We start from the raw sequence: 72089 nt of genomic DNA, 5'->3' as shown, positions 1-72089 counted from the left end.
AGTTAAGACCCAAGCCCTCAAATGTCAGAAAAAAGAAAAAAAAAAAAAAAAAGACCATCACCATGTGGACATTAACCTAATATGTAGATAGATATGTGACCAAAGCCATGACTGGTACAACCCAGCACACCCTGATTGCTTAAGAAAGTTCCACAAAAGTGCTCGTGAAAACCCTTACACTTAGAGAAACTCATGGGGCAACCCACTTGGGTCCTCTTCCATCTCCAGAAGCTTTATACTTATACTCTTACTCAATAAACTTTGATTTGCTACCCTCTTCATTCTTCAAAGCGGTGTGACCAAGAACTGCTGGCACTAAGGGGTAACAATTAGGTTTCATCACAGGTCTGTGAGGCGGGTGTTTTCACTGAGTGTCAGACAAGTTTAAATGCTTCCACTGAGCTCCCCCATCTCCTAGGGGGCTGAGCTGGTATTTCAGCATAGTTGTTGACTTTCCTACTCTGTGTGTGTGTGTGTGTGTGTGTGTGTTTAATCTAAGATTCACTGCTGAGTACTGTTATCTGTTGAGGTGCCTGAGTAGAAATGAAAAGGACTCAGAGCCTGGGAATCAGTTATGGTAGTCAGGAACCCACAGCCCCAACCAACAATGGGGAGCGGGAGAAGGGAAGGAGAGGATAGGTTGATAAGGAACCATATAGACCATTGGAAAGGAGCAAAGTGTTTCTCCCCATATCACCGATTGCTGTTATTATCATTCTATGGTTCTTAGGTAAATTACCATACAACTTAATGCTGTGTATATGGACATAACTATTGAGTTCTGCTATTCATCAAAGTCAAAATAAAAAAGATATTGGAGTCAAACTTTGCCACCTTACTTGGGGTGTATGAGAATCTCACCAGGGTTCAAGTCGTTTGTGAATTCTTATTTGATTTTTCTAAATTTATTTATTTTTAAAAGATTTTATTTGTTATTTGACACACACACAAAAAGAGAACAAAGCAAAAAGAAGGGCAGGCAGAGGGAAGAGAAGCAGGCTCCCTGCTGAGCAAGGAGCATGATGTCACTTGATCCCAGCCTGGGATGGTGACCCGAGCCAAAGGCAGACACTTAATCCACTGAGCCACCCAGGTGCCCTGATTATGAATTTTTTTTTTTTTTTTTTTTTATTTTTTCCCAATTTATTTATTTTCAGAAAAACAGTATTCATTATTTTTTCACCACACCCAGTGCTCCATGCAAGCTGTGCCCTCTATAATACCCACCACCTGGTACCCCAACCTCCCACCCCCCCGCCACTTCAAACCCCTCAGACTGTTTTTCAGAGTCCATAGTCTCTCATGGTTCACCTCCCCTTCCAATTTACCCAAATTCCCTACTACTCTCTAACGCCCCTTGTCCTCCATGCTATTGGTTATGCTCCACAAATGAGTGAAACCATATGATAATTGACTCTCTCTGCTTGACTGATTTCACTCAGCATAATCTCTTCCAGTCCCGTCCATGTTGCTACAAAAGTTGGATATTCGTCCTTTCTGATGGAGGCATAATACTCCATAGTGTATATGGACCACATCTTCCTTATCCATTCATCCGTTGAAGGGCATCTTGGTTCTTTCCATAGTTTGGCGACTGTGGCCATTGCTGCTATAAACATTGGGGTACAGATGGCCCTTCTTTTCACGACATCTGTATCTTTGGGGTAAATACCCAGGAGTGCAATTGCAGGGTCATAGGGAAGCTCTATTTTTAATTTCTTGAGGAATCTCCACACTGTTCTCCAAAGAGGCTGCACCAACTTGCATTCCCACCAACAGTGTAAGAGGGTTCCCCTTTCTCCACATCCTCTCCAACACATGTTGTTTCCTGTTTTGTTAATTTTGGCCATTCTAACTGGTGTAAGGTGATATCTCAATATGGTTTTAATTTGAATCTCCCTGAGGGCTAATGATGATGAGCATTTTTTCATGTGTCTGATAGCCATTTGTATTTCTTGATTGGAGAAGTGTCTGTTCATATCTTCTGCCCATTTTTTGATGTGTTTGTCTGTTTCGTGTGGGTTGAGTTTGAGGAGTTCATTATAGATCCTGGATATCAACCTTTTGTCTGTACTGTCATTTGCAAATATCTTCTCCCATTCCGTGGGTTGCCTCTTTGTTTTTTTGACTGTTTCCTTTGCTGTGCAGAAGCTTTTGATTTTGATGAAGTCCCAGAAGTCTATTTTCGCTTTTGTTTCCTTTGCCTTTGGAGACGTATCTTGAAAGAAGTTGCTGTGGCTGATATCGAAGAGATTACTGCCTATGTTCTCCTCTAAGATTCTGATAGATTCCTGTCTCACGTTGAGGTCTTTTATCCATTTTGAGTTGATCTTTGTGTACGGTGTAAGAGAATGGTCGAGTTTCATTCTTCTACATATAGCTGTCCAGTTTTCCCAGCACCATTTATTGAAGAGACTGTCTTTTTTCCACTGTATATTTTTTCCTGCTTTGTCGAAGATTAATTGACCATAGAGTTGAGGGTCCATATCAGGGCTCTCTACTCTGTTCCACTGGTCTATGTGTCTGTTTTTATGCCAGTACCATGCTGTCTTGGTGATCACAGCTTTGTAATAAAGCTTGAAATCAGGTAAGGTGATGCCGCCAGCTTTATTTTTGTTTTTCAACGTTTCCTTAGCGATTCGGGGTCTCTTCTGATTCCATACAAATTTTTGGATTATTTGCTCCAGCTCTTTGAAGAATGCCGGTGGAATTTTGATCGGAATGGCATTAAAAGTATAGATTGCTCTAGGCAGTATAGACATTTTAACGATGTTTATTCTTCCGATCCAAGAGCATGGAATGGTCTTCCATCTTTTTGTGTCTTCTTCAATTTCTTTCATGAGTGTTCTATAGTTCCTCAAGTATAGATCCTTTACCTCTTTAGTTAGGTTTATTCCCAGGTATCTTATGGTTCTTGGTGCTATAGTAAATGGAATCGATTCTCTAATTTCCCTTTCTGTATTTTCCTTGTTAGTGTATAAGAAAGCCACTGATTTCTGCACATTGACTTTGTATCCTGCCACGCTGCTGAATTGCTGTATGAGTTCTAGTAGTTTGGGGGTGGAGTCTTTTGGGTTTTCCATATAAAGAATCATGTCATCTGCGAAGAGAGAGAGTTTGACTTCTTCATTACCAATTTGGATACCTTTTATTTCTCTCTGTTGTCTTATTGCTGTTGCTAGGACTTCTAATACTATGTTGAACAAGAGTGGTGAAAGTGGGCATCCTTGTCTTGTTCCTGATCTCAACGGGAAGGCTGCAAGCTTTTTCCCATTGAGGATGATATTTGCTGTGGGTCTTTCATAGATAGATTTGATGAGGTTCAGGAATGTTCCCTCTATCCCTATACTTTGAAGCGTTTTAATCAGGAACGGATGTTGGATTTTGTCAAATGCTTTTTCTGCATCAATTGAGAGGACCATGTGGTTCTTCTCTCTTCTCCTATTAATTTGTTGTATCACATTGATTGATTTACGAATGTTGAACCATCCTTGTAGCCCAGGGATGAATCCCACCTGATCATGGTGGATAATCTTTTTAATGTGTTGTTGGATCCTGTTGGCTAGGATCTTGTTGAGAATCTTAGCATCCATATTCATCAGTGATATTGGTCTGAAATTCTCCTTTTTGGTATGGTCCTTGCCTGGTTTGGGGATCAGGGTAATGCTGGCTTCATAGAAAGAGTCTGGAAGTTTTCCTTCTGCTTCAATTTTTTGAAACAGCTTCAGGAGAATAGGTGTTATTTCTTCTTGGAAGGTTTGGTAGAATTCCCCAGGGAATCCGTCAGGTCCTGGGCTCTTGTTTTTTGGGAGATTTTTGATCACTGCTTCAATCTCGTTATTAGATATCGGTCTATTCAGGTTGTCGATTTCTTCCTGGTTCAATTTTGGTAGTTTATATTTTTCCAGGAATGCATCCATTTCATCAAGGTTGCTAAGCTTATTGGCATATAACTGTTCGTAGTAACTTCTGATGATTGTTTCTACTTCCTTGGTGTTAGTTGTGATCTCTCCCCTTTCATTCATAATTTTATGAATTTGGGATTTCTCTCTTTTCTTTTGGATTAGTGTAGCCAGTGGCTTATCGATCTTATTGATTCTTTCAAAAAACCAGCTTCTAGTTTCATTGATACGTTCTACTGTATCTCTGGTTTCTCCCTCATTGATCTCAGCTCTAATCTTGATGATTTCCCTTCTTATGTGTGGAGTTGGTTTGATTTGTTGTTGATCCTCCAGTTCTTTAAGGTGTAGAGACAGCTGGTGTGTTCTGGATTTTTCAATTTTTTTGAGCAAGGCTTGGATGGCTATATATTTTCCCCTTAGGACCGCCTTTGCTGTATCCCATAGGTTTTGGACCGAAGTGTCTTCATTCTCATTGGTTTCCATGAATTGTTTCAGTTCTTCTTTGATCTCCTGGTTGATCCAAGCATTCTTAAGCAAGGTGGTCTTTAGCTTCCAGGTGTTTGAGTTCCTTCGGAACTTTTCCTTGTGATTGAGCTCCAGTTTCAAAGCATTGTGATCTGAGAATATGCAGGGAATAATCTCAGTCTTTTGGTATCGGCTGAGTCGTGATTTGTGACCCAGTATGTGGTCTATTCTGGAGAAGGTTCCGTGTGCACTTGAGAAGAATGAGTATTCTGCTGTTTTAGGGTGGAATGTTCTGTATATATCTATGAGGTCCATCTGGTCCAATGTGTCGTTCAATGCTCTTGTTTCTTTATTGATTTTCTGCTTCGATGATCTGTCTAATTCTGAAAGAGGCGTGTTAAGATCACCTACGATTAGTGTATTCATATCAATATGACTCTTTATCTTGATTAACAGTTTTCTTAAGTAATTGGCTGCTCCCATATTGGGAGCATAGATATTTACAATTGTTAGATCATCTTGGTGGATAGTCCCTTTAAGGATTATGTAGTGTCCTTCTGTATCTCTGACTACAGTCTTTAGTTTGAAGTCTAATTTATCTGATATGAGAATCGCTACCCCAGCCTTCTTTTGAGTCCCATTGGCATGAAAGATGCTTCTCCACCCCTTCACTTTCAGTCTGCGTGTATCTTTAGGTTCAAAATGGGTCTCTTGTAGACAGCATATGGATGGGTCCTGTCGTTTTATCCAATCTGCAACCCTGTGCCGTTTTATGGGTGCATTGAGGCCATTCACATTGAGAGTGATTATTGATAGATACGTTTTTATTGACATCGAGTTACCTTTGAAGTCTTTCTTTCTGTAGACTGTCTCTATATTTCTGTTCAATGCTATTCTTGGGATTTTTCCTCTTTTATAGAACCCCCCTTAATATTTCCTGCAGTATCGGCTTGGTGGTTGCATAGTCTTTTAAGTCTTGCCGGTCTTGGAAACTCTTTATCTCTCCATCCATTTTGAATGTCAGTCTTGCTGGATAAAGTATTCTTGGCTGCATGTTCTTCTCATTTAGTGCCCTGAATATATCTTGCCAGCCTCTTCTGGCTTGCCAGGTCTCTGTGGACAGGTCTGACGTTATTCTGATGGGCTTCCCTCTGTAAGTAAGGAGCCTCTTTGCCCTGGCAGCTTTCAAGAGATTATACCTACAATTATAATTTCTCAATTTGACTATCAGGTGTCGTGATGTTTTTTTGGAGTGTATAATCTTGGGTGGAGACCGTTCAGCCTCTAGTACATGAACGCTGGTTTCATTTGCGAGATTCGGAAAGTTTTCATGAAGGACTTGTTCCACGACATCTTCTAGACTTCTTTCTTTCTCCTCCCCTTCAGGAATTCCAATAATTCTGACGTTGGAACGCTTCATGGCATCACTTATTTCCCTAATTCTGCTTTCGTGGGATCTAAGCTGTTTGTTCCAGGCTTCCTCCTGATCCTTTCTCTCTATCTGTTTGTCTTCCAGATCACTAATTCTATCTTCTGTCTCAGTTACCCTAGCTTTGAGAGAGTTTAGATTGGATTGGAACTCATTGAGAGCATTGTGGACCTCCTCCCTGGTAGCTTTAAGCTCCGCCCTAACATTGTGAACATCCTGTCTGGTCGCTTTCAGTTCGGCTCTAATCAATTCTGTTTGGTCATCCATGGCTTTCTCCAACCTAGCTATTGCCTGGATAATTGTTAGCCTGAATTCTCTTTCCGACATATTGTCTATGTTGATAGCCGTTAGCTCTGTTGCGGAAGGTCCATCCTCTGTATTTTTCTTCTGTTGGGCATTCCTCCTCCTAGTCATTTTGGTGGGAGAAGACTGAACAGATGTAGCTGGATGTATCAACTCTGGTGCAGTCAAGGTGCACCCTGGAACACTTCCTGATCTCCGTCTCAGAAGCCTCAGTCTGGGTGCAGAAGCTGAATAAATTCCCCCTTGGATGCTGGCAGTGCAGGTTCCAAGTTAAAGACCCTGAGGGCGCAGGATCTTTTGCTCGTCCCCAAAGCCAAGGCAGTGGCGGCTGTCTGGGAGCTCCCGACCGCCAGAGAGGTTCCAAGCAGCGATCGCACACTGAGATTTTGCCGCCGGCCCGGGCTGGGAGTGCCCGGCTTGCGCGCACCTCTTTTCAGAGGCGGCTGTGGGTCGGGCGCGCGTCTGGGGCACTGAGAACGGGGCGCTGGTCCGTAAGCCGCAGGCTGGGCTTTTGCGCGCCTCTGTCCGGGGAAGAGTTTCGCGGGCGGGAGGCTTAGACTTTGAAACAATGGCCCGGGTCAAGAAGCGCCCCAGGGCCTTAGAAACCCAGGAGAGCTGGAGCGACGTGCACGCGCATCTCAAGCTTTGTGGTAGGGCTAGCGCGCGTTCTGCAGACTGGCGCAGCTCCCATCCCCTCACAGGAGCCGGAACCCCGCGCTCTGGGGCGCGCTGGCGGCTTAGGGACCAGGAGCCGGTTTCCCCGCCGCACTCTCTCTGCCTCTGCGCCGGGGAGGCCGTCTGGGACCGGGGACTCAAGCCCCTGTCCCTAGCCGCCCCGATTCCCACAGTTTGCCCCCGCGATCCTTTGCTCTTTTGGAGTGCTTTCAACCAGTCTCCGAGTTAATGCTGGTCCCCAGACGCAGGGCACTCTCGCTCGTATCGGGGTATTACTTTCGCACCGGTCGCCTCTGGTGGCTCCCTCCCCCTTTTGTTTATCTTCCGATATCAGTCCGCTGTTCCCATTCCGCTTTACCTGCTCACTGGCGTCTTCTGCCCCTGTAGAGATCCAGACGTGTATAATTCTGATCTCAGGCTGATTTCATGGGTGATCAGAGTTCTTTGGTAGGTAATCAGCTCACTTTGGGGTACCAGCTGAAAAGACGCCTCTTCCTAGTACCCCGCCATCTTTGATTATGAATTTTTAAAATACGGCTTTCTGCTCAACAATCTCAGAACATAGTGATAAAGAAGATTTTGACCCACTAAGGGAGATTTAGTTCCATGTTTTCTTTTGAGAATTTTTTTGCAGATATAAATCATATACCATAATATTTACTCTTTGAAAGTATGTAACTAGTGACCTTTAGTTTCATTAAAGAGCTGTGTAACTATCACCACTATCTAATGTAAAAACATTTCATCACCCCCCAAAAATCCTGACACCCATTAGCTGAATCTCCACATCTCTCCCCCACCCCTAAGACCTTAGAAATCATTAATCTATTTTCTGTGGCCATAGATTTGCCTATTTTAGATATTTAATAGAGATAAAATCAAGAAATATATTGCTTTGGGCGCCTGGGTGGCTCAGTGGTTCAATCCTCTGCCTTCGGCTCAGGTCATGATCTCAGGGTCCTGGGATCGAGCCCCACATTGGGCTCTCTGCTCAGCGGGGAACCTGTTTCCTCCTCTCTCTCTGCCTGCCTCTCTGCCTACTTGTGATCTCTGCCTGTCAAATAAATAAATAAAATATTAAAAAAAAAAAGAAATATATTGCTTTTCGTGTCTGACCTTTTTCACTTCGGATTATATTTTTCAAAGTTCATCCACAACTGAATGCTGTTTCTTCATGTAAATATATACATTGTGCTTATTTATCCATCAGGTGAATTCACAATTGAACTGTCTCCAGTTGTTGGCTATTAGGAATAAGGCTACTATGAACATTTGTGTATAAGTTTTTACGTGAGTATGCTTTTTGTGTGTAAGTGTTAGGTTTTCTGGTCTTCTGAGTTAATACTTGGAGTGAATTTTCTGGGTCTTGTGGTATCTTGATGTTTATCTTTCTGAGTGTCTAGCAAATTATTTTTCAAAGAGGTTACGTACCTACATAATCATCACAATATATGAGGGTTCTAAATTCTCCACATCCTTATCAACACTTATAATTCTGTCCTTTTATTGCAACTGTAGAAATGGGTGTGAAGTGATACCTCATCCTGGTTTTGGTTGGGTTTTCCTTAATGACTAGTTATTTGCCAATTGTATATTTTCCTTGGAGAAATATCTGTCAGATCCTTTGCCCATTAAAAAACAAAGCAAAACATGGGGCACCTGGGTGGCTCAGTGGGTTAAAGCCTCTGCCTTCAGCTTAGGTCATGATCACAGGATCCTGGGATCAAGCCCCACATCAGGCTCTCTGCTCAGCAGGAAGCCTGCTTCTCCTTCTCTCTTTCTCTCTGCCTGCCTCTCTGCCTACTTGTAATCTCTCTCTCTCTGTCAAATAAATAAATAAAATCTTAAAACAACAACAACAACAACAAAACCCAAAACCCTCTGGAGGTAAAATTCACATGACACAACATTAGCATTTTAGGGTGAACAATTCAGTGGCATTTAATACATTATTCACAAGGTTATATGATTGTCACTTCTATCCAGTTCCAAAAGCTTCAAAGTGTTTTCAACAGCCTGAAAGGAATACTCATATCCATGAGCTGGTTATCCTATCCCCTCTCCACACAACCCCTTGGAGCCTCAATCTATACTCCATCTCTGTGGATTTACCTAGGAAGGACATTAAAATAATTATACAATATGTGACATTTTTTGTGTGGGTTCTTACACTTAACCTCATGTTCTTTCCCACCATTCACCTGTGTTGTAACATATCAATGTTAGGTTTCTTTCTCTTGATAAAATGTGTTTCATTGTATATATATATGATAATTTGCTCATCTATTCATTGATTGGTGGATATTGTATTGCTTCTACCTTTCGGGTATTGTGAATAGTGTTTTATGAACATGTGTGTACATACAATTATTTGAGGATTTATTTTCAATCCTTTAGGGTATATATCTGGGAATGCAATGCCCAGGTCATAGGATAATTTTATGTTTAAATTTCTAAGCAACTACAAGACAGTTCTTCACAGAGGATTAAACTGCTTACATTTCCACCAGTGATAGATGAGGGTCCAAATTCTTCCATATGCTTGATGACATTCGTCATTTCAGAAATCATTATTTTTTTGATAGCCATCCAAGTGGGTATAAAGTGGTATCTTGTTGAGGTTTTGATATACATTTCCCTAATGACTAGTGATGTTTAGCATCTTTGTATGTGTTTGTTGGCCATTTGCATATTTTCTTTGTGTGTCTAAGTCATTTGCCCCCTTTTATTAATTGGATTCCTTGTATCTTTATGTTTGGGTTGTAAGAGGTTTTTTTTTTTTTTTAAATATAATCTGAATATTAGCGCCTTACCAGGTATATAATTTGCAAACATTTTCTCCCATTCAGTAAGTTGTCTTTCGGTTAATTGATAATGTGTTTTGATTCTCAAACTAGTCTCTAATTTTGGTGAAATCCAGTTATCTTTGTTGTTATTGTTGCTTTTGATGTCATATCTAAGAACCCATTGTCAATTCCAAGATCCTAAAGATTTATTTCTATATTTTCATGTAAGAGTTTTATGGTTTTAACTCTTTTATGTAGGTTGTTGATCCATTTTGTGGTAATTTTTTTTTTTTTAATTTATATTGTTGGATAGATGTCTTGTTTCTTCGTCTTTTTTTTTTTTTTATGTGCATGTCCAGTTTTTCCACTACTATTTGTTGGAAAACCTGTTCTTTTTTGTTTGATTGTTTTTGCTTTTGTTTTTTTCCCTAATGAGTTACCTTGACACTTTTGTCAAAAAGTCAATTGGCCATAGATATATGGGTTTATTTCTGAATTCTCAATTCTATCCTATCTACCTTATGCCACACAGTTTTGACTACTATATCTTTATAATAGAGTTTAAAAAAAGATTTTATTTATCCATTTGAGAGAGAGAGTGTGAGAAGGGAGAAGGACAGAGGGAGAAGCAGACTCTCCATGGAGCTGGGAGCCCAGTGCGGGACTTGATCCATAGGATCATGACCTGAGCTGAGGGCCGATGCTTAACCAACTGAGCCACCCAGCTGCCTCTGTAATAAATTTTGAAATCAGTGTGAAAGGCCTTCTAACTCTGTTTTTCTTTTTAAATTTTGTTTTGACTATTGTTCACTAATTCCATATGAATTTGAGGGTTGGCATTTTCACTTCTGCAAAAAGATTATTGATAGAAATTCCATTTAATCTGTAGAATGCTTGGGGTAATATGGTAATCTTCACAATATTACATTTTCATTTCTCAACACAGAATTTCATTTCTGAAATGACAATAGTCATTTCATTTCTTTGGTCTTCTTTAATTTATTTCAGTAATGCTTAATCATTTTCAGAATATATATTGCTTACCTCCTTTGTAAATTCATCCACAGATATTTAATTCTTTGGGATGTTATTGCAAATAAAATTGATATTTTAAAAAAAATACCTCTTTGGATTGTTTGTCGCTGGTGCACAGAAACAAAATTGATTTTTATATGTTGGGTTTGTACCTGAAACTGTACTAAATTTGTTTAATAATTCAAGTAGATTTTCTGTTGATTATTTACAATTTTTCATATATATGATCATTCATATGTGAATAGAGAATTTTTACTTCTTCCTTTCCAATTTGGATGCCTTTCCTCTCCGCTTTCCCTTCTTTTTTCCTTCCTTATTTCCTTCTTTTTCTTTTTCTTTCCTTCCTTCCTTCCTTTTTTTCTTCCTTCCTTCCTTCCATAAATTGTTCTGTCTAGACTAGGATTTCTGGTACAGTATTAAATAACAGTCCCCGAAGCATCCTCTGTATTATTTCCATCTTTGGAAGAAAAGCTTCTAATATTTCACCAATAAGAATAATGTTAGCACTAGATGTGTCCTTGTTATTTTAAGGAAGTTCCTTTCTATTCTTAGCTTTCTGTATGTATTTATCTAGGAAGGGTTTTGGGTTTTGTGTGTCTTTCTGTGTCTTTTGAAAGTATCATGTGTTTTCCCCCTTCATTCTATTTATGTGTATTACATTGATTTGTTTTCTTATGCTAAACCACCCTTACATTCCTGGGATAAATTCCATGTGATCATGGTCTATGATCCTTTTAACACAGTTAGATTTGGTTTGCTAATATTTTGCTAAGGATTTTTTCATCTATATTCATGTGCAATATTTGTCTGTGGTTTTCCTATATTATCTTTGTCAGGTGTTGTTAGGGTAATTTTTATTTTATAGAATGAGTTAGAAGTATTACCTCCTTTTTTATTCTGTGAAAGAGTTTGGGAATCATTGCTATTAATTCTTTTTCAAATGTTTGGTAAAATCCACTACAAATCCGTCACTTTAGTTGTAAAAAGTCTTGCAGATTTTCTATTTCTTCTTGAGTCAGTTTTGGTAACTTCTGGGTTTTTTTTGTTGTTGTTGTTTTGTTTTGTTTTTAGAAAGTTCTCTATTATATCTGGGTTATCTACTTTGTAGGTGTGTATTGTTAATAGCATTCTCTTATAAAATGAATGAATCTTAGATATGCTTGGTCGACTCAAAACATATCTCAATTAATTCATACTATATCCTTGAATTAAGGAAGAAATTTATAGAAAGGCTGCTTTAATTATCTAATATCTCTCAGTATTGGTGGATAGCTTAGGGCAAAAACTTTTTCTTTCTTTCTTTCTTTTTTTTGATAAGAAGCTGCACCTATTTTTACCTCTGTATTAAGCTAAGCTTTCAGGGTCTTGACAAGATCTTTAAAGAAGTATCAGGGTCTCATTATTGGAGAAAAATAGAAAACTGTCTGGGTCACCAACACACAACTGCTTTTACTCGATTACACTTTCTTGGTAATTCTTTCTGTCTCTAGAAATACTTTCTCTAAGACCCAGTCACTTAACACTGCATTCTGATGTTTTGTAAAAATACAGTCAACATATTGTCCACTCTGTTTCTCAGTACCCTTTTTTCAAGGACTCACAGAATCTCTTACAACTTGGATTCAGTTCCAGTAAAAAATAAATACATAAATACATAAATAAGTTAATAATAATAATAATAATAATAATAGTATCCAAAGACAAAGGAAACTTCTTTGTATTTTTTACAAATTCAATGTATTATTCTTTCTGCTTAATATTCCAAGAAATTCAGGATTAAATTCACCAAACAAATAGTATCTATTTTACCCAGCTACTCAGATAAAACTGTCCCATGACTTCCTAAATGTGTTCTTTTGTCTTGTCTTGAAATAATCTTCTAGAAATAGATACATCTAATCATTTCCAGTAATTGAAGGAACAGCCCAACCTAGGTTAATCATTTTAAAGACTGGGAAACATGTACAGAAAAAATTGATTTTATCCGTGTTTAAGTTTGAGCCTTTTACTGCATTTTATTCCTTTTATTACATTTATACTTTACATGGCTTTATAAAATAGAAACAGGTTACTGAGAATGCATATAGATACATGAAAAGGAAAAATATATCTATCATTTATTGAGTAATACGTTCCAATGCTTCTTATAAAAGTCGCATTTTATCCCTTATAACAAAATTGGGTAAAGTAAGACACTACAGTCTAGAGGGAATATTTTCTGAAAACACTGAAGTGTCTGTATAATCTGAATCATCATTTGAAATTAGACTCATCTTTATTAAAACTTTTTTTTTCTGATTTGTACAGTGGCCTATATTAAAAACCCAGTGCAGTGATAATGGACTATTAACTTGAAATAAAACTTCAAATCAAGTATGACAACTAGAGATTTGTTGTTTTAAAATCTTTTTCTTTTTGAAAGTTCTCTGTTAAAATTTATAAACACCAAAGTGATGCTCCAAGCTTCTTTACACTGAGGCATTGATAACTTGGCACCAGTTTTGTCAGTGAGATCAGCAGCTATCTACCTCTTTACCTCCCCCCTTTTCATGATTTGAATACAGACTTATGTAGATATGGTGGCTGGAGCTATAGCGACCACATCAACCATGAGTGGAAGCGAAAGAATACATTGGCTCTAAAATTGTTGAATTACTGATCAAGTCAATGGTCACTGACCTTTGAATTTTATTTTATGTGAGAAAATCATTATCTATTTGTCTAAGTCACTGTAACCATTTTCTGGCACATATTTTAGCTGAAATATTCTTAACTGATACAGACGAACTAATCCTGTCACTCAAATATTATAATCAGATTACACATTTATAGCACACTTCAGTTAATTCAGTACCTCAAATTCTTAAATTTAACTGGATCAAGGAAAGCCTTAAGGCAGTCTAGTCTACTCTTCCTAGTCTACTCTTCTTGTATTTCCCATGATTACTAGACTACATTCTGTGGATGTGACACTACTGCAGGGGCGTTTCTGGGACACTCTCAGTTTTGTACTTTGTAGAGTAAAAATGCTGTAAGGATCCACTGCTAATTACCAAACTTCAGCTCACCATCATTCCTTGCTTGGGCGATTGCAGTAGTCAGCTAACCAGTCTCCATTTTTACCTCTTCCCATGTGTTGTCCATATAGCAGTCAGAGTAAATTTACAATGACATTAGATCCATGTCTCTTTTATGCTTTATAGCTATCAATTGCTTCATAGGACATCCCTCACAATGCCCTGCATCTTGTGCCACTGCCTCCCTGCTTCATTGATGGACTTTTGTCTACAGCTTTAGGTATGCCAAGCTCTGCCTCACCCTGGGTCATTGCACTTGCCTGGAATGTTTTTCCTTTGGTTCTGCTCATGGCTGGATTTTTGTGTCCTCTGTAGTTAACTTTTATCTCCCATTAAAGAAGACTTCCATGAACAACTTGTCTAAAGTGTTTTTGGGGCACATGGGTGGCTCATTTTGTTAAGTGTCTGCCTCTTGATTTTGGCTCACAGTTGTGAGACCGAGCCCTGGGTAAGTTCCACACTGGGTGTGAAAACTGCTTAAGAGTTTTCTCTCTCTTTCTTCCTTCTCCTTATGTCTCTCACCCCTCTCTTAAAAAAAAAATTTTTTTTTCAGGTTATTCTGTCTCCCAGGAGTTTGCTTATTTATTTTTAAATACTTGTCATCATTTCTAATTAATTTTCTTACTTACTTGTTTTTTTGGTAATGTCTGTCTTTGTAAGTAGAATATAAGTTCCACAGGAATATGCCTGAACTCATTTCATGTTACTATGCCTAAGACTAGAGTCTGCACATGAGACTAAGAGCTGATTGATAAATGGTGCCATTGCACTCCTGGGTATTTACCCCAAAGATACAGATGTCGTGAAAAGAAGGGCCAGCTGTACCCCAATGTTTATAGCAGCAATGGCCACAGTCGCCAAACTATGGAAAGAACCAAGATGCCCTTCAACGGACGAATGGATAAGGAAGATGTGGTCCATATACACTATGGAGTATTATGCCTCCATCAGAAAGAATGAATACCCAACTTTTGTAGCAACATGGACGGGACTGGAAGAGATTATGCTGAGTGAAATAAGTCAAGCAGAGAGAGTCAATTATCATATGGTTTCACTCATTTGTGGAGCATAACAAATATCATGGAGGACAAGGAGTGTTAGAGAGGAGAAGGGAGTTGGGGTAAATTGGAAGGGAAGGTGAATCATGAGAGACTATGGACTCTGAAAAACAATCTGAGGGGTTTGAAGTGGCGGGGGGGGGTGGGAGGTTGGGGTACCAGGTGGTGGGTATTATAGAGGGCACGGATTGCATGGAGCACTGGGTGTGGTGAAAAATAATGAATACTGTTTTTCTGAAAATAAATAAATGGGGAAAAATGGTCATATAATGAATAATTGAACAGTTGGCTAATATTAACAGGCCAGTGAAATAAGGATATCTAAAAATGAGGACCATTCAGTGCCAGAGTTAACAGGAGAAAAGAAGATATGCCACAGAGCCTACTTTTGTAATTACCAAACCAGACAGGATTTTGATTTCTGTTCTACTTTTTGTTTTTATGTTTCTAGCTTTATTGATGTATGATTGACAAATAAAATATATATATTTCAGGTGTACAGGGTATCATTTTTGATATGAGTATAACGTGTAATGATTACCACCATCAACCTAATTTATATTCATAACCTCAGGTAGTTACTATATGTGTGCATGTGTGTGTGTGTGTGTGTGTGTGTGTGTGTAGAGAGAGAGACAGGGAGAGATTTTAAGGAATTGACTTATGCAATTGGGAAGACTGGCAAGTCCAGAATCAGCAGGCTGGAAACCCAGGTAAGAATCGATGTGGCACTTTGAATCTGAAAGCAGTCTACAGTCAGAATCTCCTTTTCTTCTAGGATATCAATCTTTTTCCATTCTGCCCTCAACAGATTAGATGAGGCCCACCAACATTATGGAAAGTAGATATTTTTATTCAAAGTCTACTGGTTTAAATGTTAAAGCTCATTTAACAAAAAATTCTTCCTCTGAAACATTGAGAATGAAGTTTGAGCAAATATTTGAACTACAATCTAAGTTAGGACTTAAAATTAAACATCACACCAAGTAAAACATTAAAGATAAATTTAGGATTTTTCACTTAGGTCATTTTGTCCTTCTTTTCCATTTCTCCAGAATCTGATAAGAATTATGTACTTTAGGGAAAATGTTTTTCTAATTAATTAATTTTTTAAAATTCTTATTTTTTCGAGAATCTAAAATACTAGAGAATAATTAAAGGAAAAAGGTAAAAAGAGAACCTAGTGAATCAATAATTTCTTTCAGTATTTTTTCATGGTCAGCTCTAGGGATCATCTTAGGAAACTGGTTTAGATATTTTCTGTCCTAATTAATATAAATTGACTGTTGTTCACTATGGTACTAATAAGTCATTAGAATGTTTAAGTTCAGTGCTTTTTTTTTTTTTTTTTTGAAACAGAAGTTGGGGAGAGGCTGCTATAAATTTATGAACCAAGAGAAGACACTTCACATGTGAGTGTGGCAGAGTGTGGCAGAGAAAGTGAGTGTGCATTTATGGGAACCTTGAAGATTAAATCAAGTCCAAGTATATTGGCAGTTTGTAGAAGGCCCAAAGAAATTAGAGTGAGTAACCCCTGCCTAATTTAGCTTCTGAAAAATTTCACACTGACATATTCTGCATTGGGATTAAAGGTAAGACTTTCCTTACAGAATTAAAATTGCAAAAATACACTTTGTCTGTTCCACCAAACATGTAGAAAAACATTGTTAAAACAGTATTACTACCAATCTGTGAAAGTACATTGCCTTTTAGTTCAAAGTGGGTTTCAAATTTTATTGGTTTTCCATTTACATCTTTGGAATAGTGAGGCCCTGTGGAATATAATCTTGTTAATGCAATACCAAGTAAGCATTCCTGAAAATACACTTGCTTAGAACTTTTAAACAAAGATGAAAATCAAACCAATGCAAGCCACTAAAATTGATGGTTTGAATTCTAAAATATATGCATTGTCTCTAAGACATGTCTTACCTTGGCTTCCAGTAAAAGAAAGACAGAAAAATGACTGAAGATTTAAGACCATAAGTCTTAACAAAAAGATCTAGATGCAAATTTGAGATGAGCACTTTCAGCAAACCCAAGATAGAGATCCCTGGGTCCACAAGAATACTAACTACCATGTAACTGGAGATGATTTTGCTGATGGAGATGGTGTGGCCATGTCAAGTCCATCTGTAAATAAGGACCACCTAGAAATAAAAGATTACAGGTTAGTGGTTTTTTTAACGTATCCTCTCTCTGACGAGAGACTAGATTGTCTGGTGGAGGTTATGGACCCCTTCTCGTCTCAAAATAATATAAAACTGCATAAATACTTTAGGTAGCAAGGTGATTAAAGATATGTCTAAACAGAACTATCAAAATATTAACATAAAACCAATTCTCCATATAGATATTAAAATGTGAAGTTCTTTAATAAAGTATTAACTAAGGATATATAGTGGCAGGCATCATAAATAAAAGAATATCAGGGTAGTAATGAATATAAAAATATTGAGAAACCTGCAAAATTTGTGTAATGTAAACAGAATCTGTCTTTAAATTCTGTTGGTAGCAAAGCATTATGTATACTACTGTGGTTAGCTGTCTAAGTTCATAATAGAAGGGTAAGCTACATTTCCATTTCCAAGATCTATTTTTTTCCATTCAAATTTACAAATATTTTGGGAGTCTTTGAAACTCAGGTTGAGAACTCTTATACAGTAGCTCTCAACCTTAACATCAGAATCACTGGGGAGCTAAAAAACTAAAAACAAAAACAAAAACAAAAACAAAAAAACCCAAAAAACTAATGCTTGAGTTACTCTCCCAGGGATTCTAATTCCATCAGTCTAGGTTTCAGCCTGAACAGAGATAATGGGATTTTATAGAGGGGTGAATGTGTGTGTGTGTGCGCCTGCATGCATGCACCCCCAAACTCTTATACTTCTGAAAGGACACACCATTTAAGTGTCGGTAGCATTGTCTGTGATATAAACACCTAATTTTTGTCATTTTCTACATCCTTAATGCTCAACCCATTGCTTCAGAATTCCTTAACAAAATGGCATTTCATTACCTTCCATTTTCGTCATTTTAAAGCTATTGCTTCTGCCATTTTTAAGACAAAATGCTATAAGAACTTATATGTGCTTTAAATATCATTTGCATTAAGATATAATTAATTTCTAAAAATGATTCTCTAAGGGGATTTGCTGCTGAGATCTTAAGGGTTTAGTTTCAACTTAAAAATTCAGCTAAGAAATATTTTTTCCGTTTTCTAAAAGACTCGTTACTCTGTCATTAAAACCATCTTGCTCTTACAAACAGCCTCTGCACTCTCTTGTTGCAATTGTCCTTGTTTGTAAATTCAACTCATCAATATATGTGACAAGAACTGAGCAGGAGCATACAGGTGGAAGAGCACAGAGAAGGCCATCCATCAAGTGTCCAGGTAGGGAGAGCTGGGAGCTGAGAACGGAGGAAATGTGGGAGTTTGCATGCAGGTGGAAGACAGGACTTTGCTTTAGGAAAAGGACCTTCTAGGCAGAAGAGAAAAATAATGAAAAAACTAGAGGTGAGAAAGAACAAGGAGTCTGAGAGCCAAAATGACTTGGAATGTCTCAAGTTTAGGTTTCAGAATGGAAGCAGTGATAAAGGAAGCTGTAGAGAATATAGGTAACACCTCTGTGACCAACACCCTAAGAAAGCTTAGTGTTGGTTCCAAGAACCAGAGGAAAGCACCGAAGATTTAGGCAGGGAAGATAGATACTTGGGTATGACAAAGGTGCCCAATGTATTTTTCTAGTTCTGCCTTTCCTCCACCAATCCAAACTCATGTATCAGTCACTTTTGCCCTGTCCATTGGGATATTTCAAGGGCACCGTAAACCTAAGAAACTTACAACCAAGCTCTTCAAGCTTCCTTTGAAACTGTCCCACCTAGTAATTTTTTCTATCTGAATCATGGAAAATGCAAACTTTTGTTTTCTGTAGATAAAACCTGGAGGCTTTCCTGGCTCTTTTCTCACTCAGATGGCACATCTAGCATATCAGAAAATCCATATTCTTTACCTTCAAAATACATACAAATTTGATGTTTTCTCACCACCTCCATGGTACTGCCCATCTTTCCATGTATGGATTGTGGCAGGAGCTTCCCAACTGGCCTCCTTGACTCCATCCCTGCCCACCCTGCATTGATAAATGCAGCATGGCAACAACCATGATTATTTTAAAACATAAGTACAATTGTCACTCCACTGCTCAAACCCTGAAATGATCCCATCATTCACATGGTAAAAGTCAACATTCTCATGATGCCTAAAAGCTATAAATACCATTATTTCCACAGTTGTGACTTCTCAACTGCATCTCCTTCCACTCTTCCCAATTCCCTATCTGCTCCCAGCACATCTCCATAGGGCTTGGTGGAATAGGCACACTCTGCCTCAGGAACTTTAAAGGGCTCTTCTTCATCCACTACACAATTTCCCCAGTAAAACTCTACGGTCCCCTTCAAGTTTTTGTTCAAATGTCCTCTACTCATCAAGGCCTACTCTGACCACCCTGTTTTTCATTTTCTATAACACTTAACAAGTGCTATGGTACCACTCAATAATGTATTATACCTGCTGCTTACTGTCCCTTCTCCCCTCTAGAGGGTGAATCCACAAGGGAAGAGAGATCCTATGTTTTGTTTACTCAGATATCCCTAGCAACTTGAATAATATTTAGAACATAACAGTCTCTCAACAAATATTTTGGGACCAAAGATTGAAAAGATGGGGAAGGACATGGAGAACGGTATGACAAAGGGTTGAAGCAAAGTAATGTGGCATGGAATTGGAGAACAGAATCAGTGGTTTTTATAGTGTCCTATGTGAGCTAAGGAAGCAAGAGAACATACAGTTAACATCCAAAGTTCTTGGGGCGCCTGGGTGGCTCAGTGGGTTAAAGCCTCTGTTTTCGGCTCAGGTCATGATCCTAGGACCTGGGATCAAGCCCCACATCGGGTTCTCTGCTCAGCAGGGAGCCTGCTTCCCCCTCTCTCTCTGACTGCCTCTCTGCCTACTTGTGATCTCTCTCTAAAGAAATAAAATAAAGAAATAAAATCTTTGAAAAAAAATTCAGGGAAAAACCCACCGCAAATATCATTCTCAATGGAGAAAAACTGAAAGCTTTTCCACTAAGGTCAGGAACACGTCAGGGATGTCCATTATCACCACTGCTATTCAACATAGTACTAGAAGTCCTAGCCTCAGCAATCAGACAACAAAAGGAAATTAAAGGCATCCAAATCGGCAAAGAAGAAGTCAAATTATCACTCTTCGCAGATGATATGATACTCTGTGTGGAAAACCCAAAAGACTCCACTCCAAAACTGCTAGAACTTGTACAGGAATTCAGTAAAGTGTCAGGATATAAGATCAATGCACAGAAATCAGTTGCATTTCTCTACACCAACAACAAGACAGAAGAAAGAGAAATTAAGGAGTCAATCCCATTTACAATTGCACCCCAAACCATAAGATACCTAAGAATAAACCTAACCAAAGAGGCACAGAATCTATACTCAGAAAACTATAAAGTACTCATGAAAAAAATTGAGGAAGACATAAAGAAATGGAAAAATGTTCCATGCTCCTGGATTGGAAGAATAAATATTGTGAAAATGTCTATGCTACCTAAAGCAATCTACACATTTAATGCAATTCCTATCAAAGTACCATCCATCTTTTTCAAAGAAATGGAACAAATAATTTTAAAATTTATATGGAACCAGAAAAGACCTCGAATAGCCAAAGGGATATTGAAAAAGAAAGCCAAAGTTGGTGGCATCACAATTCCGGACTTCAAGCTCTATTACAAAGCTGTCATCATCAAGACAGCATGGTACTGGCACAAAAACAGACACATAGATCAATGGAACAGAATAGAGAGCCCAGAAATAGACCCTCAACTCTATGGTCAACTAATCTTTGACAAAGCAGGAAAGAATGTCCAATGGAAAAAAGACAGCCTCTTTAATAAATGGTGTTGGGAAAATTGGACAGCCACGTGCAGAAAAATGAAATTGGACCGTTTCCTTACACCACACACAAAAATAGACTCAAAATGGATGAAGGACCTCAATGTGAGAAAGGAATCCATCAAAATCCTTGAGGAGAACACAGGCAGCAACCTCTTCGACCTCAGCTGCAGCAACATCTTCCTAGGAACATCGCCAAAGGCAAGGGAAGCAAAGGCAAAAATGAACTATTGGGATTTCATCAAGATCAAAAGCTTTTGCACAACATAGGAAACAGTTAACAAAATCAAAAGACAACTGACAGAATGGGAGAAGATATTTGCAAACGACATATCAGATAAAGGACTAGTGTCCAAAATCTATAAAGAACTTAACAAACTCAACACCCAAAGAACAAATAATCCAATCAAGAAATGGGCAGAGGACATGAACAGACATTTCTGCAAAGAAGACATCCACATGGCCAATAGACACATGAAAAAGTGCTCCATATCACTCAGCATCAGGGAAATACAAAGCAAAACCACAATGAGATATCACCTCACACCAGTCAGAATGGCTAAAATCAACAAGTCAGGAAATGACAGATGCTGGCGAGGATGCGGAGAAAGGGGAACCCTCCTACACTGTTGGTGGGAATGCAAGCTGGTGCAACCACTCTGGAAAACAGCATGGAGGTTCCTCAAAATGTTGAAAATAGAACTGCCCTATGACCCAGCAATTGCACTACTGGGAATTTACCCTAAAGATACAAACGTAGTGATCCAAAGGGGCACATGCACCCGAATGTTTATAGCAACAATGTCCAAAATAGCCAAACTATGGAAAGAACCTAGATGTCCATCAACAGATGACTGGATAAAGAAGATGTGGTATATATACACAATGGAATACTATGCAGCCATCAAAAGAAACGAAATTTTGCCATTTGCGACAACATGGATGGAACTGGAGCGTATCATGCTTAGCGAAATAAGTCAAGCGGAGAAAGACAACTATCATATGATATTCCTGATATGAGGAAGTGGTGATGCAACATGGGGGCTTAAGTGGGTAGGAGAAGAATCCATGAAACAAGATGGGATAGGGAGGGAGACAAACCATAAGTGACTCTTAATCTCATGAAACAAACTGTGGGTTGTTGGTGGGAGGGGGGGTTGGGAGAAGGGGGGTAGGGTTATGGACATTGGGGAGGGTATGTGCTTTTGGGTAAATTGGAAGGGGAGATGAACCATGAGAGACTATGGACTCTGAAAAACAATCTGAGGGGTTTCAAGTGGCGGGGGGGTGGGAGGTTGGGGTACCAGGTGGTGGGTATTATAGAGGGCACGGCTTGCATGGAGCACTGGGTGTGGTGAAAAAATAATGAATACTGTTTTTCTGAAAATAAATAAATTGGAAAAAAAATTCAGGGTTCTTGTTCAGTGAACAGCTTAGAAGGCAGTTGTTCTTGAGAGGATGCCTTGGCACAAGCAGATAACATTGGAAAGATGGTGATTCCAGCAAAATTAGAAACACTCAGAAAGATATAGCCAGGAGGCACCTAGTTCAAATGTATACAAGTATGTTTTTATGTGAAACTTAATGCCAGGAGAGAGTTATGGAAAGAGTGTTCCAGGAGTAGATGGCAGGTTGTGCTCACAGAAGAATGGAAATTGAACCAGTGGAGGAAAAAGATCATCTGGTAGATGGAAGGGTGAACAGGAAAGAATAGTTGAAAGAATGAAGAGAACCAACTCTAGGATAGAACCATGAGTAACAACAAACATCTAAGGAGCAAAGTGAGCAAGTAAGAAATCATGATGAAGACAAATTAAGAGAAATCAGACTGTCGGTAGAACAACCTCAACATTCTAGATGCTGAACTAAGTGTGCTTGAAGACATTTATTGGCAAAATGGTGTGGATATATCAAGTAATTGTTAAGGTATGAGGATTTTCCAATGGTTTAGTAACAAGGGGGATATGGGAAATATGTAAAGGAGAGCCTTAATAAAGTACTCAAAATATATATTTAAACAAAGCTTAGCTCTGAAGGAGAGGAAAGGGTAAGGCAATAGTTGGAGAGAAATGAGAACCTGAAACATTTTATTTATATGAGACTTTTTTTTTTTAAAGATTTTATTTATTTATTTGACAGATAGAGATCACAAGTAGGCAGAGAGGCAGGCACAGAGAGAGAGGAGGAAGCAGGCTCCCTGCCGAGCAGAGAGCCCGATGCGGGACTCGATCCCAGGACCCTGAGATCATGACCTGAGCCGAAGGCAGCGGCTTAACCCACTGAGCCTTAGTATACTTAACTAGGAAGGAAAAAAGCAAGTAGACAGGAGCTATTGAAAGTAAGAGAAAATGGATCTGAAATGATGAAATGACCTCCTAGGAAGGCAAGTGCATGAGTGTGGAATGAGCAGTGCACACAAGATATTATTTACTTTTTTGTGAAAGAGAGTGAGATCAAGGTATTTATTTTGCAGGTGTGCTCATTGGAATTTGCAGACGTACTGTCTGGTATCTCTGTGTTTCTGAGAATATGAGAGGTGATGGTCCTCTTTTGGCAATTTTGGAAGACACTATGTTGGAGTTGAAAATCAAAGATGAAGAAAAGGAAGGTGGGGGTTTTCATGGAGGAACTAGGGTTCCAGTGGATTGGCTGATGTTACCAATCTAACCTCATGCAAAGCCACCCTAGTCCATCATCTCCAGCTATGCCAATCTTAAGTTTTCTCTTGTGGAAGTCCCATCTATGTCAAGCCTTAGGCCAGCACTTCTCCTCTGCCTGGGATAATGTGAAGATTATCCCATTTAAATTAGGAACCAGTCCTCTATTCCCGACATAGTGGTCTTTATTCCCTTCACATGTCTAACAACATGTAACTAGTCCTTTATCATTTTATTTGTATCTTTCATAAATTAAAACATCATGTTAAAAAGAGGTCATTTTATTATTTTATTTTATTTCATTTACTATATTTCACTCTATTATCATTTTAATTTCAACATCTAGCAGAGTGGTTAGCATGATGTAGGTGATCAAGTATTTGCTGATCAGTTGAATAAATTGGATTCATGCTGGTGTTAGCCAAAAAAAGCTGACTCTAAAAGATGTAATTATACAGTGAATAAAAATGGAGGAGTTTGGAACTTAATTTTAGACTTAGAAATTTAAAAACAAAGTAATTTAATCAAATGAAATAAAAATGTAATTTGCAAACTTATGTAAATCAAAAATAAATTCAAGATCAGGGTTTTAAAGATTTTTATTTATTTATTTGAGAGACAGAGAGACAGTACAAGCAAGGGGAGGGGCAAAAAGAGAGGGAGAAACAGGTTCCCCTCTGAGCAAGGAGTCTGATACCGGACTTGATCTCAGGACCCAAGGATCATGAGCTGAGATGAAGGTGGATATTTAACAAACTGAGCCACCACGTGCCCTCACGATCAGGGTTTTAGAAGAACTTCATGAATTAGAAGCCGTGTTGACTACTTGGGTCCATAAAAGAGAAACAAGAGATTTTCAGAAAATGAGAAATACGATAGCTCACTTTATTGATCAATAGATAGGCAGATAATCTATCAACTACCATCTATCTACCTACGTACCTACTACCTACCTATTTACCTATCTATCTGTAACAGCATAGAGTGTAAAAATTTGAAAAGTATTGGCAAATAAGATGTATAACCCTGTACTGTTAAATTTGAAAATCCTAATAAAAAAGATTCTTTCTTTTCCAGAAGATATAAACTACTCAAATTGTCACAATTAGAAAAACCAAATAGACAAGTAATTATGAAAGAAGTTGCAAAAGTTTTCCAAGTTTTTCTGCTGAAAAATGCTCTAGGGAAATCCCAAGCAAAGCAAAGAAGTGGATACAATTGATTTGGTCTTCATCATTTTCTCCCAATTGCTCATGGAAATTAATTATGGAATATAAAATTAGTTAGAAATCTGTATCAGTACAGGAAACTTGTAAAGAAGTCTCTCCATATTTTCTTTCTTTCTTTCTTTCTTTCTTTCTTTCTTTCTTTCTTTCTTTCTTAACAGAGAGATCACAAGTAGGCAGAGAGACAGGCAGAGCGGCGGGGGTGGGAACAGGGAGAAGCAGGTTCCCCGCCAAGCAGAGTTGGATGCGGGGCTGGATCCCAGGACCCTGAGATCATGACCCAAGCCAAAGGCAGAGGCTCAGCGCACTAAGCCACCCAGGCACCCCTCCATATTCTTAAAGCTCAAAATTCTTTAAAGAATAGCATAAAATAAACACGAATGAATAAAGCACCTTCCAGACAATATCCAGCTGTAAAAAGATCAGTATGCTAGCAACAAGGAGAGTCCTACTATCTGGAAATAACTGAGAAAGTGGCCAGGGACATAGCAAACACTGGGGTGCATATGTTGGGTGTCATTAACTATACTGAGAAGTCATTGTAGTACTGAAACCACATCGATAATGAGTTTGCACTGGGACCTCCTTACCAGTTCTAACTGATGTGGGCACCATTTCTTAGGTGGCCTTCAGCAAAGACATCTTATTTGCTGACTTCTTAATGAGGCCAGTCATAACAGGCAAATGGTAGAGACATACCAGTTCTTGGCTGCTCCACCAAGCAGGGACAAAGAAAATATGTAAACAAAGAGCTGAAGTTTTGTGTTCCAACTTGCTCTGCCTCCTCAATTTAACTTCATTTCCAGATTTTACAACCAGTTGAGTGAAATATTTGCAAAGATTTGATCCTAACTTTTCTTCCCGCATTATTCTATAAGACTTAGATAAAAGAATTTTATTTGTGAGAACTCTTTTGGTTAATAGGGTTGAAAACTCAGTTAAAAAACTACCTTACTGCAAATAAGAAATGGTGTTCTGGTATATACTTGAAAAGAACATGGACAGATCTGGTTTTGGTACCAAACCTAGGGTGTGATGTGGGGATGGAAGCTCAAATAACGACACCAAGTCCCCTCACTTGTATTTCATCTCTGTGCAACTTTGTTTTCTTTTTGGGTTGCTTTTTATCTTCTGCACATAGATTTCTCCATTTGACTGAGAAAATGACTTCAGGAAACCTCCAGTTTATGTATTTCTTAGACATTATGATGTTTCTTAGCATCTGCCTACAATGGGTTACAGATCCATGCCTGTACAAAATACTCTGGGTAAGAGGATGAGGCACGCTTATTATTAGTCAGTTGTGGTCAACTCCTCATGCTCATGGTAGGCAAGGGAATAGTGTTGACTGTAAGCTTCCCTCACAACACAGTATGAGATCTCCTCCAGAAAGAAGTTGTAGTATTAGATGTAAGAAGATAGAGTGAGGGTGGAGGAAATAAACACCTCCATCATTAACAGGTTATCATTATTGGCATAACCCAACCATTTTTTGAAAAAGACATAAATGAAACTGTACAAGGATAAGAGAGAAAAACCATCGAGATATATATATTTTTTTAAGAAACAACGGTGATATTCCTATAAAATAGATATTCTGAAAAAATAATAAGAAAAAAGTACTAAATGATTTACATCATTTACAGCAAGATGTAAATGCCTACTATTTTTGGAAGTAATCTACCATATAAATTATCTTGGTGTAAGCTACCACTACTACACAGAGAGGAGGACCCCAAGTTAAGCTAAACCAGACACCATCTTCTGGAGCACAACTGCAGGCAGTGGTAGGCATGTTGTACCTCAGAGGTCACCTGAGCAACAAACAGATCTTCCCCACAGAGATTAGGGGAAACTGGAGGTACTGTGTGGATAACATGTTCACTATTCTAAACATGTAAACTCATAATTCAGATCCCATCTTGGAGAAGAAAAAATGGTTAGAAACCAAAAGACTAGTCCTTTTACCTAAGCACCCAATAATTAATATAAGTCATACTATATTCTTTTGGATTAGATTAAGTTCAGTAATCTTATTTCCTTTGTTACAAGATGAAGGCTTATGAAAACATTCAGATATGCTTTGAAGACTATGAAGAAACTATATTTCCTATACTCATCTGTGTTATAACATGAGGAAACCTATGTATTTTTTTTAACTCATCTGTGAAACTAAAAGAAGTAGTTATAGAGAAGACATAGTGTGAAATTAGGAAATGTTACATAGAAAGGAAACCATTTTTGTCAAAGTGATTTTAAACTCACGAAAGATGGTAATTGCCATAGTGGAACAGATTGAACAGTTAAGAATAGTGAACGAGTAAAAGGGGAAAAATGAGAAATTTTTCTCAGAATTCTAGGAAAAGAATGGAAAAATAAAAATTAAGAAAATATAATAAAAAACAGGTTGCTTTGGTGGTTCAGTTGATTAAGCATCTGCCTTTGGCTCAGGTCATGCTCTCAGGGTCCTGGGATCGAGTCCTGCACTGGGTTCCCCACTCAGCAAGGAGTCTGCTTCTACCCCTTCCTTTCCCCCAGTCACATGCTCTCTTTATCTCAAATAAATAAATGAAATTAAAAAAAAAAATAAAAAGAAAAGATTAAAACATGAATTTGATCCAGGATATGGTTTATAGAGAATTTAATCAAGAACAATGAAAGAGTACTCAAACATTAGAAGAGGGAAAATAAATACAACCATAGACACAGAAGGTGTTTAAAGCATAAGCAGATTCAAATCTATGCTAATATATTTGAAAATCTAAAGAAAATGAATAATTTTCAACAAGATATTAATTATGTAAATTGACTCAAGAACGTAGAAAAATTGAATAGATCAATGAAAAGGAGACAATTTAAGACTGTCAAAAACTACCTCAAAATATGTCTGCTTAGGCCGTGTTTCACAGTCAAGTGCTTTCAAACATTTAAGTCACAAATTATTTACATGCTACACAAATTGTTGCCAATCATACAAACAAATGGGATGAGGGAAAGCTAGCAAACACATATTTGAGACTAGCTCAGTCTTGTAGCTGAACTTACAAAGATGGCATAAGAAGAGAAAACTTTGCTCTATTCCTACTTACGACTTTAAATGGGTAAACTTAAAATAAAAACGAACAGGGCGCGATGGGTAGTACGTTTTCAAAATAAAGCTCCGTGCCTCAGCTCAGTAGGATATTGCAGGAACAAAGAGATGCTTAACATTTGGGATTCACTACTTTAGGATATTATTTCACTTGGTCAAATAAGAAAACAAGAAGGCAAATAATTATTTAGAAAGATTCTGAAATGGTATTTTGTAATATGGCACATCCAGTCCATGATCCATTAATCATGATCCATCATAACACAAAATTTAAAAAGGTGGATGTTAAACAATGGCATGAGAGAAAGAGCTCTAGTGCGGTGGAGTTAGAAGGAAAAAAAAAATCTAGGACTTCAGAATTTTAAAACTTGAATTTATGCATGGGATTGGAAATCACAGACATATGGTGCAAAAGCTGGCTCTGGCATAGCCATCTTTATGTCTTTGGACTCTTCCTAACCCTCTTAGAGACCAAAGGCAGCCCTTAGCTCCTTCCTGGCACTGGGCGAGATTTGTTAATCGTGTCTATGTTTAAATAAACTAGGTATTTACATTTTCCTTGTCAAAAGGTCTTTATAGTATTTTGTTGAAGTATATTGATGAACTCAAGGACATAGAGTTGAGTCTCACATGGTTATATTACTATCATTATTATCGTTAATGTTTTTAATTATATTTTAAAAATTGTTATTATTGAGCCACAGGTTTCCTGACCATTATCTTGGGTCAAGAGCTAAGGGACAGCATTTAGGCTTAATGACTTAATGATAATTTAGCTGGAATGACAATAATGTTTCAAAATAAGTCACATCGCTAGGTGAGAAAACTTAGAGTGGTCTCATTATTTTTGGAACAAGGCAAGGCTTGGGGAGAAAATACTGTGTGGATAATTTCTTAGCTGTCTGATAGTGGTTTTAAGCCTCATACTGATGTTAGCATGGATTCTTTCTTCCGAGCTCACGGCAATTCAACGGGTACATGGATTAGGCATTTTTAGACCCACAGTTTAGCTGAGGAGATCAGGACAAGGAGAATTTAAGAGACTACTCTGAGGTAGACATCTAGTAGATGGCAGGACAGGAACTAAAATCCAGGTCTTTTGAGCCCTTGTCTGGATCTGAGAAAACTTGAGACAGGGCATCCATTGATGGCCATACCATTACATTCCTTTCCAGGAGTCAGAGAGTCAAAACTGCACATCAACAGGACAGAGTTTATCAACTGTAGTGGAGGAGAGTAGCCCCTTCACTTTGTCTTTCCTTGCAGTCACTAGGAATCCTTCCTAACACACAGTGAAAGTATAGTCTCTTTTCTTTCTCCAGTGGCATTAGATCTGGCCTAGACCCTTACCTGCCATATTGACTTTGTGTCCAAGTCTCCCTCCCTCAAAAACCTCCCCTTACTAGGGATTACCAGTGAACCCATGAAGTATGTTCAGGTCAAAATAAGAGCACATTGACTTTCATCTAGAAATTGAGACATTTCTGGTGTTGTGGGATGAATTGTATGCCCCCCAAATATGTAGAAATCTTAAACCCTGGTATCTGTGAATATGACCTTATTCAGAAGAAAGTGTGTCTACAGATGCAATGAGGTTAAGATGAGGTCATACTGGTGTAAGGTGAGCTTTTAATCCAATCCAGAGACGCAGGGATGGAGAGATACAAGGAGAATGCCATGTGATGTGATGATGAAGGTGAAGATTGGAGAGGAACTTCAAGGATTGCCAGGAAACCCTGAAGGTAAATGAAAGGATTGGACAGATTCTTTTTTGCAGCCTTGAGGAAGAACGTGGACCTGCCAACATCTAGGTGTTGGATTTCCAACCTCAAGAAATATGAGAGAATCAATTCCTGTTTGTGCAAATTTGTTATGGCAGTCCTAGGAAATTAACACACTGGTGTTGAATCATCCACACCTCCTGCTTTGTGATTGGGTTGCTTCTGGCTGTAGCAGAATGTCACTCTTAAATATTCACAAGTTCATTTCTCTTAGGGACTCAGGTCTTCACTCAGTGCCATATTCCATGGGGAACTGAGTACACACTCTCTATGCTTAGCTTGGCACACAGTGCCCCTTAATAGGGATGACAAATGCATTCTTCAACAATATCAGGTTCAAATGCAAACATTTTCCTTTAAGATGTGGGTAAGGCAAGAGGTGATCATACCACTCTTCACTTGAAATAGAATTCTCTACTACAAAATGCCAGGGCAGTGTTAGGAGGCTGCTGCCTTCTTCTTCTTTTTTTTTCTTCTCCTTCTCCTTCTTCTTCTTTTCTTTCTTCTTCTTCTTTTTTTTTCTTAATATTTTATTTATTTGACAGACAGAGATCACAAGTAGGCAGAAAGGCAGGCAGAGAGAGAGAGAGAGGAGGAAGCAGGCTTCCTGCAGAGCAGAGACCCAATGTGGGTCTTGATCCCAAGACTCTGGGATCATGACCTGAGCTGAAGGCAGAGGCTTTAACCCACTGAGCCACCCAGGTGCCCCGGCTGCCACCTTCTTAAGCAAGTTTTCCCTTTGTCCTTAAAAGCAATGAGTTCATAGCTATATCCTTTCTAGATGATAAAAATTCATAAGACAGAAATCTGAAGGAGGAGAAGGAAGAGATGCCTGATCCAATGGGGGCTTTGTGGGCGGGATACCTTTAATCTCATCCTGGTGATCCACCTTCTGAGACTAAAACAAAACAAAAGTTATATCAATAACCTTTCATCTTCCATTTATCCCAAATTCAATTTCATCTGATTCCCTTTCTATAAAAGTGTGAGTAGTCTTGGGGGGGCTATTCCACAATGATTACTTTTATTGAGGGAGGTAGGAAAATAGGCAAACAAGGAAACAAACAGGGAAGGATATTGAACAGAGGAATGACATCATTTGACCAAGAGACAATGAAAATCATGGGCTACATTGTCAATGCTCAATAAACTTGTATTACATGAACAAACACAGGCATAAAGAAGTAAATAAATGTTCATAGATGGCCTGATCTTTCCAGTCCCTTGCTTTTATTTTCTTCTCTCTGTGTGTCTGTGTGTGCTTTTTATTTTGTTTTGTTTTGTTTTCCTTTGTCTTTTTGTTTTAATGTCTTCCACCTATACTGTAAGTCCAAACCCTTATATGCCATTCAGGACTCTAATAACCTGCCTAACCTCTCAGCTTCATCTCCAGGCACATCTACTTTGCACTTCAAACTCCAGCAGCCTGAAACGGCATGATTTTATACATTCCTTTCACAGACTCTCATTCTATGGGGCATTTGCTTTTGCCTGCAAAGTATGTCATCTTACAGACTTCTATCGACCCCCAGAACTCAACTCAGGTGCTATCACCTCCTGAAAGCTTGCTTGCATCTCAGCTTCCAAATTGTGCCAAGTGTAGCAGAGAAGAGGAAAATGAGACACCAGTATTGATTTTATTATGTTCTCGTAGCATCTCTCAGAAGATCAGTTGTTACTAATAAAGAGATCGAACAGTTTCCTAATGCTTAGTAACATTTTACTACTTCTGTCCTTTTATTTTGCCCATTTTTTTTTTTTTGCTTTTGTCTTATGCACTAATTTTTATGAAATCGTATCTTAGGTAATCTTCCGTACATAATACATCTTTTCTAAGCTTGTGATTTTTTATTTAACATATTTATGAAAATTTTATTGTATGGAAAAATTTAATATGGTAGAATCTATGGTTGTTTTCTCTCGTGTGTGTGTATGTATGTATATATAGTATATATATATTAAGCTTTGAAATTCTTTTGTTTTCCTTTTTTGCATTGGTTCTTTACTCCATTTTAAATTCATTTCGTTGTACAATTTGGGGGGCATGATGATAATACATCAAAATTTTAAAATGCACTGAAGGTCTCATTTCACCAGCTGGGATAAAATGCCAGGGTTTGGTTGTGCTTTAAAAGCTGTTTCATCATCAAACTTTGTTTCTATTCTTTCAGGACCTGAAAAAAGCACAAGATGATGAAATGAGCAATCCCAGATGCCTCAGCAGATTGTACCATTTTCGTATATTTTTGGTTCTACTACCCTGTATAGATAACGTGATTCCTACTTGGGCAGACTTAATTCACCATTTTGATGTCATGAGGGTACAGCCATCGTTCCCATGAACAAATGCCATAAAGCATCTGTTCTTTAAATGTAGCCCGTGGATCTTGGACAACCAGCATCAGCCTCATTCAGGAAGCTTGCTGAACATACAGATTCATGAGCCGAACACAGAATTACTGAAACGGAATCTTTGCAATTTGGAAACAAGCCCTATATGAATTCAAATGCTAGTGTTCTCTAAACCTCACTCTGAGTTTAGTGAGAAAGATGTAGTTTTTGCTTTGATTCTATTTCCAAAAGTCTAACAATCAACCTGCCTCAACCTTAAGTAATGTGCCTTGGGGCTTGTCACCTATTTGCATGCTGATATTTGGTTTTAATCCCAGTAGTTAGAGTGGAGATAGCATTCACCTACAAGCCAGTGATGGAAATTATCAGAAATATTTCCAAAGCCACTACTGAAAACTCCACTCAGCACTATGAAATTGTGTTGTTGTTGTTGTTGCTGTTTATTTGTTTTTCCAGTCCTCTGAAGGCAATACCAGATAAAAAGTTCCACAGAGTTTTGGAAGTGGCAACATCTTTTGAAGGGACTAACTTGTTTCAATGTGTGTTATCAGACAATAATTTTGCATTTTTACTTGTGCTGTCAAACTTGATCATTATTTGAATTCCTTGGGGGGTGTTTTATTTTTATTTTTGCAAATGAGAAAGGTGAGCTTTGCAAAGATGAAGTCACTCTGGCAAATTCACAAACTAGCTTGTGTCAGGGCAGAGCTCAACTTGAGACTTGTAGACCCAAATCCAAGACATGTGCTTGTAGAGAAGCAAAACTGGCCACTTCAAAATGTGTCTTTTTGCATAAGGATTATTTTAGGCTGATTATTTTTGGGAAACAGAAGAATCAAGAAGTTGCTGTTGGTGGTGTTTGCCTCCCCCAGGAACTGCCGAAGAGAATTTAGGTAGAGGATCTGCTCCAGGAAGGATGCTGTCATCACAGATAACTACACTCTACACTATAATGTCAACTGAGAATGGTAGATGGAGAGGAATTTCACAAAGTCTGCTCTTTAAATTCCTCTCTGACCCATGTTTCTGAATGGTCCAACAAATGCTAGTTTACCCAACATTTACTCTTTTCCATCCTTCTGTGAATCACTTTCTTTCCCTTTGGTGTCCCAGACCTTGACCCCCTTCTCTTTAGTTCAGGATGACCTATATAATTCATAATGTTTATCTTGGGAATCTCCCATGTTTATGCGTTTATGGGGATGCTCAGTAGGTAGGTAGATAAATTTGATTTTCTCCTTTAACCTGTCTCATGTCAAATTAATTCTCATGACCATTCTAAAATAACTTTGATAGGTAGAGAAAAAATTTTTCTTCCCTAACACTCTGTTTAAAGTGCAGCTAATGGGATGTGACCTGTGGGTCATTTCCCAGATGTGGGAATATCTGCTGTGAGTCAGGTGTTAGGAAGTCATGCAGAAGTCAATGATTACATAGATACTTCTGTAAGCACTTAGGACTGAAAGGAACTGTTTTGCTCTGGATCCAGGTGGACTCAGGCATCTTGCATCTCCCTGATCTGTCTCCTTATGACCCCAGTGACACTTCTTTGCTCTCCTCAGGTGGTGATACTAAGGTACTTCAACCTTGTTCATTGTCACTAGCCACAGAAATTCCAAAGTATTTGTCATATGGTGACTTAAAAAATTTCACCCCCAAACTTAGACTTATGAATTTTTAAAAAAAGCATTTTTCTAATGTAATGAATTATATTTGTGTGTAATTTTACAGTTACACATAAATATATAATATTTACTTATTCTAGACAGGGTTATATTCCTTTTTTAATCCAACAGAATTCCTGATTGGCAGGGATCATATAGACCTTTAAGAAACAGAGAAATCAAAAGCATGACACTTAATATCTCACAGACTTCAAGATATTGGCAACAACCTGTTGCAGTCCTTATGACTCCTATCTATTTCCCTATCACAGATAAAGGAAATGAAATCGAACACTGTAGGGGTGACTCTTTCAAGGTCGCTGCAGCGACACTTAGATCAGAGATTGTGCCTCCCTATTTTCAAATCTTTCCACTGTGTAATTTCCCCTCCATTCTCTGCCACTTCTGCTATGCACAGAGTGCTACAACTTACAAGCCAGTTGTTCAATGATGGAAAGACTATTATTATCTTTTTTAAAAGGTGAAAGGCTCTGGTATTTATATGAAGGTCTGCATGAGAGAAAGGTGGCATAAAGAGGGTTATTGCAAGGGGTCGAAAGCAAAGGGCAGTGTAGACAGTCCTCTCTCAGACAGCTGCAGCCTTCAGCTGAGGCAGGACCATCATTGTGAAGTCAGAATTGTTCTGGAGAAATAACAGTAATCAAAACCAACACACACAATCATGGACAAACACAAACTGATGCTTGGTTTCAAATAGGAGGACAGTGTGCCTCCCTGCCAATCAGGGCTGCAGCTGAATGAAGGCTTCTGATGCAAGGATGAGTCTCAGACTTTTTTGATATTCCCTTTCATGTTTTAAAGGAACGGATAATTTCAGTTCCCAGATTTGTTTGTTTATATCTTTTTGTTTCAGTATCAACTGTGTTTTTATTTTAAATTAATACAGGAAAAGATAATCCCCAAATCACAGCTGAACAATTTTCAACCTGGGAGACAAGATCTCTATTGCAAACGAGTCTGGTAGTCATTTACTTTCCCACTAAACTGTATACATGAAACATAAAGTTAGTATTTTAAAGTCTGTGCGATGTTAAGTTTCCATGTTTGTGATTTCTCTTAGTATTATGTTTTTCAAATTTCTAGAACTCTGCAAATCAGGAATTATATTGGATTAGAAATAAAATAACAAAATCCCGTTCAAAGATTTTTGAAATAAAGATAAAGACACTCATACAAAAATAAATAAAAAAATAAATATGTTAATGTACATCAAGCTTTTAAAATATATATTACATGCCTATATTTGCAGTCATTATTTGTGTTGTTATGATTATGATGACTATAATCTATCATGCTTATTTTTTTAAAGTCCCTCTACCTCAAGTTGTTGCTACTATAGGCCACATGTTCTTTTTTTCAGTTGTTTTTTTTTTTTTTAATTGCATACATTTAGGTGTACAACATGATTTTTTTTCAAGTTTTTATTTAAATTCTAGTTAGTTAACATCCAGCGTAATATTACTTTCGGGCATAGAATCTAGGGATTCACCACTTATGTACAACACCCAGTGCTCATCATAGCAAGTGCCCTCCTTAATGCTCATCACCCATCCACACCATCCTCCACCCACCTCCCCTCCAGTAATCCCTCAGTGTGTTGTCCCCCCAAAAGTTAAAAATAACAATACCCTAGGGTCCAGCAATTGAACCCCTAGGTATGTACCCAACGCGATGTTTTGATATGCATGTATATGTGTGTGTGTGTGTGTGTGTGTGTGTATATATCAAGTGATTATTACAGTCAACCTCATTATCAGATCCATCTGCTCACATAGTTACCATCTTTGTGTGTGTGTGTATGTGTGTGTGTGTGCACACGTGGTGAGGGCACCAGAAATCTACCCTCAGAAAATTTTCTAGTATACGATATTGTATTATTAACTATAGCCATCAAGCTGTACATTATTAGATCTCTAGGTATGTTTATCCAGATATATTGTCATTTCTATTAAAAACTTATTTCCAACCCATAAATCATTTTAATGCAACTCATGCTTCAGTAAAAATATGTCTGGCAATAGGGGTTTCGCAACTTACTAGGGACATTTACCAGTATTCTCTTTATTGATCCCCTCCATGAATGCTTAAAGCCATTGCTGTATTATCTGTGAGGAAATCGACATGCACAGGTCAGGTGAATAGCACACAGTCTCCAGATCGTATATACCAGAGCTAGATGGGAACGTGAGTCTTTGTTAACTCTAGCGCTGTCTTCACTGTGTGAGACAGCCTTAAAACCTAAGCTCTAAAAGCACTTGAGTGATAGTGTTTCTGCTTTGCCAGTTAAAGATAATTCATCTGGACAGAGATGAACGAGTAGCTCTTTTTCTCTCTGAAATGTTCTAGTATTGAATCTTTGTCCTCATCGAGCATACCCCACTCATTTCTTTGCTTCCTATTAAAAAACAAAACAAAACACTGAAAAAATTATTTTGTGGCCTGTTTTGTTATTCGCCTACGTTATGTCACACATTTTATTCTTTATATTCTGAATTTTAATTCATGTTTCAGTCTGCTTCATAGCCCATACGAATTTCTATCTCAAAAGCCCAATAAAATCAATATAGTAGTCCAATGTTTTCAAAGGGAAATGAAGTTAATTCATTCACTCATTCAACAGCTATGTCCAGATTTTATGTGCAGCAGTGAGGAAGAGGTAGCTTGCTCTCAGTATCTCCTCTCAAGAATCTCTCCGTTGTCTATCCTGGGATGTGGGATACAAGTTCCAGGGACAGGGACACCATTCAAGTGCCATGAGAGTTCAGCAGGAGTAATTACTCTCAGCTGAGAGGACTGGGTGCCCTGGTTGCTCAAGCTAAAGGTGGGAGCCATATGGATCTGTGGACATAGCAGATCGATTCCACACAGAGGGGACAGAATGGAAAAGACAAGGAGAGAAATGAACATGAACAGGATGCAACAAAAACTCTTTAATGGGACTCACAGGGCTTGGGAGGCAGGAGTAGAACATGTTTGAAAGTAAGAATGGGCCTAAATTTCAGAGGAATTGAATGCCTTCCCAAGGCATGCATGTTTTGTCAGCAGTAGGAAACCAGAGGAGTTCTTTGAGAAGGATGGACTCATCATCAAGGATCTCAAGAATAAACACCCACCTTTACATAAGTGTTTATCATCAAAGAAGGTTTGGGGTGCATGCATGAGACTCCAAATCCAGGATTCGTTTTAGAGAGACAATAGGCATATTCTAATAAATAATTTCCTTTAAATGATATAATAAGAATATGTGGTAGTTTTCAATTCTCGATATCCACATAGACCTAAGCCAACAATACTTGCTTGAGAAAAAGAGGCTGCAACAAAAGCTCTTTTTATATCTAAAACATATTTTGTATGAGTGCTATTATAAGACCTATTTCTGTGTGCCATATGTATTAGCTTCCTGCCTTGCCACAGTTAGAGGAGGAAGCGCATCATATGAGTCTTTGTAGCCCCTGCACTAACCTGGTGTCGACATCTGGTATGTGTTCATTAAATACTGAACACCTGTCACTACACTTCTGCTCTTTTAAAGCTACTTGATGCCCCCAAATCAGAGTGATTTCTGAGCAACCATGTGTGCTTAAAGTAAATTAAGAGCCTCGATAATGTATATCATCTATCAGATTTTAAAAGTATATAACAAAATGGGTAAAAAAGACAGTATACCATTTGCACATACTATAGAGATGACATCAAATTTGTCTGGTATTTAAATGATTTTTTTTTTTCTATATTGCTTTTCAATACCATTTTATTTTACTTTTTTATCACTTTGGAGTTTTGAACAGTACTGCATATATGTTCTACCATGGGTTTTTTTTTTAGAGACTTTTTTTTTTTCTTTTTAAGGCAGTTTTAGGTTCACAGAAAAATTGAGGGAAAATCACAGATATTTCTCATATACCTCTATAGTGTAAGGCCTGAAAGTTGTGTGTGTGTGTGTGTGTGTGTGTGTGTGTGTTTTAATTTTGCTAATGCAAGTACCTGACTTAAGCATTCATTGCCTAGACATCCACTTCAAAGACCCTTATCTCCAATAAACCCATTGCCAGCCCTGGGACCAAATAAAGAGCCAGGCTGCCTCCCCAGCTGAGGCGCCTTTGTTTTAGAGATCTTGATTGATTTCAGTTACTGACTATTTGGGCCATTGTTTTTTGTCTTCCCTTGCTTTAAATTCCCACTCTTCTATTTTAAATTAGTCCATAAAAAGTGAACCCATGAAACCCTAGTCCCCCAACCCTCAACCCAGTAGATAGAAACAGAACATGCTTTCAGTCTCTCTCTCTCTCTCTCCCTTCAACCTTGCCTTGTAGTCCCAGGTGTGCTGTGTAATTTCCAACACTTTAAGTAATAAACTTTGATGTTTTCAAAGTTTCCTGATGGTTGCTGCTGAAGTGCATTTTGCAGTCATAGTAAGAACCACAAGGTCCAGCTGAACCACAACACCGGTTATTGATAGATTGAGACCCCCACAAAACAACCCCCTGCCCACACATACCTAACCTTCACCAGAGCGGTATATTTTTACCATCAATGAACTTACACTGAAAAATAATCACCTAAAGTCCATTGTTTACGGTAGAGTTCACTGTTGGTGTTGTTCCTTGCATCACTTTGGACTGCTGTATAATGCCCTATATGCATGAGTATATTATTATATATTTTCCCCCAGCTCTGAAGCTCCTCTGTGTTCTGCTTACTCATCCCTCCTTCAGAACCTTTGGAAATCACTGATCTTCTTACTGTCTCCATAGTTTTCCTTTGTTTATATGATTGGATATTCCATGAGTCATCTACTAATGATGGAGTTAAGGGCAGATTATATTTGTTCTGTTCTGCATTTTCTAATTTCTTTATACAAATGTCATTATAACACTTTCATATTAATAAAAGTAAATGCTACTGCAAAAAAAAAGTTGTGATTTTTTTTGAAAGCTTATGTAGATTTTAATGAATAACAAATATTTGAATAGGGAAAGAAAAACATTAAAACAATAGGGAGAAGGCAAGTTCCTTCTTTTTGACTGTGAATGAAGGTCAATTCAAGGGCCGATGGGAGTAGAGACAACTTTCTCTATTCAGTGGGGTAAGTAATGAGAAGGGGTGAATGTATCCTTTCTGTGTTTTTCAAAACTAAGAATCAGGAAAGACAGAAAACAGATTGTCACAAATATAAATTATTCATTGAAGAAATAGAGTGAAAGAAAGAGGGTTTTAGAGTCATTGTTTCAAGTCCCCCTTCTGTGGAGAAAAGGTAATTCTTGGTATTGAACAGATTCTCCCCTGAGGAGATAATTGAGTCATCAGGGTAAGATGGGAGAAGTAATGGGGATTCAGACTAAGGGAAGTTTATTAGAAGTGCTTTAAAAGGATGAAATGTTCAATTTAGGGATGGAGGTATCTAACTTGCCGCTCACTTAATTACAAAAATCATGCGATGGAAACTCAGAAGTGGTGGAGAAGGTAGATATAGGCAAGCAGACACTGCCAAGTGAGAATAAAGATATGGAATATGTAATTAAATTGTGGGAGGGTGACAGATGCTATCAGGCTCCCACTTGTGACAAGGTAAACAAAAGAATAATGCAATAATATATATAAAAAATAAAATGTTAAATTGCTTTTTCGTCCTCAGCAAATGGAGAATAATCTGAAGCAATATCTTCTTTTTATTCACTTTTTGATGTTTCTTGGTTATATAACTATTTCTTTATTTGGGTTTATAAAGGATTGAGCAGCAGGGCGGTTAAAATTGAACACATTGTAATGTAATTGTTGAAAAATAGAAACAGTTTACAAAGTAAAAGACAATTTAACTGGTAAGAGGGGAAAACATGTTTCTAAACTAATGTTACAAGAAATGAAATTCGATGACTTTCACTCTTCAGCAATGGGTTTTGCAGATCCAATGAGTGAGCCATGCTGAAACATTAAAGCTGAGGTCCCACTGATCTTAGGCTCACTTCAGTTAGCTCTTTAAGGGACTAGAAAAAAACAAAAACAAAAACAAATGAAATATGAAGCATGTTTTTGGGCTTTATGGACAGCATGGAAGATAAAGATTTTTTTTTTCCCTCCCTAGAAGAGGTTGAAATGAATACACACATTCGAGACACAGCTTTCCACTTAGGAGGCAGCATGATGTAGTGGACAAAGATCAAGATTTTCAGTTCAAATCCTGACCCTGGCACTTAGTAGGAATGTAACTAAAACAAGTTATTTAAACTGTTTCAACCAACTTCCTACTTTGCAAAAGGTGATTCAAGAGCCCACTCCAAGGATGTTAGGATTAAATAAGGAAGCCCATTTCTCTAGCATTGTAGAGTTTATTCAATCACCCAGAAGTCATTCAGTCCTTGCTTACACCAAGGGTTATTATTTCTACACCCTTTGCTTATGTTTGTTTTTTCTCCTTAACCATGGTTAGAGAAAGAAAAAGAAGAAGGAGGGAAGGAAGGAAAGAAGGAAGGAAGGAAGGAAAGAAAGAAAGAAAATTCTATTCTATATATTAAAAAAGAGAATTTTAGCCACTTTTTAAATTTAGCCAATTTTTTATTAATTTGATCATTGCTTTGCATTTAGTTCCCATTCAGCAACTATGCACAACACAAAGGGCAGAGTACCTTTCTGACAAAGAAGATAAGAAGGGGTCAAGGACCTTTGGACTTGCATGCTCTTTTTAAAAAAATCCCTGATTGTCACATGAACACACATCTTTCTTGGTCTTCCTGAGACATCTCTTTGTTTCAAACACTGCTTCAGCTTACAACTCAATCCCGGCTAATATTTTTGTATCTCTTAAAGTATATTCTTAAATAAAATAAAATGACGAGATGTAGGAGTATTGGGGAAATATAGAGAACACAAAGAAATGAAATTTGATAGGAACCCACATTCAGAAATCATCACTCTTTATATTATTGTATATTTCTGTTCATGTAGCTAATGTTTCATATGTACTTTTTTTCTTACAAAATGTAATCTCATGTGGAATCTTTTTTGATAAGTGACTTGTTAAATTTATCAATGTCAATAATATTTTCCTGAACTTGTATGCATTCCCTTACACAATAATTTTAATAGATACAAAGTTCTCCAAATACAAATGACTATCACCTGTACCTGTGAACCTGAACCTGCCCAAATAGCTATACACAGCTTTTGTACTCAGCCTCTTCCCTCTGTGAACTCACCCCCAATGACCTATTTTTGGTTACGTTGCTTTCTGTTAAGATCCTTTCTCTGTGTTCTTCCTTTGACTTGTCCTCACACTGACCCCACTGCTACCCCAGCTTGTTACCTCTACAGTTCCACTATTGATGTTCATTACCCCAGGAAAAGATGTCCTGATTTGCCACAAACCTCTTTTTCCCCCTATTTGCTAGTTTCTCTGTTAGAGGACTTGGCAGGTACCAAACACTCAAGATATTTTAATTCCACTGCAGATAGTCTCCCACAGAGGAAGAGATGCCATTTTTAAAGATACAGGGACTCGCTTTATTCTGTTCCTGCAAATAATACGTTTCATCTTGGAAAACCATATAAACCTTCCAGTCATGCCTGCCACCTGAAATATGGATAGCTATGCCAGTGGTTCTCAACGGGAGCTCATTTTGTTCCTTAAAAGACATACAGTGAGGTCTGGAAACATTTTTGTCTCCTATCTTAAGAGAAAAGGGTTTTGTGGTCAAGTAGGTCTGAAAAATGGTGGGTAATTAAAGGGAGATTTCTCAGAGCTGAGAATGTACTGCTGAGCTTTATGCATAATATGAGAAGTATGTGGTTGTAGAACTGTGAAATTATTTGATTACAGAAACCTTCTTTCAGTAGAAAACCTTTTACCATCTCACAGTGTATTTGGGTTCCCTGTAAGTTTTTAAAAATATTGTTATGGCCGATATTTCACAATCATTGTAATCAGGTGTAGATTTAAAGCACACATATTGCTGAGTGACTTGGGTAGATGACATTCCTGATATTTATTTCCCTTGTATCTGAAATGGGCACAGTGCACAGAATTATCCTGAGACTCCCATGAAAAAATTAAATATTGTATGTATTTAAATAAAATATTAAATAAAATTTTTGGTTTATAGGAAACAGGGAATATACATACATTGACACAGTTTTAAAAATTTTGTTGCTAAAGTTTTGGGGACTTTTAAATGGCATTGAAGCAAGAAATCAGTAATGATTGTATCCAAATTGAATGACTCCTAACTTCTTCTTTCTCATAAAAGTAATGTTAAGAAACAATTATAGATTTAAGCTCAGAGGATGAATATTTCCTTTCGTTATGTTTACTGGATACTTTAGAGCAGAGTTCTGGAAACAGATTGATTTGGGGCAAATGGCTTAGGTTGAGAGATTTTCTTTATCTCCCCATGTATTGTTGATTCTCATGCATATACCTCAGAGGAATCTTGAGGCTGTCCAATGCTGATACAGGGAAGAGAAAGAGAAGAGACAAAGTCAGGAAGGTTGATGGAGAGCTATAGAGAGATAAGAACCCTAACCTAATTCCCCCCTTCCCCATAGTGCTCCAACCCAAAGAAAAACTAGTGAAACAGAGAAGGTTGTAAAAGACTTCCATTTTGTCAGTGAATGAGTATATAATATTACACCAAATATCAGCAGGAGAATGACTCTAAAAGTTGGATAAATCCACCTAAAGGAGGGTGGGGTGGGGAAGGTGGTGCAAGTAAAAGCAGCCAAGCAGACAGGACTTAAGCGTCCACGATCCTGCAGAGAAATGTAATACAGTGAGGTGGGCTCTTCTTTCCACACATCTTTTCCTCTGGAGGTATTTACTATTCCTTGAGCCACAGGACAATATCTTCCTTCAAAAGTGGAGGCTCTGAGTTGTCAGCTTAGCAGCCACAAGGCTGGAGAGGCAGAATCTAGCCTTCTTATTGTCTAAGAGAACGAAGGCTTGAAGAGTCAAGATCCCAGAGCAAAGTGGAGAGGTGAACCCCCATGCTTCATTATTTATACCCTCAAGACTTTTGCTACTCCCTTAGTGGCCTTGGATAAAAGGCTAAGAAGTGGAATTGGTAGAATCTGACAATCTACATACCCATCAGAACTCTTTGCAGCCTCACTATGCAGAGGAGGGTGCTATTACAAACCCCAGGATGTCAGTTAAGGCACACAAAGTAGACCAAGCTTTCACAACATGGAAATTCATCCAAAAATCATCTCAGTGTCCATCTGGGTCATGATGATCTGCTCTCACACTCTATCAGAGAACACTGAATCCTCTGTGAGTTAAGACACCATCCTGAGTCTCTGAGTACAGCATCTCCAATATGAAGCACTCAGTAAAATTCCCAGGTGTGACAAGAGACAGGACCAAATAGCCAAATCCAATAAAAAAAATAACAAAATAGAAGACGATACATAAAGGTCATCATCAATCGAGGCATTGAAGATATTGCACATAGACTTTAAAATAACAGCAAATAATATGTTCAAGATGCTTTTAAGATGGAAATTTTTATAACATTCTAAGAAAAAGAATAGAGAAGCAAAATAAAATAAAATAAATAGGAGAGAGAAAAAGAAGAAAGACCTGGAGGTTTTGCCTGTCTGACACACAGTGTTCCCGCTGACCACATGGTTGGAGGAGACACAGAACAGAAAGACAACAGATTGACTTTCACCTTCAAATCACAGGGTACCTGCCCAAGGTAACCATGCCCCCCAAATGTCCTGTCCATCCACAGTTGGGGCAGTGAAGGCTGAGAGAGGTGAGCTTGGGGTGTCAGGCAGTTTGCTTCCACACACAACTTCAGTTCCTAAACTTCTGCATTTGTTGCTGAAATCAAACCCTTTGTTTTTATTTTTTATCGTATTTATCAATATTACTCGCAGGTTTCTTTCCTAAATTCTGACCAGCTCTTAATTGGAGTGTACATGATAACATGGGCTCCTGTGCACCCTTCCTTCCTCTTGATGGCTAAAGCCCGCTTGCCATCATTCCTTACCACTCTGCCCATGCTGTTTTTACTTTTTCCCCATACCGCACAAATGCCCTAGAGCTACCTTGTCCAACGTTCTCACTAATAGTAATACTTGAAACAATAACAATTTTATTGAGTACTTACCGGACACTGATCATGAGGCAAATGTTGTCAAATTTGTTTTTTAACGTAGCAACCCATTTCCTTCTCACAGCAATCTGATGAACAGATGTGTCCTCTGAGGCTTGGGGAGTTTGAGCAACTTTTCCAGACTCCTGATACTAGGACGCCTGAGAGGGAGGGGCTTGAAGGCATCTCTGGCTTATGAGGCATCCTCTACTCTCTCCACATCATTTTGGCCTTGAGAATAAAGCAAAGAGACAGACAAAATGCAGTTTTGAGACTTCTGCCTTGAGGCAGAGAAATGGGAAACATTTGAATCCAATATATGGCCTTCGGGTAGCAAAACGTCAGGCTCAAAGTAAAAGTAGACCCTATTTCATGTGCAAAAGGGACATTTCTGTGCTTGGAAATGCAAGTGCCCCAGGAGATCAGCCAGGGGACTGGAAGGCCCCACTGAAGGAGACACAGTCCACAGGAAATCTAGAGAGAAGTAATGGCTTGCTGAACTAACGTAACACATACAAATTCGACCAACACACACTGAGACAGTGAAGATAATTCTCTAAAATAGGTAACGTATATGATGCCAAAGAAGATTAAGGGAGTATGGCAGCTTCTATTGCTTAAAAAGATTTTTTAAACATCCAGAACAGCATGAAACTAAAAAGAGTAAAAATCACACCAGACATTATTCTAAAACATTATCTCTGTGGGACAGAGAAATTAACATTGCGAAGAGCACTGAGTAAAATGAATTCTCTGACTACATCAACGTGGTCCCTGTTGTCTATAGGATAGATTCTTAATGTAGAAATGACTCAGAAATACACATGGCCACAAAGCTGACATGCAAGACCATTTTGCAGAAAACCGAGTGGTGTTTCATTAATTGCAAAAGCTATTTTTTAACAGAGATTTATTTTTCACTTGAGAAAAATTGCAGTGATTGAATTTTATTTCTCTTAGCATATCATGCCAACTTTATTTTAGTGGAATTCCCAACTGTGTACGATGTTAGGGGAACACAGTGCTCTTTCAGGTATGAAAACAGAAAGGGCATTATCCTTTTTATGGAAAGCCCTTAGCAGTCCTGCAGGACAGGTGTCCTGCCTTTATTCAATTGCCGTTCCTACCTGGATTTTGTTTCTGTAGCTAGAGGTACAGAGATGAGAGTCTCAGAGGGGGTGGTTAGAGAATTTTTCACTGGACTTGTTCCATTTTGGTGCCTACTTATTGCAGAAATGTGCATAGCTAAGGTGTGATTCTGATTAGAACTCTTTGGCTAGCCATTTGTTGGGTTTCCTATTTCTTGTCTTTCTGAGGCTAATGTTTACTCCTCATAGCCTTTAAGACTCTTCCTCCAGCTTTGAGTTAACTAATTTATAAGGATGTCACTTTTCATTTTTGTGACTTTCATTCTCAAGTCACAAGTGATACAAAAAGTATCTGTGGCACCAAAGTTATACTGGATGAGAAGGTAAAAAAGAACAATTTGGTAGCTTTTTCTCCCCTTGTTGACTTCCCAGTTTCCCAGTAAGCCTGGGACAACTACTGTTAGTATTTATATCCAATGAAAATTTGCTACCTTTGCTTTGGATTTTCCAGACTCCCTTTCAATTGTGAATTTCCCCATCATGTGCTTTGATGGAGGTGTCAATGGTTTTTGACCTGACACAACATCACAGGTGTGAGCAGCTGACATGGATTATCCAATGAATATTTATATGCACACTCACAAACTTTTTTAAAAAAAAACACACCAAAAATTTACCCATTATTCTATTCATTCCTTCTTTCTAATAATAATATATTCTGGACATGACTATCAGTCCATATCAACTTCACTCACTCTTTTGTACAGCTGAATAATATTCTATACATGGATGCTCTTTCTGTTATTTGATTGGCCTGTAACCAATGACTATTTAGGATCTTTCTAGTACTTATTACTGCAACAATGCTAAATATTTTGTGGGGCATGTCAGAATAAAACTAGAAGAAAATTCTAAAAGTTGGACTTTCTGGGGAAAAAATTAAATGGAGTTTAAATTTGATAAAAATTTTTGAAAAAAAAAAAGGTTTTAAGGGGCCCCTGGGTGGCTCAGTGGGTTGGGCCGCTGCCTTCGGCTCGGGTCATGATCTCAGAGTCCTGGGATCGAGTCCCACATCGGGCTCTCTGCTCAGCAGGGAGCCTGCTTCCCTCTCTCTCTCTCTGCCTGCCTCTCTGCCTACTTGTGATTTCTCTCTGTCAAATAAATAAATAAAATCTTAAAAAAAAAAAAAAAAGAACTTTTCATAGATATTACCAAAATATAGAATGACTCCAATAGGCACATCTGCTGAAAGTGTACGAAAATTCCTGGTGCCTTTCATTATCAGCAGCAATAAATGTTATTAAAACTATAATCTGTGGGACGCCTAGGTGGCTCAGTTGGTTAAGCCGCTGCCTTCGGCTCAGGTCATGATCCCAGCGTCCAGGGATCGAGTCCCACATCAGGCTCCTTGCTCTGCGGGGAGCCTGCTTCTCCTTCTGACTCTGCCTGCCACTCTGTCTGCCTGTGCTCACTGTCTCTCTCTCTGACAAATAAATAAATAAAATCTAAAAAACAAAACAAAACAAAAAAAACAAAAAAAAACTATAATCTGTAAGTCTGTGAATATCATTATTATTTTAGTTTTCCTTACTTTTGTTTCATGCTTATTTAAGGAAGGGATCCTAAAAAAATTATGTATGTATACTTCTTTTTTTTTTTTTCTTATTGCCTGGCCTTTATTTTATGCATCTTTCTATCACTATTTCAATAATCGACACATAAGTTCTTTATTTGGTAAGGAAATCATTCCAATGCAAGTTCTAGGTGCAGCAAAAATAAATTTTCAATTATTTTTTAATAATTTGACATTATTTTTATAATTCAATTTTTTGTATAGAGCAATTTGTTTAATCAGTTTTGACATATTAAGATGACTGCTTTGTAATTTCTGGATTTTATGACTAGCATGTAAGCTTTCTATAGTCTTACAAGTTTACTTCTGTTACTAGCATTTTATTTTACTTCACTTCTTTATTTTTGTAAAGATTTTATTTATTTATTTGACAGAGAGAGAGAGAGAGAGAGAGAACATAAGCACGGGGAGAAGCAGAGGAAGAAGGAGAAGCAGAATCCCCACTGAGAAGGGAGCCTGACATGGGGCTTGATCCTAGGATCCTGGGATAAGGATCTGAGCCAAAGGCAGACACTTAACTTACTGAGCCACCCAGATGCCCCCGTTGTTAGTATTTTATTTTATCTTATTATTTTATTTTATTTTTTAAAATATTTTATTTATTTGAGACACACTGAGAGAGAGAGAGAGCACAAGTGGGGAGGAAGGCAGAGAGAGAAGGAGAAGCAGACTCTGCTGAGCAGAGAGCCCAACATAGGGCTTGATCCTAGGACCCTGAGATGATGACACTTAACCAACTGAACCATTCAGATACCTCTGTTACTAGTATTTGTTTTTTTTAATTTTTATTTATTTGACAGAGAGAGACACAGCGAGAGAAGGAACATAAGCAGGGGGAGTAGAGAGGGAAAAGCAGGCTTCTTGCTGAGCAGAGAACCTGATGCGGGGCTCAAACCCAGGACTCTGGGATCATGACCTGAGCAGGAGGCAGATGCTTAATGGCTGAGCCACCCAGGTGCCCCTGTCTCTAGTATTTTAAATGGAAACTCAACCAACTGATTTATTGAATACTCCATATTTTCCCTATTTAGTAACAATTCTACTTTTGTCTTATAATAAATATGCAGATTTTACGGTATATATTTGGACCTCTTTTTTTTTTAACATGAAGTTTTTCAATTTGCTCTCAAGTACCATTTTACTTATTATATGATGTTTCACTATGCGTTAGAGCTACATTCTGACTAAACTTTTTTTTTTTCTATAACACTTTCAATTATTTTGGCTCTATTTCTTCAGAAATTTGATACATTAGTTTATTGTACTGCCTGGATTTAGTTCTTTTTTTAGACTCTCGTTTTTTGAAGAATATTCCAATTTATTCAATGGTAATAGGTCTGCTTAGATTTTCTTTTTCCTTATAGGAATCTTATAATTTATATTTCTTAGAAAAATAATCTCTTTACTCATGTTTTTCCTTAATTTGCATAGATTTGATTAAACTAGTCACATACTTTCTTCTATAGCTGTGTTTATATCTCTAATTTTGTTTCTAATATTGCATATCTAGAACTTATCCTCTTAATTAGCTTACTCTATGTGCCCCCAAGGAAGTCCTCTCTCTACTCTACTGGCCTGACTGCCATATGCTAGATATTCATTTCTTTAGCTAGTGATTTTATCTATTTATTTTTATCTATTTATTTAGTCTGCTTTCTATCTGCTTTATCAGTCACACATGTGAAAGAAGGATCATCTTTTGAGACTGGCTCTAAACCAATGACTGAGTGTCATTGGTGCATGAATACCTGAGTTCCTTTGTGCCTCTCGGACACAGAGGGCCATCAGTCACTGTTGTGTTCCCTATACTGGCTTCCAAAGTTGGAGAAGTCGGGGAAGCTCCAGCTGCCCATTTTAGTGGTTCTTTTTCTTCCTTTGGTTCACCATCCCACTCTCCTACCAGGGTTTTCTTTACCTTGCAACTAACCTAAAAGCATTTGATTCTCTGTCTCAGCGTTTGTTAGACTCTTTAATAACAGTAGTTAACACTGCCAGCAAGAAGACTTTAGGGGCACAAACAGCATCCAATACAGTCATGACCCTTACTATAATGTCTTTGACTCCTCTGCTTTTCTTTATAATTTTATCACATATGTTTATACTCCCAAACAATACATTTATTATTTAATGTTTTTGAACTTTATAGAGATGAAATTATGCATTCAGTATTCTATTATATCCAGCTTCATTGTGAACATTGTGCTTTTGAGAATTACCAGTGCCATTGTATGTATTATTTTTATTTTCACAGAAAATTACCTTGATTGAATATAGCACAATGTATTTTTCCATTGAGGGGCCTCTAGGTTGTTTCCACTTTATCGATTGATTCACTTTTTACCCATTGTCAACTGTCTTCCTAGAAATATCTCATAAGTGTTTCACTAAGGTTCTAATAAATATTTTATTATGTTGACATCCAAGTGTTTATCCAGTGTACTAAACCAGTCAGCGAATGCTGGGTTATGCTGCAATAATAAATACCACCCGAATCTCAATAGCTTATATCAAAGAGTCTTTTGATTCCCTTTAGCTCTAGCACTATATTTCTGTCCCAGTTGGCTGTGACTGTTCCAGATCTCCTTCATTCCAGGACCTAGACAGATAGAGTAGCACCTGGTGAAAAACATTGCCTTTCTCTTAGTAGAGGGGGAAAAAAAAATCTGCATGTTGGTATTTAAAGCTTCTATTTGGAAATGACACACGGCCATTCAGTTCATATTCTGTTGGCCAAAGTTAATCATTTGGTGAAGCCAACCATCAAAACGTCAGAATGTTAACCCCCTTCATGGGGGGAATTTTAATTTGCATTTGTCTGATTAATACAAGATGGAAGAATGTTCCAAGTGTTCATTACACTTTTAGTTTTCTTTTTCCTGATATTCTTGTATCTTGCTTTGCTCATTTTTGTCTTTGATTCTGTTGTTGTTTTAATATGATTATTATTTTTCAGTTTTATCTAAATTCAAGTTTGTTAACATATAGTGCAGTATTGCTTCCAGGAATAGAATTTAGTGATTCATCACTTACATATAACACCCAGTGCTCATTTCAACAAGTGTCCTTTAATGCCCATCATCCATTTGACCTATCTCCCTACGCATCTCCCCTCCAGCAACACTCAGTTTGTTCTCTAAACTATACAGTCTCTCAAGGTTTGCCTCCTTCTCTGTTTTTTTTTTTAAATTCTTTTTTTTTTTTTTTTTTAAAGATTTTCATTATTTATTTGACAGGCAGAGATCACAAGTAGGCGGAGAGGCAGGCAGAGAGGGAGGAGGAAGCAGTCTCCCTTCTGAGCAGAGAGCCTGATGCGGGGCTTGATCCCAGGATCCTGGAATCATGACCTGAGCAGTAGGCAGAGCTTTAACCTACTGAGCCACCCAGGGACCCCTCCCTCTCTGTTCTTTTCTTATTTTATGTTTCTTTCCATTCCCCGATGTTCATCTGTTTTATTTCTTAAATTCTATTAATATTATTGATTTATAGAAATTGACAATTGTTCTCAACTGAGAGTTTTATGTGCTACAAATTTGTCTCTGAGAGTGTAGTTTGTATTTTCTTTTGTTAACAGTATTGCTAGATACTATAAACAGCAATTCTTTATTTCATGTGGTTTAATTCATCAAAAGTTTTCAGTACTTGTGCTTCATGAATTTTGCTTAAAAAAGCATTACCTTCCTCCAAGATTGATAGTATGATGGGCTGATTATATTCCATGATGGATCATCCCACCACAAAGCAGATCACATCTGCATCAAACATGCACTGTAGTGCATTGCTGAATTCAATTCTGGGCCAGCAGCAAGATGGGAGAGCTGAGGCTGGGGCACTTTTCTTACACTAGTGAAGATCAGCAACCAGCCTGTTCCCTGTGTTGAAGGCGGGATAGTAGAAGTGGGAAGGCAGTGTAACTCTCCAAGGCATGGGCAAAGGATGAGGATCAGATCTTCACAGCACAGCACAAAGTCACAGATTGGTTGAGCCTCTTGACATTGACAGAGCAGACCAAAACTCTAAAGAAAAGCATTCTAGATTTCAGCACCCAAGATTTCCATGAGTTAAAACCAAGTAGCTATGAGTTTACCATGAAAGATCATCACTTCACAATAGGAATCAGCTTTTAATTCATAAATAAGAGATAGTAAAATAATAAGCAGCAGCTGTAGTTTCCTTGGGACTTTAGCCATTAAAGTTGACAGATTTAAATAGAGAATGATCACACATGAAGTAGTAAGTAAATAAAATATCTATCGAGCTAAATTGTTAGAGGATAGAGCTGGCTCTAAATTGCATTGTTATGCATTTAAAATTATTAATTGGGTTCTCATTTTTCAGGCATGTAGCTAGAGAAATAATAAACTGGTGGAAGCAAGACTTTGCTAACTTAAAAGGCCAATCCTAGGCACTCATAAACTTAATATAAGAATGGATGCATTTCTCTGAGAATTTGTGCTCAAAATAAATAGAAAACTTCTCATGGGAAACGACATGGTGTCCTGATACCAGGTTATATGTAGCTGTGATTGGAACAATGGCCCAAGGTAGGCAGTTCCAAACCACAGCCTGTTGAAGTATTTGAGTATGATCCTTTCTTGCTTTACACAGGAATGGAAACAAATGAACCTGTCAAGGTAAGGTAATTGTACACATTTAATAGAAAAGTGTGTTGAAATAAATAATTTTCTTTAATGTGACAGTGTAGTCTAAGAGTCTGGTATCAAATTTCCTGCTTCCTCATATATATATTTTTTCTTTTGACTGATTTTAAGCTTTTAGACTGAAATATTATGATAATAAAGGAGATATTTGCTAACCTTTAGAACATTAACTCTGTTAGAAATGAAGCTGATAGAATGACAGTCTGGTGGGTTGGGATAAGCAAAGGGCTAAGAGATGAGGGACTAATGTGAATGCTCCCTTGGGAGGTCTGAAATATCAAAGGAAGCTCCCACAGTCCTGTCGTCATGAGGAACTGCAAGGTTCCTTGAAAGATGCAGTAGAACATGATTTGGGCATGAAAGTACCAAAGAGCATCCCTTGTCTCTTGGTGAAATGGTTACCTAAAGTGGTCAGAGCCCTCAGTTCTGAGTCAAGATACTTCACTTCTGTGACAATGTATTCAATTGTAAAGGGAGCAGAGTTTTTATTTGTTTGTTCGTTGTTTATTTTCTAAATAATAAGATCTACAATCTCCTCTTATATATATTTTTAAGAAATATTTTATTTGAAAATTTATTTCCTTCATAATCCGAAAACCATCAGGTTGTCCCTGGGACACTATTAAAAAGCTATTAAGTTTAGGAGAATGGGAAAACAAGCCCAAGGAAGCAGGCGATGGAGATGTGAGGCTAGCAAAATTGAGTGATGGCTCCTCCTGCTGGAAGCCCTAAGAAAGACAGCTTTGAGAGCCAAGGCTAGAATGGCGGGGGGGGGGGGGGGGGGGGGTGAGTCCAGAGGAAGGGAGAGGGTTGGAGGGCTGGAGAGAGACTGAAGGAGAGATAAAGTGGTAAAGACAAGGTTAAGTGACCAGATTTGGTGTTCCAACGGAAACCGGAACACAGAAGTGCACTTAATCCCTTTCAGTCCCTGAGAAAGCATGACATACCTGCAGAGCTATGGAATGACAAAGAGATGGAAGTCAGAAAGCAGCTCTGCCATACACAGGCTGGGAAATCTTGGGTAATCAGGTAACTTCTGCCAAAAAGGATTGGAGGTTACTGGTATATTGGTAAAGGGATGCCCTCAGAAAACCTGATTACTTGTGTTCAAACCCTGATTTCATATATTTTCCAGATTCTCATATGTAAACCAGGAATAACAATAGTACCTACCCCACTAGGTTGTAGGACAGTTAAATTCATCCATTAAAGGCTCTAAATGGTGACTAGGATATAGTAAACATTCAATAAATATTAACTATATTATTTGCTTTAGATTCTCTAAGCATAAATTTCTTATGAATAGCAATGATTGCTTTGCCCAACTTAAAAGGTAGGTCATAAAATCAAATGATATGATGGATTATGAAAGAGCTTTGCAGACTCTGAGAATTATAATTTACTGGGATGCAAACACTTTTGTTTATTCAGCAAAATCGATTCTGTACTAATAAATAGTAAAGTAGGGCCTGGAATCCAAGTACTACCAGTTTCTTTCTCCCCCATTAAATAAGTTAAATTTTATTTTAGTAAAGATAAACACCTGTGCTTAAAATTATCAATCCCAATTTTGTGAAATTGGCCCAACAATGTTTCCATTGTTAACACTTTTTCCAGAGTTAAAGCTACCTAGAAAATCCTGCAGGCTATTTAGGAAACTCTGTTTCTGAATAAGAGGAAAGTTTTGAGGATTGTTCTCTTTGTGAAAACATCAAGTTGTTCCTTAAAGTCACTCTTTATTGTGAGGGGAAGATATGCATGGGAATTCATGATAACTGCTAACATAAAGCAGGTACATATACTGTGGCAGTGCCGTGCTCATCATTTCATATTTTTTAAGGTCATCTCTTTCTCACAGATCCATAAATTATACCCATTACACAGATGAGGAAACAGCGTGTGAATCTTCAAGTAATTGGCTCCAAATCACAGACTTCTGGGCAGGGACTGAAGTCCAGTTTTCTCTGGATCAAACAGAATTTCATGATGCCTCCAGCAGCGGTGTTTTCTGTGACCTCTTTGTCTCAATTTTTCTTGTCCTTTGCTCTTAGAAACATAGAACAGAACATTTAATTTTTTGTGCCCCAGTTATCTTCTTTGTATACTAGAAATCATAATAGTAACAACCTGAAATGTTTCACAAATTAAATATATGAAAAGTGATTTGAAGGAAGCAAGGCATTCAGTAAATTCTCACCATATTTTTTTTTCCTTCTTTTTATTTTGAAACAAACTTGCCAGTCTATGAAATTTACAAGAACAGAGCAAGAATTTTTGTTTTCTGAACTATCTGGAAACAAACTGCTGGTATGCCTATCATCCTCACTTTGTTGTGTATTTCTTGCAAGCTAACAGAGTATTCCTGGGTAAACTAACATGATAATGAAGATCAGGAAATTAACACTGACACATTACCACCAAATCATCCTAGAACCCCATTCAAGATTTGCCAATTAAGCCACCCTTTCTAGCAATAGGAGGCAGATCAGGATTATTCATTGCATTTGATGGTTAGTTCTCTTTTAGTTTCCTTCAACATGAAGCAATTACTCAGCTTTTGTTGGCTTTCCTGACCTTGGCACTTCCAAAGTCTAGAAGTCAGTTTTGTGAAGTTTTCTTGTTATTGTTTTTTGTTTGTTTGTTTGTTTGTTTTAGAGTAACCCCTACTTGGGTTTATCTGCATCTTTAATAGGAGTATGAAATGGAATAAACATGGGATGCCATGTTCACATTGCAGTCTGTTAGGTGGTGCATAATTTCTATTTGAACCATGTGATGTTAACTTTGACCATTTGGTTAATGTGGTTTCTACCCAGCTTCTCTGCTGGAAAGTTACTGTTTTATTTCCTTTGAATTGGTAAGTATTTTGTGAGGAAGTACTTAGAGACAATGTAAATATTACATCCACAATTCATTCATTTACTAATTACATTATGGAAAGATGAATCAGTCATACTTTAATTGATTATCCTCTGTACTAATGGATGATGTTCCAAGTTTCCCAGATTTGGTGTGTGGGAGTCTCCTTAAGCTGTATTCTGTGTCCTTTTGACTGGGACCCTTATCATTTATTTGAGTAAATTCTTATGTTTTGGCACAACTAGATATTCTACTTTTTCTTATGTTTTGGCACAACTAGATATTATGCTTTTTCTGACTCAGCCCTATAATTGGCCATTTTGCTAAGAAGCCTTGGTTTTCTTTAGGAGAGAATCGTGTCTGGAAATGAAGCTCTGGACACAAGATGTGCTCACTGCTGTGGGGCTGTTGCTGTTCTCAAGCACTCTTGGTGGACAGATCTAGGGAATACATGCACATATGTGTGTGTGTGTGTGTGTGTGTGTGTGTGTGTATTTATATATTCATTTATTTATATATCTATTTTAAAAGGTCACACCAGTACCACCAATTCCATTCCAACACCTTAGAATTCATATGTATGTACTTTCTCTGTATGTGACACTTTTCTCCAATGGTGAGAAACCTGAGTCTCTCTCTCTCTCTTTTTTTTTTTTAATTATACTTACTTAATTAATTAATTTCCTCAAACTCCTGTCACCTACAATTACCCCTTGCAAACACTCTTTTTTTTGGCCTTACATTATCTTTTATTTATTTATTTTATTAACATATAATGTATTATTTGTTTCAGGGGTACAGATCTGTGATTCATCAGTCTTACACAATTCACAGTCCTCACCACAGCACGTACCCTCCCCAATGTCCATCACTCAGCCACCCCATCCTTCCCACTCTCTCCCCTCCAGCAGCCCTCAGTTTGTTTTCTGAGATTAGGAGTCTCTCACAGGCAAACACTCTTTTTGTCCAGGAATATTCTTCTACACTTTACAGAGGGAAGTCCCTTAAATGATGCTTTCCTCATCATCCCATCTGGGGCTCCAACATCCTAGGCACCCATCCTCCAAATGTACAGAGATACCTTTCACCTTTCTGGAATTTTCACACACTATTCTGGCCATGCCATGATCATGATGGCACCCTCACCTCACAAGGACATGCTATTTACTCCACTTGAACCTGAAACCTTAATGCCACGTGTTGGCTCCTTCCCACGAACCACAGACAGCAAATTCATTGTACTTGGTCTCTGACACTCATCATTGGGTCCTCATCACTACTCCATGGATGTTCAAGCCCTGACAGGTAGCCCTGGACCTCATTCCCCCCACTGCCACTGCCATGCACACAGATTCCCATTTGCTTAGTCATATTTAATTGAACTGAAATGACCAAGGGCAGGGATAGGGAAGGTAAGAGGAAGGAGAAGGAACAGGACAAGAAAGAAGAGAAAAAGAAGGAAGAAATACATGTGAGTTTTAAATTTGTGTTATTATTTTTAATAACCTAATGATCTCTTTCCTGATATAAAAATCCAATCAGAGAAAGCAATCTGTTATTTGTCATCATGTCTCAATGTGAAATTAAGTCACAGAGTTTACCTCACTTTCTGCTCAGAGTAACATTATGAAGTAGGTTTTATTTGTTTTTTTTTTTTTAAGTAGGTTTTATTTGAAAAAATGTAGAAATGGATGTTTAAAAGGCCTACCTATTTTTGCCAGTGTCATATGGCTACGGAGCCACCTTGTGATGCCGTGAGCCTTCAGTCTCACTGAGACAATGAAAGACAGCCTCCCCTGCAAAAAACAAACAACGGAAACAAGCTCTGGCACCTGTCTGTAAGGGTCAGGAACAGAGACAGTGCTGTTACTGCAGTAGGAATTCCCCCGTCACTGAAAGCATAATTGGAACCAGCATTTGCTTCCAAAACAGTGAGAAACAGACCCCACTCCTTTTATTGCCCTGGCTCTTTGAAGTGGAAAAAAGACATGCTTCCTTCCACCTCTCTGAATTCGAAACCATGACTGAGAAGGAGACCTGAGAGGTGCATGAACTGTAAGTTGGGAAACTGCATTTTGGAGAAGTGTCTCGGCCACGTAATTCTGTGATCTCGGGAGGACAGGCAACTGTGACCTGAATCTTGTGAACGGTAAGATAGGAATATGTATAAAGACACGAAGGGAGTCAAGAAACCATAACTTTAATTATTAAAGTCAATTATGTCAATGAATACTGTCTCTGTAAACTGGGTAATAAACCATGCCCTGTAGTTAAGAACATTAAGCACATGGACTTGGGAGTCAGGATCGAATACAAACCTGGGTTTCATGATGTAATATCTTCATGATACTGGGCTCATTCTAGAACCGATCCCAGCCCTATTCTTCCATGTAGAAATAAGAGTTAATAGTCGTTTCTAAATCACATGGTTTGCAGAAGAGTAAAATGTGCTTGATACATTATAAGCACATGGATTATAAGAAATAATATCACTTATTTTTATTACATTTTAAGTAAAGCTTGTCACTTTTTTTTTCAGTTTGACAGAGAGAGAGACCACAAGTTGACAGAGAGGCAGGCAGAGAGAGAGGGGGAAGCAGGTTCCCTGCAGAGCAGAGAGCCCGATGAGGGGCTCAATCCCAGGACCCTGAGATCACGACCTGAGCTGAAGGCAGAGGCCTAACACACTGAGCCACCCAGGTGCCCACAAATTTGTCACCTTTAATCTATTTTTTTTAATTAGAAAATTTACTGATTTACTGATTCCGCAGTGACCAGATAAGAAAGTCATCACTTTGTCTCTGTCCATGACTGTGAATCTTCATAAACCCACATAAAGTCACACCTTGTTTGAAGTTCTCCATTATAAAGAAAAATCATGGTAAAGGCTAAAAGCAGACATGGGGATCAACTTGGACTGTATAAAAAGCTCATTGGTGCCTCCCCCAGAGCAACTGACTGTTCTCTGAGTTATCCTTCACTCTATAACCCTCTACCCTTGAAACAAAGCAATCCATAAACACATAAACAAAGAGGTTAGGACCATGCCTAAGAGATTCAAGGCTTCATTTTTCTCAAACCCTACATAAAGGGTATGGATTTTGCTAAAAAGATTGTGTGTGGACTGTTAAAGTCGACTGTAAGCTTTGGATTAGTAAAAAAGCATGTTCTGAGAAAAGGAAAAAAAATCGAGAGAAAGAGAGAGAAAGAAGTTGAATGCTATGAGCTGACTTTTTGGAAACCACACCAAAGCTATATCAAAAGAGTGCATTCTTGATGAATATAGCACACATTTCAAAGTGAACATTCAAATGGAATTGAAACTCATGCTTTTGAGAGCTCTCTGCTGTGCTTTTAGAAAAACAAATCATATATTTATTGATTTGCCATGTACTTTCAATAAACAACTAACATTTATTGAAAATCTGCTACATCTTTAAGAGCCTGAGTGGGTGGTGACAATATTAAACAAATGCTATATGATATCATTCATAAGTGAAACCTTGAAAAGTCAAACTCATAGAAACAAAGAGAAAAATGGTTATCAGAGGCTGGGGTGTGGAGGAATAGGAGATGTTTAAGGGTATATGCTAGCAATGGGTAGTAAGTCCTAGAGATCTAAAGCACAGGAGAGTTAATATAGAAGCTATATTGTATTATAATCATCAAACTTGTTGAGAGACAAGATCATAATTCTTCCATAACATGATAATTATGTGATGTGATAAAGGCTCTACCACTACAATGACAATCATATTACCATATACAAATGTAGCAAATCAACATGTTGTACCTCTTAAATTAATGCAGTGTTATGTCAGATATATTTCAGAAAAAAAATTGAAGATGGATCATTCTGAGAGTCAGACTTGAAGGATGGAGCAGGACGTGATAAATACATGAGAAATGATGACAATGACAAAGCCACATTAGTAAATACTATGATTTGGAGTAGGTACTATACTAGTCCTTGAACTCAAAACTATGATAAGAGTTGGTGTTTTGATTTCATTAAGCCTTCCGCTGTCATTTTTTTGACTCATTATTTGGCACTGCCATCCACCTAGTTATTCAAACAAAAAACCTGGGCACCATTCTTAACACCCCGCCCCCCGCCAGCTTTCAGTGATCCCAAACCATCCATCATCAAGTCTTATTAAAAATAAGTCTTAAATATCTTTTTTTTTTGTTAATAAAATTCTCTCCTTTTTTTAATAGTCACTGTCTTACTTATGGTTGCCACTAATCCTCACAATAATATCGTCACTGATTTCTGGTTTACATGGTCTCATTTCTTTGTCTCTGCCCCTGTCCACACCTTTGTCACGGTCTTATGATGAACTGAACTTATTTCTTCCTCTCCCTTGGTATTGTGTTTTTCCGTGAAACTTGCTTTCACTTATGCAATACAAGAAAAAGTACCCTTAAAAGACCACTTTCTGTGATGATGGAAATTATCATTTATTTATGCTTTCTGTGGTGATGGGAATATAACTTTCTGTGATGATGGAAATCATCATTATCTATGCTGTCAAATACATTATTCGTGACCATGGTAACTGAGCACTTGAAATGTGTGCATTACAGATAAGGAATGCTTTTTTAAAAAATTTTATGTCATTCTAATTAATTAAAACAAATTTAACTACACAAGTAGTGAGTGGCTACTATATTAGTGCAACCTTGAGATATCTCATGAATTTCTGCTTGCTCTGTAGCATTTCTGCTATCTCAATGACATGCACATGCTCACCTTGCCTGCTGGTCTAAAGAGAATGAGAGACACAGGGAGCAGAGTAACTCCTGCTGAGCCCAGCCTGGATCAACTGTCCTCCAATAGATCTCAACCTACATTAAAGAGAATGTATTATTTTAAGCCAGTGAGTTTGGGGAGATTTTTTATGCAGCAAATCTAACTGATACACTTGATCTAGACTGTTACTTATTCCTCCCCTCTTCCACACACTGGAAACAATATGGGTTTTGTTTTGTTTTATTTTTTAGTAAGATGTAGTCTTAAAAATCTACTACTGAATATCCTTAAAGGGCTTCCCACCACCTTCATAATAAAATGTTAACTCTTATTTTTTTTTCCAATTTATTTATTTTCAGAAAAACAGTATTCATTATTTTTTCACCACACCCAGTGCTCCATGCAAGCTGTGCCATCTATAATACCCACCACATGGTACCCCAACCTCCCACCCCCCCCGCCACTTCAAACCCCTCAGACTGTTTTTCAGAGTCCATAGTCTCTCATGGTTCATCTCCCCTTCCAATTTACCCAAAAGCACATACCCTCCCCAATGTCCATAACCCTACCCCCCTTCTCCCAACCCCCCCTCCCCCCAGCAACCCACAGTTTGTTTTGTGAGATTAAGAGTCACTTATGGTTTGTCTCCCTCCCTATCCCATCTTGTTTCATGGATTCTTCTCCTACCCACTTAAGCCCCCATGTTGCATCACCACTCCCTCATATCAGGGAGATCATATGATAGTTGTCTTTCTCCGCTTGACTTATTTCACTAAGCATGATACGCTCTAGTTCCATCCATGTTGTCGCAAATGGCAAGATTTCATTTCTTTTGATGGCTGCATAGTATTCCATTGTGTATATATACCACATCTTCTTGATCCATTCATCTGTTGATGGACATCTAGGTTCTTTCCATAGTTTGGCTATTGTGGACATTGCTGCTATAAACATTCAGGTGCATGTGCCCCTTTGGATCACTACATTTGTATCTTTAGGGTAAATTCCCAGTAGTGCAATTGCTGGGTCATAGGGCAGTTCTATTTTCAACATTTTGAGGAACCTCCATGCTGTTTTCCAGAGTGGTTGCACCAGCTTGCATTCCCACCAACAGTGTAGGAGGGTTCCCCTTTCTCCGCATCCTCGCCAGCATCTGTCATTTCCTGACTTGTTGATTTTAGCCATTCTGACTGGTGTGAGGTGATATCTCATTGTGGTTTTGATTTGTATTTCCCTGATGCTGAGTGATATGGAGCACTTTTTCATGTGTCTGTTGGCCATCTGGATGTCTAGTAGGGATAGAGGGCACATACCTCAATATCATCAAAGCCATCTATGAAAAACCCACCGCAAATATCATTCTCAATGGAGAAAAACTGAAAGCTTTTCCACTAAGGTCAGGAACACAGCAGGGATGTCCATTATCACCACTGCTATTCAACATAGTACTAGAAGTCCTAGCCTCAGCAATCAGACAACAAAAGGAAATTAAAGGCATCCAAATCGGCAAAGAAGAAGTCAAATTATCACTCTTCGCAGATGATATGATACTCTATGTGGAAAACCCAAAAGACTCCACTCCAAAACTGCTAGAACTTGTACAGGAATTCAGTAAAGTGTCAGGACATAAAATCAATGCACAGAAATCAGTTGCATTTCTCTACACCAACAACAAGACAGAAGAAAGAGAAATTAAGGGGTCAATCCCATTTACAATTGCACCCCAAACCATAAGATACCTAGGAATAAACCTAACCAAAGAGGCTAAGAATCTATACTCAGAAAACTATAAAGTACTCATGAAAGAAATTGAGGAAGACACAAAGAAATGGAAAAATGTTCCATGCTCCTGGATTGGAAGAATAAATATTGTGAAAATGTCTATGCTACCTAAAGCAATCTACACATTTAATGCAATTCCTATCAAAGTACCATCCATCTTTTTCAAAGAAATGGAACAAATAATTTTAAAATTTATATGGAACCAGAAAAGACCTCGAATAGCCAAAGGGATATTGAAAAACAAAGCCAAAGTTGGTGGCATCATAATTCCGGACTTCAAGCTTTATTACAAAGCTGTCATCATCAAGACAGCATGGTACTGGCACAAAAACAGACACATAGACCAATGGAACAGAATAGAGAGCCCAGAAATAGACCCTCAACTCTATGGTCAACTAATCTTCGACAAAGCAGGAAAGAATGTCCAATGGAAAAAAGACAGCCTCTTCAATAAATGGTGTTGGGAAAATTGGACAGCCACGTGCAGAAAAATGAAATTGGACCATTTCCTTACACCACACACAAAAAAATGGATTAAGGACCTCAATGTGAGAAAGGAATCCATCAAAATCCTTGAGGAGAACACAGGCAGCAACCTCTTTGACCTCAGCCGCAGCAACATCTTCCTAGGAACATTGCCAAAGGCAAGGGAAGCAAGGGCAAAAATGAACTTTTGGGATTTCATCAAAATCAAAAGCTTTTGCACAGCAAAGGAAACAGTTAACAAAACCAAAAGACAACTGACAGAATGGGAGAAGATATTTGCAAACGACATATCAGATAAAGGACTAGTGTCCAAAATCTATAAAGAACTTAACAAACTCAACACCCAAAGAACAAATAATCCAATCAGGAAATGGGCAGAGGACATGAACAGACGTTTCTGCCTAAAATGTTAACTTTTTAAGGTTCCTGATTATCCTTCCTCTATTTCCTTCAGCAGTTACATAGTTAACCCTTCATCTTAAAAGGGACCCCAATCCCTATTACTTTCTTTTTTTTTTTAAGATTTTTTTTATTTATTAATTTGACAGGGATCACAAGTAGGCAGAGAGTCAGGCAGTGAGAGAGAGAGGGGGAAGCAGGCTCCCTGCTGAGCAGAGAGCCCGATGCGGGGCTCGATCCCAGGACCCTGGGACCATGACCCAAGCAGAAGGCAGAGGCCTAACCCACTGAGCCAACCAGGCGCCCCCCCTATTACTTTCTATACACCAGTTTTAGCCCACTGAACTGTACTCACTTAACTCACTCTCAGCTTGAATCTATTTTTTTAAAAATTTAAATTCAATTAATTAACATATAGTGTATTATTAGTTTCAGGGATAGAGTTCAGTGATTCATCAGTTGCCTATAACACCCAGTGCTCATGTGCCCTCCTTAATGCCTGTCACTCACTTAAGCCATTCCCCCACCCACTCCCCTCCAGTAACCCTCAGTTATTTTTTCCTATAGTTAAGAGTCTCATATGGTTTATCCCCCTCTCTGATTTTATCTTGTTTTATTTTTCCCTCCCTTCTCCTATGACCCTCTGTTTTGTTTCTTGAATTTCACATATGAGTGAAATCATATGATAATTGTCCTTCTCTGATTGACTTATTGAATCTATCTTTGGAAAACTTTGACTCACCACCCCCATTTGGTATACAGTTTCCCCTCTTTCTGCTCCTAGGGCACCATGGATTCACCCCTTCAGAAACATTCATCATCTGTATTACAATATATGTGTTTTACTTGTTTCTCTTTTCCAATATGTAATTAATTTCTATGGGGGACAGGAGAACCGTGATGGCAATAATTCCTATTCTAGAAGAGTGCCTCAGACATAGTAAGTGCGTAATAAATTAACTTTGAATAAAAAAACTACCATGTGAGTATCAGAAGTATGGTTAAAATCCTAGTAATTGAAACTTTAAATTTAATATCCCTCCTAAATTGCAGTTGCCTCAATCAAGCCAGAATCAAGGGCAAGGTTGCAAGAAGACACATAGAGTTTTAAAACATCATGTAATGTTATACAAATGCAAGGCTACATTTTTTTAAAAGATTTTATTTATTTATTTGACAGACAGAAATCACAAGTAGGTGGAGAGGCAGGCAGAGAGAGAGCAGGAAGCAGGCTCCCCACTGAGCAAAGAGCCTGATGCGGGGCTCGATCCCAGAAGCCTGGGATCATGACCTGAGCCGAAGGCAGAGGCGTTAACCCACTGAGCCACCCAGGCACCCCAAGGCTACATTTATTTTTAAACTTGGATGACACACAGTGTGTCTGACATAGGCTAACTCGATGGGGGTGGAAGGAATTTAAATTTGGGAATCAAAGTGACTGGAGTTTGCTCTGTTACTCACTAATCATGTGACCTTCTATTTTAAAATTATTTTGAGCTATATTTTTAAAATTAATTTGAGCCCTGGTTTTTTCATCTGAAACTTGGACTTATAATTTCTCCCTCAGAACATCAGTGTGAGAAAAAATGGAAAATATACAGTAAATTCCTTGGCTCAGTGCATGACAAATAGCAGGTGATCAAGATATGTGTGTTTGCTGACTTTCTTCTTGGCAGTGATAAAGAGAATTTGGGGTTTCTGTCTATCTTATGCGTGTGCTTCCCCCCCACCCCGAAATCACCAGTTGCTTGCTTCTGCTTGATTTTGTATTTTCATTCAGAGCCAACATTAAATATTTGGCCACAAATATTTGCACCTACTAATAAATTAAGGACCATTTTTGGAAGATGCAAAATTCTCTGTAAAATGTCCTGCCTTTTTGCATTCAGTGATTTTCAATCTCCTCTCCCCTCCCCCATTCTCTCCCTTAACAGTGACATTCTCCCCACTCCTCTTCTGCCCATAGAAGGAGTCTTAAGTAGAATGAATGGTTTTAGCCTTCAGTGCATACAGAATTCTAGTCTTATAATATAAAGATCATTGTTTTTATTGTTTTCAGTTATAGCATATTTGGTGTTGTTAGTATTTTTTAAAAAGCGTAAGATTTGATGTCAAAACATCAAGGCATGATTTCTGGCTCTGCTACATATATCCTTTGGGTCAATTTCTAATGCTCAACTTTTGTGCTTCTGTTTTCCCATCTGCTACAATGAGAATAATAATGTCCAACTTACAGGTTGTTTGGATGAAAGAACATTCATATGTTTGACCATAAATATGAGTAGACTCTTAATTTTAGTGTGTTTACTGTGGACAGTGCATTGCGCACTACTTGCAAATCTCGTTCCATCCTGCACTCCATGAAAACATCTGAGCCTTGACATGTTGGAAAGATGTGAATCATTGATGGTCCCCGTTATACGTGTTCCATGAATCTAGAAGTCTGGCTTAAATCTTACAACCTATAAGGAGATGGATAACATCCAAGAAATGACCAGAGGTGGAAATTTTATTCTCCTTCATCTCTAACTATCATGTGGATTACATAATCATATATATATATATATATATATATATGTATATGTATTTACAAGTATTGATTCAAATATATGCAACAAATGTTCATACCTTCTTTCCCACTCATGCACTGATACATTCAGATTTTACTGCTTCTTAGAACAATATGCTTGAAAGTACATGGACAGCTTTGGGGGTGCCTCTAAATTTTAACTCTCTCTGCCATCACATAGTAGACATCTCACTAAAAATGAGATTCTCCTGCACTTGCATTATGCTAGCTTTCACTCAGGACCCCTTGCCCTATATCTATTCTCCACTGTACCTGAGTTGCCCTGGGTCCTTACATATAATGATGTCCATGATCCTTTTCCAATTTTTAATCTTGTCTCTTTTCTACTTTGACATAGGCTCCTCAGTAACAAAATTGGAAAGAATTTGGGAAGAAAGAATATTGGAATAAATGGTTTGCATCTAAATTTTGCATCTAAATTTATACCAGTTTTTCATTGTGCAAATTCATTTACTAGTAAGGAACATAAAACTAAAAACACAAACAACTGATTCTTCCCTTAAGTAACTCTTGGGCTTTGCCATGCCAGCTCACTAGCAGTTCATAATGAAGATTACTAGATCACTCTCACCCACTTTTTCCACATTCAACTATGATTAATTGGCTATACTAAGCATGTGTTTTGTAGTAGATATTTTTTAAAAAATACAAGTTTAATAGATGAAATGTTTTTTATAACAAACTCTATACTATTAATTTGCATATAATATTACCAACAATTAGCTAATTAATTAATTATAAAATGTAATTAATTTAGATCTTGAATTAGAAAGCCAATATAAGGCCTTGTTATGAAAGCTTACTTCTCCTGCATTACCCTCTTCCTCCCCACCTCCATTCTTTCTTTCTTCCTCAAACACTTCAGCAAACAGATTTGTGTTATAAGACAGGGTAAATTTATTGGTTCTGGGATTAAAAGTAAGTTACCAAGAAGAAATAAACCATTTGGGTTCACTACACATCTGATTTAAATAGATACTCAAACAACTGGACAGAGAGTGAATGAGATTCGCTTTAGAGGGAAAACTGCCCCAGTCTCCTATAAGCCATAATGCCTCTTTGGCAGGTCACTTACATCCCAGCTGTCCACACTGAGCACCATATCATCCACCCTTCCACTTGAAACCATACAGTGTTCATCCAGCAGTATTCTGCCATTTGCAATCTATGACCCAGAAAGAGTTTGGGAAGAGTTGGGTGTTCTCATTTTGAGGACAAAATGTGGGTAATTTCATGACACCATCTTGCAACAGCACTTTTAAGACCACCTGAGGCTGATGTGGAAGACCAGCTTGTTCATTAGGATCCCATCTGTCTGTTTCTGTAGGATGGTCTTTCGTTGTCTCTGCCAGTACTCATGCATTGTAGCCAACAGCTATCTAACAGATGACCTTTTCCTATCCCAGGTCCACTTCTGTTTCAGACTCAGAGAAGCAGCAAGAGCCTGATCTTACATTTTCTCTATTCTGTGATCCAGAGCTATGCCTCCTTTAGAGGGAGAATTTGCCTTTGGAACTCACTACTGGAATGCTATTGAAAACAGATTATTTTCAAACAACGGAATGATTCTCAGTTGAAGGACACTTTATATAGTAAATATCATCCTTGATAGAGTCCACTGTCCACAACTAAAAGAACCAAGCAATATTATCACCCAACATGAACATTGAATTTGTTATGCCATTTTTTTTGTTGATTTTGTTCCTTCTGCTCAGAATGACCTCTTTCCCTTCTTCTAACACTTTTATTCTGAAACAGTATGTTTTACCTTTATGTCTCAATAGACTAAGTTCCAAAAGGAGCAGGAAAACAAATCTTAATCCCTTATTGTGCTCCCAGCTTGTAGCATGTTGCTTGGTGCATTCCAAATGCCCAATGAACCGATGATACATTGAAATTAACAGAAATTAAGATGCACTTACTTGGCTTACACATTAGCCTATCCTTTCAGACTCTGAAAACTGAAGCCCCGTCTGAAAGCTTTGTCCCCATCATATCCATAGCGCATCTTCTAAGCTTAGCATAATGTCTATCCCAAATAGGGTTTTGATGCATAGTTTATGAAAGAAAGAAAAAAAGAAAGAAAGAAAGAAAGTATGCACACATGAAGAAAATCTGTATTTACTTTGAAAGCTAAAAATGCACAAAGAGTAGAAGCTTATAAGTAACGTCTACCCCGTGGGTCATTTCTTCCAGTGCCATTTGAGTTCTAATAAAGATGAACTTTGAGACATCAGTCAAAAGACCTAGGAAGTGAGACTTTTTGCAGGTGGCCTTCTATTATGCAGCTCATTTTGCTTTCCTTGACAGCCACCCCCTGTGAAGAGAGTACTCTATACTCGTTAAAGATATTAATATTTCTTTGAAACATGCAATCTCTGACCTTCTCATAAAGGGAAAAATTTGTCTTTCCTAGGATAAATATTTGAGAGCATGTTTGAATTACAGATGAAGCTTGAGAAAGCCCTGAACAAAAATTTTACTGAGGACAGTGGGTCATTTTCCTAGTCAAGGAGTGAATTGAGCCTATCATTTTCTTCAAATATTTCCCTCAATGAGAAAATATAGGCTTTGCAGGGTAAATTTCACCCTGGAAAATGGTTGAGGATTTTTTGGAGTTATTTGAGGGAGATCTGGATCGTTCATGTCTACTCACTTTCTCAACCACTACTATTTTAATGTATAATATGCTGTGTTCTTCCTCAGACCTAACATATAAACTTCTACCAGTTCAGCAAATGCATGTGTTGACGTTAAAATGTATGTATGCACCATATATACATCTATAAATACACACATACAGATACATACAAGTAAGATTATAATTTGGTACCAGATACCATATGAGGTATGCAAGCTTATAGTAAAATTGATGCTATCCTAGTTATTTCAGTGAGTTACCAAGGTACCAAAAATTGAAATTAAAGTGAATTTAGGTGAAGCAAGTTACTTTTAAAATAGCCAAATGAAATTAAAATTGTCAACTCATTTTGTTATCAAAGTAATTATTTGTTTTATCATATGTTGATTCTGATATCCTAGAGTGCATTTTTTCCTCCTGATTTCATGTCCATTTCTGGGAGCAACTAACCCTGCTGTCTAAATGGTCATAATAGCATTGTCATTTTTACAGAATAAATCTATCTATAGAAAATTGATCTTGTGATATGTATTATATCTGCAAAATGTTTTAACTCTTCATGTAGGTTGCATGAATCTGTAAGGATAGAGATATTTAAACTAATGTTAATAATGCCTTACATCATATAACCTTCCCATTTATAGAGAATTTTCACAGGTGTTAGCACCTTGGCCTCAGAGCTGCTCTGCTGTAGGGAATAGAGAGATTACCATTTGCTATGTTGTGTATCAGTAGACTTAGGAAGTAAGGAATTCATATGGTTGAATATACACCACATACAATTATTTTTTGCAGATATTAAGCCTAATGACTTCTACTAACAGGTATATGAATAGAAATAAAAACTCTACCCATCTTACTTTTTTCCCTCATTATTTTTATCTTTTTAAAGACCTATTTTTTTTCATATCATCCTAAAGCATAGCTCTCTTATGTCACTCCAGTGCATTCCCATTAAGGCATTATATATTAATGTATTGATGTGATATGCAAGGCCCTCCATGATGACCCCCCAACAAAATGTACCTATTCAATATGACTATTTTACGGAGTTGCTCCTATAAATATACAAAGATACAATGGACCACAAAGAATCAGTTATCTGAAATTCCCAACCCAGTGGGCAATGTGTTAATGCACTCAGTAAATGCTATTGTGTTTATTGTTATTATTATCTTTATTTTTTCCATGTGCATCCTATTGTGATCTGCCTTCAACCTTCTTTTCCAATTATTAAAACCTGTGTATCCAGATGCCAATGAAATGATACTGGACACACCTGATACTTTAGAACGTCAGGAGCTTTTCTCATTATATATATAGACATACACATATAGAGATAGAGAAACACAGTCAGTTGTTCAAATTCTGTCTTTAATTTAAGGTTTCAGTCAAATTCTAGGTCTTTTATAAAGACCTTTCATTAACCTCTCTATCTAGAAAGAATTGCTTCCTCCACTGGGCTTTTGTACACCTTTTCTAAGCATCCCTTGACACCTTGTCCTTGCATGAAGAGGAAGTTGGTGGTGTTGAAAGTAGCACAGACTTGCCTTGGCTTCAACACAGGCCACTTTTATTTTCCCATTTGTGCAAAGCTGACCCAGATATCTGCCTCAGTATTGTATAGTATCATATATGCAAGGTGTCCAGAACATATTCTCATACAGATTTGGGGAACTCCCCCAGTAAGAAAGACCAAATATAAACATTATAAAAGTAAAAACATTATACAAATTCTGGCCAGGATCAAAGTTAGCAAATGAGTTGAATCAGAGATACCATCAATGTAGTACTCTGTACCCTATGTAAAATACAATAATAATTAAGTTACAGCTAATATTTATTTAGTATTAATGGTATATCAGACATTCTATTAAGTTATTTAGATATGTGACATTAATTTTATTAGCCATCTTATGCATGTATTAATCTTTCATAATTAGAAGATGAGGAAACTGAGGATTGGAAGGATTCATGCCTTTGATTAAGGCTGTTCTTGTTGCAGATATTTACATACAGGAAGTGTGAATATGGAAAGAATGCTTTTGGCTAGTACGATATGGAGTATTCATATCTTATTAAAAAAGAAAGTTTCCGGGTGCCTGGGTGGTTCAGTGGGTTAAAGCCTCTGCCTTTGGCCCTGGTCATGATACCAGGTCCTGGGATTGAGGCCCGCATCGGGCTCTCTGCTCAGCAGGGAGCCTGCTTCCCCTCTCTCTCTGCCTGCCTCTCTGCCTACTTGTGATCTCTGCCTGTCAAATAAATAAATAAAAATCTTTAAAAAATATAAATAAATAAAAATTTTTTAAAAAGTCTCTCAGATTTCTGTTTTTGGTAATTAAGGGCATTTTCTTTTTCCTCACTGCATACAATCCAAAAGAATTCTGATTGGTCTTTCGATATCATTTATTTCAGCCTCCCAAGGGTGAAGCTAATCTATGAAATAGGCTCAATTTCCTAAATAGATGAATTTACCAGTGGCAGGGGTGTGTGTGACAATTAGAACGAACTGGTATCATGTGAGTTTGTGTGGTGTGAACCGCTTTAAGAATATAAAAGATTGAGGCAAAGTCTAAATCTTGATAGATATATATCCCTCAGAAGTTACTCTTAATTCCAAAGGCATTTAGAGCTACTTCAGTGTTTTGAGTGTTATTTAAAGTTAATCATAACTGAACATTCTAAACATAGTAAAAGTTCCATAACCTTTGTTGTGTAGATGAGTAAAAAAATAAGTATTAGATTTTCAAACTATTGCTACCCTGATACATCGTTGTACTAACATTTATTGGAAAGTTGATATGCCACAATAGTCTTATGTATATTATCTTATTTAATTTTCTCACCAACCCTGTGAAATAGTCATCATTATTTCACTTTATAGATAAGGAAATAATCTCATCTGTGGTTGAAACAATGAACCTCCTTGTTCTGCCATCTTTAATTTACAACTTATCGAGGACTGGATTTTTTTCTGAGAGTTTCTGGCATGATGGAAATCATCTCAGCTATAAATCTTGAAAAGAGAAAGTAGGCAAGCATTTTTCTTAAAATTGGTTGGGCCATCATAGACTCCTCCTTCCCTGGCCAGGTCCTCTATTATTTAAAGAACTGATGAAAATATTTTCATGTGAGTGTGACCTAGTAGATTTTAGTCCCAGTTCATTAGGTAGCAATAGTCTTATTTACCTTAATGTTAACATATTCCCTATAGAGCAGGGGCACCTTGAAAAGAAGGTTAAAAGTTGGCTTCATGAATGAAAAGGAATTGCATTTGGGAAAGGTTCTGTTCTGATTCCATATGCTTGATCCTTAACAGATTTGCTTTGTTAAGGAAGAATAATCACACTGAATGTTGATGCAAAAGCATTAGTCTCAGAATCACATTTTTATGCATTAAGCATCTGGATTATGACAGAGTAAATCTTTAAACAATAATTGTTCCAGCAAATTAGGCAGTGTGGTTACATGAAAAGGGCACTGGACATTGGCCTCCATCCTGGAATTGCTATGAACTACTTGTGGGACCTTGAGAGAATTACTCCATCCATTAGTTCTCTCATCTGCAAAATGAGGAAGGTGGCTTTGATACTCACTGAGTATCTCTCTGGCAATGTGTCTAATGCTTTATTTACTGATGATTTTAAGGTTACAAATAACACTACCACCTGGTTATCATTTCCTAAAATATTGACTATCACTGCATCAGTTATTATTAAATTATTATTATATTATATATAATATAATAATCATTAAATTATTATTATTAAAATTACTATTTTAAACCTAGTAGAATTCTGAAAACCTATTTTTATTTGACTAATAATTAGTGTTTAAAAAATACAGTCTTGTATAGATATATTACTTCTTAAGGCTGTACTTTCTTTAAAGAGTTTCTCGGTTTAACCAGGAATAGTAACAGACAACAAGTTCTGACAGGGGAGGTCACTGTTTCCTAAATATTTATAAACCCAAATGACTTAGGTAATCCCTAGCTCATCAGTCACTCTGTTTTATATTTTTAAAATAGTCTTAGTGTAACCAAAGTGATCATACTGAGAAATGTGTTTAATAAAAAAAGATAGGAAGGAAAGCATTTTAACCTTCAGTACTTGGGAGATACTTGGGAAATGGTCTTTCTTCTCTGCTATTTTGAAGTATCTCTTTTAGGATTTTCTTTTGGTCTCCACTTTCCTTTGGTGTTAACTCTTTTTCAGTGTCCATCCAAACTTTTAAAAATTTTTATTTATTTATTTTTTTAAATTTCTTTTCAGTGTTCCAGAATTTATTGTTTATGCACCACACCCAGTGCTCCATGCAATATGTGCCCTCCATCATACCCATAATACCTCCATAATACTGAGATTCACTCAGCACAATCTCTTCCAGTCCTGCCCAGGTTGATACAAAAGTTGAGTATTCATCCTTTCTGATAGAGGGATAATACTCCATTGTATATATGGACCATATCTTCTTTTTTTTTTTTTTTTTAGACCATATCTTCTTTATCCATTCATCTGTTAAAGGGCATCTTGGTTCTTTTCCACAGTTTTGCAACTGTGGCTATTGCTGCTATGAACATTGAGGTACAGAGGGCCCTTCTCATCACTATATCTGTATCTTTGGGGTAAATACCCAGTAGTGCAATTGCAGGGTCATAAGGTAGCTTTTTAAAAATTTCTTAAGGAATGTCCACACTGTTTTCCAAGGTGGCTGCACCAACTTGCATTCCCAATAACAGTGTAAGAGGGTTCCCCTTTCTCCACATCCTCTCCAATACATGTTGTTTAATGTTTGTTAATTTTGGCCATTCTAAGTGGTGTAACGTGGTATCTCAATGTGGTTTTGATTTGAGTCTCCCTGATGGCTTGTAATGATGACCGTTTTTTCATGTGTCTGTTAGCCATTTTTAAATGAATTTATTCATTTTTTATAAACATATAATATATTTTTATCCCGAGGGGTACAGGTCTGTGAATCGCCAGGTTTACACATTTCACAGCACTCACCGTAGCACATACCTTCCCCAATGTCCATAACGCCACCACCCTGTTAGCCATTTCCATGTCTTCTTTAGAGAAGTGTCTGTTCATGTCTTCTGCCCATTTTTATGGCATGATTATCTGTTTTGTGTGTGTTGAGTTTGAGGAGTTCTGTATGGATCTTGGATATCAGCCCTTTGTAGTGTCATTTGTGAATATCTTCTCCCATTCCATGGGTTGTCTGTTTTGTTGGCTGTTTCCTTTACTGTGCAGAAGCTTTTGATCTTGATGAAGTCCCAAAAGTTCATTTTCACTTTTGTTTCCTTTGTCTTTGGAGACATATCTTGAAAGAAGTTGATGTGGCTGTTATCGAAGAGGTTACTGTCTATGTTCTCCTCTAGGATTCTCATGGATTCCTGTCTCACATTGAGGTCTTTTATCCATTTTGAGTTTATCTTTGTGTACAGTGTAAGAGAATGGCCAAGTTTCATTCTTCTACATATAGCTGTCCAATTTTCCCAGCACCATTTATTGAAGAGACTGTCTTTTTCCCACTGTATATTTTTTCCTGCTTTGTCGAAGATTATTTGCCCATAGAGTTGAGGGTCCATATCTGGGCTCTCTACTCTGTTCCA

This window comes from Neovison vison, chromosome 11 (genome assembly GCF_020171115.1).
Source record: "Neovison vison isolate M4711 chromosome 11, ASM_NN_V1, whole genome shotgun sequence".
In the NCBI taxonomy this organism is placed as follows: Eukaryota; Metazoa; Chordata; class Mammalia; order Carnivora; family Mustelidae; genus Neogale; species Neogale vison.
This window is presented reverse-complemented; position numbering follows the sequence as displayed.